This window comes from Equus quagga, chromosome 3 (assembly GCF_021613505.1).
Source record: "Equus quagga isolate Etosha38 chromosome 3, UCLA_HA_Equagga_1.0, whole genome shotgun sequence".
NCBI classification, from domain to species: Eukaryota; Metazoa; Chordata; class Mammalia; order Perissodactyla; family Equidae; genus Equus; species Equus quagga.
This window is the reverse complement of record NC_060269.1, coordinates 152239740-152309766: the sequence shown is the minus strand read 5'-3', so window position 1 is coordinate 152309766 and position 70027 is coordinate 152239740. Positions and strand designations below refer to the sequence as shown.

Sequence of the window (70027 nt, the reverse complement as noted above, 5' to 3'; positions counted from 1 at the left end):
ACAAGTTTTTTATATAAGTAGTCTTTGACCGTGTGCTCTGTATTGTTTGCTCTTTTTTTTTTATGAGGAAGATTAGCCCTGAGCTAACTGCTGCCAATCCTCCTCTTTTTGCTGAGGAAGACTGGCCCTGAGCTAACATCTGTGCCCATCTTCCTCTACTTTATATGTGGGGCGACTACCGCAGCATGGCTTGCCAAGCGGTGCCATGTCTGCACCCGGGATCCGAACCGGCAAAGCCTGGGTTGCTGAAGCGGAACGTGTGCACTTAACCCCTGCACCACAGGGCCGGCCCCTTGCTCTTTTTTCTTACGTTTGTTGGCATTTCTGAGCTTCTTGTAGCTGCTGTTGAGTTGTGTTCTAATGGTTTTCACCATTCTGGTACTGTGATGTAATTCACTTAACCGCTGTATTTTTGGCTAACTGTAGGATCCTTATTAAGGTCGATGTTGAAATTACCCTGCCCCTCTCCTCCCCCTTCTCTGAGGGGAAGCCGTGATCTCCCGCACAAGCTGATTTGAGGTAACAGCCTTTTATTCCCAGTTGATAACGCAAAGCAGCCAGCAGCCGCGTCTGCCTCACAGGCTGCCTTCGCTCTTGCCGGCTTTGAGGGCTGGGCTGTGTTCTCGACCACGTGTCCATTGCGTGCTCTGTCCTCTTATTTATAATCATTACTTAGTCATTGCACTAAATATACATTTAACGCTTGCCACCAGCCCTTACATTCCCATCCCTCTGCTCATTTTAATGGTCTGAAATTCTCTATTTTTTCTTGGAAAGAGGGCCTGGGAACCAGAGTCTCTGGGTTCTGCAGGTCTGTAAAACCTTGTCCACGACCTTTGTGCTTGAAGGTCGGTGGACGGCACACCAAGTGCTTGGATCACAGCGTTCCCTCGAAAGTCTCAACCATGTGACTCGCTGTCTTCGTCGTAAAGCGGGGCTGGAGGAAAGTCCGAGGACACTGCGACTGTTTTCTTCTCAGAAGTGGCTTGCTATTTTTACCTGGATGCCCCGAAGACTTTTCTCTTTCAAGTCCAGCATTTGTAGACAAATTTGTCTCAGTGTTGGTTATTTCAGTTAAACTTTCCGGGAACGTGATATGTCCCTTCAACATAATGTTAAGTCGTTTCTTTTAATTTAAGAAACATTTTCCTGATCTGGTCTCCGTCCTGCTCCTTTGCTCTGGTTTCCCTTCTCGGGGACTCCTGCTTAACGCAGGTTCCGTCTCCTCTGCGCACACTCTACAGCTGCTGTTTTCTCTGAAATCCCTTCCAGCTCTTTCTTCAGAACCTTGGTTTCTAAAATTCTTCCCTTCTGTTTTTTTCAGACAGCATCTGCTGTTTTCATTTGTTCTTGAGTGCCTTCCGGTCTGATCTTCATTCCTAACGCCTCCCGGGTTCTGTGACCCCCGAGTGTTCCTCTTGGATTTGCGTCCATCCTCCATCTCTTCTGCCGTCGTCTCGGTCTCTTTCAGCTGGTCTGGAAATGTTAGGTCTTCATATTTCTGTTTGGTTTAGCTCTCGTTGTATGTAGGGATGTCATTCCACTCTCTCCTCTCCTTTTTGTGATAACTTTGTGTGGAATTTTATTATCCTCTGGAGGCTCATTTTTACATGGGATTAGCAGAGTTGAATTTTTAAGAGGGGGGTGGGTCGAAACAGGTCTTCTGGTTTCGCGACTCTAAAGCACCTTTGTTTGCTGCGTTCGTGAGTTGGTCACAGCATGCCTGGCGCTTTCTGCGGTGCTCTGGCTTTGTCCCCTCTCCCAGTGTCTGGACCTCAGCGGCCGTTCCCAGATGCTCCCACCCACTCCTGGGCACTCGTTGGTGATTTGCTCGTTGTTCCCTCTGCTGCCTCTTGCACAGATGCCGACATAACAAGGATCTTACAGCCAGTCCCCACCCACTCACATACTGGCGTTTCTGGGGTGGCGTCGTGTCGCCCACTGTGTTGTAGATGTTGTCCACCAGTTTTGGTGTTGCTGTCCTAGGTTCATGGAGAATTTCAGGAGATTCTCAAACTATACAACCTTTTTCATGTTTTCAGAATCATTCCTTCAATGTGCTTTTTAATTAAAAAATAAACTAGCATTTGTTGAGCCCCTATTCTGTACAAGGCACTTGGCAGAAATGGCTGCATTTAATCCTCACAACCGCCTTTCACATCTGCTATTATTATTATTACCTCAATGTTTTGAAGAAATTGGGGCTCAGAGAGGTTCAGCAATTTGCCCAAAGTCACACAGGAGGTAAGTGGCAGAGCCCGGACTTGGACACGGGTCTGTGTGGCCAAGTGGGCAAGTTCACCTGCCAGTGAGGAAACAACATGACCCATTAGGGGTATAATTTAGAGAAGAGACACTCAGTCTCCCTGGAGGATTTTGCGAGAATGAAACGAAGTGCGAGCCTGTTTTCCCAACAGCCTCAGACCTCCCAAAGTCACACTACACACCTGGAAGCATTTTACAGCCAAAGTGCGTGGTCTCTCAGAGATCCACAGCCCCCGAGTCTTGCTCTCCTGAGCCCACGGGACCTCACAAGCTGGGTGCTCCGGGCTATGCAATACTATAATTTTATCTTTCATCTATTTTTTCCTGCACTGTCAGGCATCTAGAGAAAATTTTTCTTTAAGCCAAAAAAGAGAAATTTTTACCGTAGTAAGATTTACTGTATCAAGGAAATTGCTTTTCTAACGATTAAGCCGTCCTGCAAATACTGGTGGAGTAGCTGCACAGTGCCGGGCTGCCCGTGGGCGCTGCGTCCACTGTGGTGAGCTTGAGGTGGAGCTTGCTTCCGGGGAGGACAGAGTGTAACCAGCGAGCAGCTCAGATGGAGAAGCTGCTGGGAACGAAGTGAATGAGGGCCCGGGGGTGGGAACAGCGTGGGAAGGTAGGGAGATAGAGGAGGTCCCGACAAGGACTCTGCATGTGGTTGAGAAGTGACTGACGGCTTAGAAAAGAAGGTTCCAGACTGAGGCTACAGGAAGTGCAAGCTCCTGGAAAGTAGGAAGTAGGGACAAATGCTCATGTGGGTGTAATGTCGTGTGCAAAGAGGAGAACGACAGGAGACGCCACCAGAGAGGAGGGGCTGCCTGAGCACTGGACCTTGTGGGCGAGCAGGGCAAGCACTTTGCATCTGGCTCTGGGAAGATGGGAGCCATCGACTGTTCAACATTGGGGATGCAATCTGGCATGTGTTGCAAAGGGATTCCTTGGCCGCTCTGGAGAACAGGCTCTGGGGGAGCAGGAACAGAAGCCAGGAGGTGAGTCGGGAGGCTGCGGCAATAGTCAAGAGTCAGACCCCAGTGTGTAGGGTGAGGGCGGGTGTTCTCCGGAGGATGCCGTTCTGTCCCCCATGGATCCCCACAGCACCTCCATGAGCGTTCAGAGATGGAGATCTAAGGTCTAAGAAGGACACGATTGGACAAGAATGACCAGACCAGAGAGCGGGGACGAGGGGTGGAGGAACCGTGATGCCGTGGTAAGTGCTCAGCGTACTTGGGTGAAATTACTCATGTGTAGGGGAGGTGTAGGGCTTTAGTTCTGGCTCGAACTAATACTAATGCTCACGAGGGACCTTAGAGTTTCCCAGATGCTTCTGATATATGGTCATATTTGGTCTTCTTACGACCCACCAAAGTGAGCAGAGTAGATTCTGTTTACACCCGCTCCACAGATGAGGAAACTGAGGCTCATGAGTCTCTCTTTCTTCAAAACACAGCTGGTGATGGAAACGGGCCTACGGCCTGAGAGAGGACACTGAAATTCAACTTTTAGAAAGGATACAAGTGAGGGGCCCGCCCGGTGGTGCAGCAGTTAAGTTGGCAAGTTCTACTTCGGCGGCCCGGGGTTTGCTGGTTCGGATCCCGGGTGTGGACATGGCACTGCTTGGCAAAAGCCATACTGTGGTAGGCGTCCCACATATAAAGTAGAGGACGATGGGCATGGATGTTAGCTCAGGGCCAGTCTTCCTCAGCAAAAAGAGGAGGTTTGGCAGCAAATGTTAGCTCAGGGCTAACCTTCCTCAAAAAATAAAATAAAATAAATTAAAATTAAAATTAAAAAAGGTACAAGTGAACTAGTGAAACCAATCTACGGCTCTTCAGGAGCCTGTGTGGGTGGAATCAGCCTGGTGTGTGGTAGGTGCCTGGTAATATTTTTGAGGGAAAGAATGATCAGGGGTCAAGAGAATGGATATGTCACATCCTGTGTTCCCCCTTTAGAGATCCGAGCCCTTCCGCCTTGTAGGACATCTATTTACATGCCTGCTGTGTCCACCGTGAGATCCTGAGCTCATTGAAGGCAGGGACAAGTTTAATCCATTTCTTTATTTTCCACACCATGTAACATTGTCTGTGGCAACAGTGAGCGTTGGACAAGTGAAGGTAGCGGTTATAAATGGGAGGTGGAGGCGCCAAGAGGCCTGGAAAGGTCCAAAGGACCGGTTGGGACAGAGATTGGGTCGACCTCCCGGGAGGGGGAGCCGATGGCCCAGGAGCTGCCCCCGCCAGCGGTCAGCACCAGGGACAGCTCCCAGCACCGGCCCTGACTCCTTCCTCCAGCCCCACCTCCTTGCCCGGATGCGGGGCCTGAAGGAGCGGGGGTGGGGCAGGCCCTTCCTGGTTCTCCCTGTGCCATGGTCTACTCAGGGGCCCAGGATGGATCAGACCGTGACACGCCCTTTCTTGGAGGATGTGGATTCAGCTGGCGAGCTCTGACCCCTTGGCTGGTGGGGTCGGGGGAGTGGAATGGGAGGTGGTTGGTGACTCTGAGAAGGGCAGTGCAGGGAGGGGACAGCGAGGGCGTTCCACTCATGAGGTAACAGAAGACGGAACAGCAGGACCAGCCCCAGCCCCAGCAGGGGCCCCTCCACTGCGAGAAGAGCACTGGTCGAGGCGGGAGGCCTGATCTCAACCTGACTTTATGAAAGTTGCTTCTGTCTGTGCAGTCAAAGCTCCAGGGGCACATCTGGGGGGCCAACACCGCCGTGCCCTCTCGAGCTGTGGCACAGCAGACTCACCCTGTCTTCCCCTGACCACCACCTCCAGAGGCAGATGGAGGCCTGAAGCCGGGTGTGGGCCAGGGGCCTTGACCCTCGACTCTGAGATGGTCACCAGGGGAAATAACCCTTCTGTTCTGAGAAGAGAGGAGGGGCTGCAAGTGGCTTGAGTGAGGAGGGGGCTGGCCAGTCTCCACCTCTCGCCAACCCTGAGGCCCCAGGCACAGCGCCTCCTCCTGATCCGGGTTACAAAATGGGCACAATCACACCCCCTTCACCTCATCACCTTGAGGGGACACCAGCCCGTGGGCTCGGTGCTTCACCCGCATGGGGCCACGCCACGGGAGGCGCCTGGTGGAGGGAGCGGTGTCCGCCCTTCTCCCCCCCGACGCTGGCCTGGACCACATCTCAGTGTCGGTGGCGGGCGGATGAGGTGGTGGGTCTGGGTGTGTTCCCTTCATCATCCTCTGACTGTCACACTGCGCGTCCTCTTCCCAGAAAAGCTTCTAAATTTAGGCAAACGTCTTTTCTTTCTGATGGGAAAGGCAGTGCCGGTAACCAGCGCCGCTCAGAGCGGGGCGGAACGGCCAGGTGGGGGCAGAGCCGGCAGGCCTAGCTCCTCTGCTCGCCCTCACGATCAATCGTGACAGGTTGTTCCTGGAACGGTGTTCTGTCAGACAAGGTCGCCGCCGCCCTGTCCTCTGGGGCATCAGCTGCTGCACAGCGGGTGTCTGCCCTCCCCGCCAGGATGTCCCCCAAGGACTTGGTGGGAAGACTTTAGACACGGGATTCAGGGGACCCCTGGTGGCCCGTCTGTCCATCAAGGCATGGACTGGATGAAATCTGAGGTCCTTTCCTGCTCTGGTCCCCAGGATCCCCAGATTCCTACATCCCTGGGGGATCCATCCAGAAACGTGTGGACTTAAAGGGAGCTGTCATTCGGGGTGTGCTGCCTGTGCCTGGTGATTCACGACAAACCCTGAGAATAGATACTGTTATGGCCATTCGGCAGATGGGCCAACTGAGGCCCAGAAAGGTCACTGAAGTGCCTAGGTCACAGGGGACGGGGCAGAGCTGGGGTCAGCCCAGGCCTGCTGTTCCCTGACTCCTCCTGTGCCCTCTTTGTAGTTCTGACAGCTAACAGGCCCTGTGATAGTGTCGGGGATGCAGCAACGAGTCAGGCCGGCCCTCCCTCGAGGGGCTCACGGGACAGACAGACAGACTGAGCCTGATGAATATTAACCAGACCACGTCTCGACAACAACAGAGCTGGGGCAGTGGGGTGAAAAGTCCCCCCAAATCCAGGTGACCTGGACCCTCAGAAGGTGACTGTATTTGGAAACGGGGGTCTTTTGCAGGTTGAATTAAGGTGAAGATCTCAACATGAGGTCATCCTGGATCAGGGTGGGCTCTCGATCTGACGGCAAGTGTCCTTATAGGAAGAGGAAGGCACAGGGGACACAAAGAGGAGGGGAACAGGAGGCCACAGGACAAAGGAGGCAGGGACTGGAGCGATGTGGACACTCTGGGAGCACGTGGGCCCCCAGGAGCTGGAAGAGGCAGGAAGGACCCTCCCCTCTTTGAGAGAGCCCGGCTCTGCCGACACCTTGACCCAGACTTCCGGCCTCCAGAGCTGTGAGAGAGTCACTGTCTGCTGTTTTGAGCCCCAGCTCACGGTCGTTTGTTACAGGGGCTCTGGGAGCCTCAGCCGCCGGGGCAGGAGTGAGCTGTGTCTGCACGTCCCGCTGGGTGAACAAGTCACCGTGCTCCACGAGGGGGACCCCTGGGCCGCCGTCGCTCAGCTGTGAGATGACCGAGGTGGAGGAGGAAGGGAGGCGCGTGCTGCTCTGCATGTCGAGCTCTCAGACCCGAGGAGCGTCAGAATCTCCAGAGAGCTCACGAAGCAGACTGCTGGGCCCCGCCCGGAGTCTCTGACGCAACAGGTCTGGGGGCCCCGAGGGTTTGCCTTCCCAAGAAGCGCCAGGTGATCCTGATGCCACTGCTCTGGGGACCCCACCGATCTGCCCACCCCACGCCCCTTTACCTGGTGGTGCCCCCCACCATCCCCCTGCCACCCAATTCCCCGGAAGCTGGGAGTGCTGCTGCTAATGGCTCCCAGCCCCCCTCTTCTCTGGAGGACTGTCCCAGCCAGCATGAGCCACCCCCCTCTCTCACTGGGCAGCCCACAGCCAATGCCCAGGCCCCTAGCCTCAAGGAGCCAGTGATATGGCGCCATCCTCTACTTTCTCCCAAGGGTGCGCCCTCAATTAGCCAATTGTACAGAATCCCTGTCTCAGGCTCTGCTTCTGGGGGACCCAACCTGGTACAAATCCACTCATCCATTCGCTAACTCATTCATTCATTCAACAAATAGTGAGCAGTGTGGTCACATGCTGCGAAAGGTTCTGGCCATCTGCAGGAAAGGAGACTGAGGAGGCCCCACTCTCAGGGGACCTGCAGATAATCATAGAAACAGAATCACAAAATCCCAGAATGGGAAATCTTAGCTGCCACAGGTGGTCCACCGCTCCTCGGACGTGGCCAGCAGCACATCAGTTCTTGATCTGAAGAACAAGGAGGAAGGAGCCAGGTGACGTGCAGAGGGAAGGGTGACCCAGGAAGAGGGAACAGCACTTGCAAAGGCCAGGAGGCAAGAGCAAGCGTGGTGAGTTGGAGGAATCAAAGACGGCCTGCGTGGCTCGTGGGCAGGGAGCTTGTGCCACGTCTGGACGTGTAGACCCAGGTCCCGCTTGGCCACTGCTCTTTGCCCCCAGAGCCCTGGGCAGACCCCACAGGGTGGGGGCGCAGCTGGTGCTGGGGGGGACATGCCCCGGAAAAGGTAGCATCAACCCCGGGCACTGAACGCAGGTTTATAGAGTGTTTGCTATTATGACCCCACTCGGGGCTCATGCGCAGGCGACGCGGCCAGCCGTGAGCCAAAGGACTTGTTCCTGTCGCACAGCCGTGAGCCTACCAGCCGGTGAGCGAGGACAGATGTGTGACGGTGCCTGGACCTTGGGTTGCCAGGGACCCCTGGGGACGGTCCCCCCAGGTTGCCAGGTCTCCCCCATCACTCAGCAACCGCCCCTCCCCGCCCCTGCCCTCTGGCTCCTGCCCCCCGTGCTCCTCTGCTCCTCTTTGCAGCAGCTGCATCAGGAGAGGCCAGGGTCACTGCCCGCATCTCTCTCTCCTGCCAGCCTGAACCCCCCAGGCAGCCCCACTGCCCACAAGCCACTCCCTACACTGCCCCCCACATGAGGCCCACATGTTGCAGCCCAGTGGCCACCTCTCTGCTCACGTGACGTGGCCTCTCATGGCACTGGCATAGTTGAGCCATCTCTCCTCCAGGAACACTGGCCTTGCATGGTGTTTGGGGCTCTCACCTCCCTCCCACCTCAGCCTCTTCTCCACAACCCGCCAGCGCTGGAGAGCCCAGAGCTCCATCCTCGGTTGTCTTCTCTGGCTGTGAGCATTCCAGGCGGTCTCATGCTTATATAGCCCAAGACCCTCAAGTTCACATCTCCAGCCTGGCCCTGAAATCCAGACCCCCAAGGCCAGCTGCCCACTTGGCCTCTCCATCTGGGCCAACAGACATCGTCAACCTGTGGGTCCAGAACTGAGCTCCTGGCTTCCCCCAGTCCTGTGACACCTGCAGCCTTACAGTTACAGGGGACGTAAATCCCAGAGTCCTCCTCGAGGTCTGTATTGTCCTCTTGTCCCACATCCAAGCTGCCGCTGACTCCTGCTGGCTCAGCCTTCAATACGCACCCAGAATTGGACCACCTCTCGCCTCCTGCTCCCATCCTCCCCGGCTGAGCCGCCATCACTCCAGTCTCCCTACTGGTCTTCCTCTCTACCCGTGCCCCCCGGAGACTGTTCCTGAAACAGCAGCCAGCCTGATCCTGTTACTCACTCCTCTTCTCTGCTGCAAGGTCCTCAGTGACTCCTCCTCTCACTCGGAGCAGAAGCCAAAGTCCTCCCAATGCCTTAAACAATTACTCCCCATCTGTTCCCCGTCACCTCCCAGCCGCTCACTCTGAACCAGCCACTCTGACCTCCTCACTGTTCCTGGAGTAGTTCCTGGCCTACCCCGGGGCCTTTGCACTGTCTGCCCTCTCCCCCAGCTACCTGCATGGCTCCCTCCCTCAGGTGTGTGCTCAAATGTCCCTTCTCGGTGAGGCTGCCCTGGCCGTGGGTTTAAACTCGTACCCCCACCGCCACGCCCCTGAGCTTCATTGCTCTGCTGCAACCTCCTCCCATAACGCTCACAACCTTCTGATATGCTACTGAAGTTGCTCTCCTCGCTGAACTGTAAGCTCGGTTGAAGGCGGGGATTTTTGCCTGCATTGTGTTCACAGGTGCATCCCCAGCAGCTACAAGGCAGTAGATGCCGGGGCTCCAAGGTGGGGAGACGGCGCCGAGGAGGAGCAGCTGGCGACGACGGAGTCTGAGGGCAGCAGCTGAGGGGCGGGTGTGCTCTTCTCACCCCACACGAGCCTCGTCCAGCACTCCACAACCCTGCGCTCCCTGGCTTCAGGGGAGCACACGCCTCTGATGAACAGGGCACGGCTTTCTCCCAGGCCAGTGCTGGAGCTGAGCGTGCATCAGAACGACGGGGCTTGCTCAAGCAGACTGCCAGCCCCACCTCTGTTCCTGACGCCGGAGGGCCGGGTGGGGCTGGGGAACTGGCGTTTCTAACTCCTCCTGGTTGACTCTGTTAAGGTGTCTATACAAGAGCAGGATTTCTAGGCCCTACGGTCAGTGCGTCTTCGACTGTGCTAGAAACAGCTTTACATCAATTTGTGCCCCACCAGTAGGACCAGGAGTCAAATCTCCATATAAGCCTGGATCTGAGTCTAAAAGTCCCGTTTACTTATCTATCGTCTGTCCAGGCACCCGTGTCACACCACCACTGTCACTATGCCTTTTTGACAACCCTTGGTCTGTAGTAAGTGAACTCCTCCCACGCTCATCTTCCTCATAAGTGTCTGGCTAATCAGGGCTTTTTGCTATTCCACTTAAATTTCAGAACTGGCTTGCCAAGCTTTATTAAAAAGAAATCTGTTGGGCATTTGATTAGAATTGTATTGAATCTATAGATGAATTAGGAAATGATTGACCTCTTTATGACATTGAGTCTTCATATCCATAACATAATACAACTCTCCATTAGGTCTCATCCAGTAAACGCTCTATAACTTCCTACCTAATGACCCTGCACATCTTTTCTCAGATGGATTTCTTAACGCTTCACTTTTTGTCACTATGATAAATGATATTTTAATTGCATTTTCTAACTTGTCATATAAACACAGTTGACTTTATAGTCATTCTATCCAGAAACTTTGCTAAATGCTCTTATTAATTCTAACAGATTCTGTGTAGACCATTTTGGGTTTTCTGTGCAGAAAACCACATCACAGGACAATCGTGACAGTTCTGTTTCTTCTCCTGCTATTGTTATGTTGCTTATTTCTTTTTCTTGTTTTATTGTACTGGCTAGTATTGCCAGTTCAAGGTGAATAGAAGTGTGATAAATGACTTTAAATCAGATTTTAAAGGAACTGGGTTTTGTTGTTTCATCATTGAGTGTGATGTTTGCAGAAAGATTTCTTTGTTTTGTCTTTCTTTTTGTTTTGTAGATACTCTTCATCAATTTACAGCAGTTCCATGCTAACCCTATTTGCCAACGCAGTAAGTTTTTATTTTTTTATTTTATTATTATTATTTTGAGGAAGATTAGCCCTGAGCTAACATCTGCTGCCAATCCTCCTCTTTTTGCTGAGGAAGACTGGCCCTGAGCCAACATCTGTGCCCATCTTCCTCTACTTTCTATGTGGGACGCCTACCACAGCATGGCTTGCCAAGCTGTTCCATATCCACACCCGGGATCCGAACCAGCTAACCCCAGGCTGCCAAAGTGGAACGTGTGTACTTAACCACTGTGCCACCGTGCCGGCCCCTAACACAGTAAGTTTTTAAAGAACACAAATGGATTTTAATTGTCAATTTTGTAAAATGTTTTCCATATCTATTAAGATGATCAAATAATTTTTCTCCTTTTATCTGTTAATGTAATAAATGACATTAATAACATTCCTAACGTAACCATATTGCATTCTTGGGATGAACCCCAATTAATCATGTCTTATGACCTTTGATATATTGTAGAATTTGGTTTGCTAGTATTTTTTGTTGGATTTTTACATCTATGTTCACAAGCAAGCTTTCCCTATTTCACCTAATTTTTGTATCAAAAACAAGCTGGAAAAGATGCTCAGCATCATATGTCATTGGGAACTGCAAATCAAGACAACAAGGAGATGCCACTGCACACCTGTTAGAATGGCCAAAATCCAGAACACGGACAACAGCAAATGCTGGCGAGACTGTGGTGCACCAGGAGCTCTCATTCAGTGCTGGCGGGAACGCAAAATGGTGCAGCCATCTGGGAAGACAGTTCGATGGTTTCTTACAAAACTAACCATACTCTCACCATATGATCCAGAAAGCATGCTCCGTGATATTTACCCAAATGAGGTGAAAACATGTCCACACAAAAACGCAGCTACGAATGTTTATAGCAGCCTTATTCATAATTGCCAAAACTTGGAAGCAACTAAGATGTCCTTCAGTAGGTGGATGGATAAATAAACTGTGGTACCTCCAGACAAGGGTCTTCTCCAGTCCTAAAAAGAAACAAGCTATCAAGCCATGAAAAGACACAGAGGAAACTTTAAGTGCATGTTACTAAGTGAAAGAAGCCGATCTGAAAAGGCTGCACACCGTAGGATCCCAACTATACAACATTCTCGAAAAGGCAAAGCAATGGTGACAGTAGAAAGGTCAGTGCTTGCCAGGGGTCGCAGAGGGAGGGGGAGGAAGGAGAGAGGGGTGAACACATGGACACGGAGGACAGCAAGGGCGTTGGAACTGTTGTGTGTGGTCCTGTAATGGTGGACACGTCGGCGTCCATTTGTCAGACGCATAGACTCTACAACACCCAGAGTGAACCGGAATGGAAACTACGGGCTTGGGTGACTGTGGTGTGTCACAGGCGGTTCGTGGATTGTAACAGATGGTAACAAACGTGCCATGTGGCGGGGGATGCTGATAAGGGGGGAGGCTGTGCACGTGCTGAGCGGGGAATGCGTGGGAAATCTCTGCGCCTTCCTCTCCATTTTGCTGTGCCCCGAAAACGGATCTAAAAACAAAGCCCATTTTCTAAAAATGAGCTAGAATATGTTTCCTAGTTTTCTGTTCTCTCAAAGAATTTGTGAACCATTGGGATTCTTTGCTCCTTGAATGTTGGTTGTACTTACCCATAAAACATCTGGGACTTGTGGGGGTTTTTTTCTGGGGCGATTTTTAAACTATTGATTCTGTTTTTTTAATGCCGCTAAGAACATTTGAATCCCCTATTTATTCTTGAGTCAAGTTTGGCGTTTTACATTTTTCTAGAAATCTGGCCAGTTCAACTGCGTTTTAGTTAGTGCTGTGAAGTTGGTCATGATAGTCGTTTGTCATTTATATTCTTATCTTCATGATTTATTCCTGTGGGTTTACTTGGCATTCCTCGTCCTACCTCTCATACCCAAATAATTAATTTTAAACTTCATTCTTTTCTAATAGATTTAAGCTTATGCGTTTTTCTAAATAGTGCTTCAGCTGCTCCCCACAGTTCTGACATGCAGTATTTCTGTTATTCTTTTCTAGCATTCTCTAATTTTCATGACGATATTTTGTTTGACTTAAGAGCCAATTGTTAAGTGCATTTTAAAATTTCCAAGTGTACAGTATTTTATTGATGTTAACGTAATTGCATTGTGGTCAGAGAATGTGGTCTCTTTGATATCTCTTCTTTGAAATTCGTTGAGGCTTGCTTTATTTATGGCCTCGTTTTTAACTTTTTTAGTAGGTATTCCATGGGTCCTTGAAAAGAGTGTGGCTTCTCCAGGTGGGGGATGGAGTTTCCTACATGTGTTTAATATAATCTCTCTATATAATCTGTTTACCAGATTAAGCTTATTAATTCTGTTGTTAAAATACGCTATCCATTATGACCTTTTTTGTCTCCCGTCTCTATCAGTTGCTACAAAATGTGCTCAGAGATCCCTCTGTGATCGGATGTGTCCATTTTTCCTTGCAGTTCTCCTTGTAGTCTGACAAAGTTTGCTTTATAGATTTTGAAATTGGTATTAGGGGTAAACAAATTTAGAATTACAGTCAAACTGACATTTTTATCTAAATTCAGTGCCTCCTTATCTGTAGTAGTGTTTTTACCTTAAATCTATTTAGTTGATGTTATTATAGCTACACCAGCTTTTTGAAGAATAGTTTCCTGGGGACCTTTCTCATTATTTTCCTTTTAGTCCTTCCTTCTCTGTCCTTCTGTTATAAGTGCGTCTTTCGTGAACAGCACACAGATTTTTCTTAATCACGTTTCATCTTTATCTCGCAGTTTGGCGTTTTAACCTTGCCTCGTGGTTGCTGCAGTCTCCTCCTCGCTCTCTCTCCTCTCTCCTCTGGAGCTCCAGGGTCTGCTAGAAGCTCTGTCACTTCTTCCAGTATTTCTTGACTTCTTTTTCGTAGTTTCTATGTCACCATCTCTTTGTGTCACATTCTGGGCGATTCCTCCATGTCCCTATTGCCTTTCACTAATTCTCTCTTCAGCCGCATTGACTCTGCTGGTTAATTGTTTCTCTAATTTCAGTTTTTACATTTTCCATTTCCAGAATTTCATTTTGGTTCTTTCAAATCAGACCGGTCAACATTGATCACTTCTTCTTCTTCTTAGTCAAACTTTCAACACCATCTTTTAATTCTTTATATAAAACGTATTTATTCTTTATCTGATGATTCCACTGTTGCCGTCTTTGTCGATCCAGTTTGGAAGAAATTTTGTGCCTTGTCCTTAGGTATTAGTTTTTCATGGTAATTGCATGCTAATTAATTCACTGTGCGGAAAATTGAGGCCTGGGGTTAAATGTGCCCCCTGGACGGATCTGCTTTTCCCTCTCCTGACACCTGGGGTCACTGGCGTCCTAAGACCACTTTAGGCCTAACTTCCATTTTACTTTTTTTGGTGAGGGGACGCACAGCAGTGTGACTGCAGCCCTCATGGGGTCCCTGCCTCCCTCTGTGAGGCAGCGTCTTTCTCATTGTCCCATTTCAGAACTGCTGGCTTGTGTGGGGATTCCTGTCCCCATCTCTGACCCGGCTTGGGCCCTGGGTTTGTCTCCTGCCCCGCAGTTATGTGGATCCCTTCGAAGCTTGTCTCCAGGATGCCCGAGGTGGGCGGGGGTGCCGGGTGACCCAGCCTTTCCTGCTGGCTCGCTGTCCTGGATTCAGTTTCTCACCATAGCTGTCCATCAAGCGTTTCTCTTTCTTTTCTACCAGCTCAAATATGCATCTTAAAAGTGGAAATCTATAAAATTTGTGTACAATATGTATTTGTTTCATCCAGCATTTTGAGTTGCTCTGAACTGTGCTTTCTCCAGACATGGAGCTACGTTGCCAGAAGGGGGTCCTATAATTTCAAAGAGAGAAACATCTACTTACGCATTGAACGGAAAGCGCCCGTTGAGCACAGACTGTGTACTGGGCACCCTGACTGGTGCTGGGTCTGCCCCGGCGGGCTCCCCGGTCCAGTGAAGGGACAGACGGAGCCGCGACAACTCACAGGGTGGCCCTGTGTCCTGTAGGCTGCAGCTCTCACTCTGATCCGAGGCTGTGGAAGCAGCGGGAGCGAGCCGTGGTCGTGCCCCACTTCGAGAAGACTCTGCAAGTGGGCCACAGCGGAGGCCTTAGCTGGCCGGCGCGGAGAACTGCCGACCTTTGTAACTCCTGATCGAAAGGAGACTCTGGGTCATAACACGAAACCCACTGATGCGTCCTGGAACCCACGTCTAGTGCTTCCAGCCAAGCCTCCCTGTGGGAAAGCGTCGATGTGCCGTGGGAGCCGACGGCAGGAGAGGTGGTGTCGTAGTCCTTGGAAATCTGAGTCGTTTTCAAATGCCCGTCTTACTCTCGCTTGCCCTCCGAGTACTTAAGGTGATTTATGGACCCTCGTTAAGTGCGGCAATAATTGGATGGGCCTGAAGTCATTACCAACAATTAAGAAGCCACCATTGATCCCACTAAACAGCAAGTGGGCAGTTTACGGGCACCGAGATGGGTCCTCGTGGGACTCATCTCCCCCTGTCTCCGGGGACAGTCGGACCTCCCCTGTGGCACCCTGCGCTGGGTCAGCAATGGACTGCGGTGGGTGTGGCCGCGTGCCAGGCAGAACACAGGCTCCAGGGGAGAGGGATACGGGGGCAAACCCAGCAATGACCTTGAGGAAAACTTGGAGCCTCTGTTCCCTTTGCTTCTATACAAAGGTGACTGTCCCCACTTCGCGGGTGGCTGGGACGATCAGAGGAGGCAATGCCTGTGCCTGGAATGTGGCAGTCACTCGATTCACGGGGGCCATTGTTCTATTCAAACAGATGATGGCTGGGGAGGTGGGGTGACGGCACAGTCGCGGTCGTGGTGCTGCAGCCAGACACGGTGTTACGGAGCACCGTGTCTGACTGTTATTAATACGAACACAACCTGTAGCCGGCCCGAGGCAGAAACGAGCCAGAAGAACAAGGGCTCCCCATCCTTGGACAAGACAGCCGGCCAGCAGGCTGCCAGAAGACCGAGCCTGCTGCCTCGGCACTGGCCGCGGGGGCTCAGCTCCAGGCTTAGTTAAACTGGTTTCATCTTCCATAAATCCTCCTAAGCTACTTTAAGGCTCATCAGACCCCTCGATTGCCATTTAAGTGTTTTCTCTGCACTAACTGCTTCTTGTTAAATAGTTTGACATTTATGCGTCTAGACTCTGGCTGTTTGGATATCGATCTGGTCCAGAAGGATAATGGAGGAGAAAGGCCGCCCTCGTTTGCTGTCATTGGCAGCAGCCGTATATCTCTGTGAAGTGGATGAGTTTTTTATTTTTCCATCCTGGAACCCAAGGCGAAACTCAGGCAGGGTTCAGAAGGGGTCACACCCTCCCAAACCTCTTTGGACGAGGGAGATGCTTAGACACAGGGGCTGGGGCTGCATCCCCGAGTGAGGTGTCCTGGCAGTTTTAAGCTTGTTCTTTCTGAAGGTCACAGATGCCAGTCACAGGCGGGATGTGCTGGGCACTTCAACGGGGGCTAAAACCAACTTAGCTTGTTTGCAACCTCCTGGGCTTGCCAGGCCCTTTTATGCCTCTGCACGTTTGTCTAGGCTCTTCCCTCAGACTGGAGCACCCTTCTTTCCTCCAGCTTGTAAACTCCTGCTCATCCCTCAAGACCCCAAGCAGATGCTCCCTTCTCAGCAGGTCTTCCTCAGCTTCCCAGTGATGCATGTGGTGATGTGGAGACATAGACACCCAGGGTCCTCAGAAATGTCTGAGGGGTCAGCCAGACCCTCCTCATCGGCTTGTGGGTAGGAAAGGGCATGTGACCTGCCCGAGGCCACCCAGCAAGTCTGAGGTGCGGCTGGGCCTGAGTGTGGGCTCTCCAGCTCCTGGCCCACGCCCTCTCCCACTGTGTGCTCTGTACAACCTGCCCGCTTACACCAGGCATGGCGCACTATGATCCAGGCTGCTGCACAGACACCACCGGGGAGCTCGCGGCCAGAGAGTGAATCTCCGATCAATACCCAGGAACCACGCGGAGCCACCGGGGGGCGGCCTGGGTGAGTGGCAGCTCCAGGTGGGTGAGGGAGGCCCCCGTGCCTCCACAGGCCGGCCCCTCGGCCCCTCCCTCTTTCTCACCTCTGCTCTCGCCTTGGTGTCCTTTGTCCTCCTCTGTCTCTTCCAAAACATTTTAAAAACCCCAAAAAGCGCAGAAGAAAAATTCCAGCCCTGTTCCCAGCTCCCAGAACCCACAGATGTTCACATTTTATCATTTCTATGTAGATTTATTGAAATAAAGGAAGGAAAAGTCACGGATAAAGTGAAATGTCTCCTGCCCGCACTGCCCGCCAGGCCACACCTGTGCTGAATGTCTCAGGAGAACTTCTACTCTGTTCTTTGTGTGCAGGCATCTGTCATCAGTCTATTGTGTTGCACGGCACGTTTAAAAACGCGTGTTGAAATTTTACTTAGACTGCGCTGTGGTATTTTGTCACATAAATACACCTCCACTCGTCTCTCCTTTCCATGTGATGGACAAATACGCTGTTCCCCATTTTTCGCCAAGATCAGCCAAGCTGCGCCAAACCCCTGCGCGTGCCCCCGGGACGCGTGCCCGTCTCTCGGGTGAGTTCTAGCCGGGGCGCCGGGACGCGGCTCCTTCTCAGGACGCCGGGCGAGGGCAGCTGACGGATGCCTGAGCCTCTGCCTGTCTGTTTACGTGTCTGTTACTGCTCAGGCTCCTTCTTCTCTTTGCGTCTTCCGTCTGCCTTCTGCTGGACCGTCTGCTTTTCCTCGCTGTGTCGGAGCAGCGTCCGCATCCTGGATATTAATCTTCCGTCTGATGGCTCTTCAGTCTGGGCTTGATTTTTATCTTCGTCTTTGCGTCTTTTGTCTTACCGTCAGCTTGAAGTTTGATGTAATCGGATCTGCCACTCCTTCCCTCTCGAGTTCCCCTCTTTGTGTCTCGGCGCAGAGCACGCCTGCCCCGCGGCTCTGAGCTGGCCTCGCGGAGTTTCTTCCCACGGTTCTGTTTCCGTGTCGCGATTTCTGGCCCACCTGGAAGGTTGTGGAAGGCACGGGTCTAATGTGCGCAACTGCATGTTTCTAGGGCAAGTCTTGCCGGATTTAATTTGCTAATTCTTCGGTTAGGTTTCACATGGGCGTGTGTAAGTTTGGCCCGTATTTGTCTGCTCTTGTCCCGACCGTGGGGTCAGACGTCGGGGCCTCGGCCTCACACGAGGCAATGCTTTTCTTCTCTCCTCCCTGAAAGTCTGAACAAGGCCGAGATTTCCCACGACTCGAACATGGGTTAAAACTCGCCTTTGAAACGGCCTGGGGCCCCGCAGTTTCTTCACGGTTGTACGTTTTCCATTTTCCTTGAAATGAAATTTGATAACATATTTTTCTGGGGAAAAAAATCTCTTCCTTCTAATTTTTCAAGTGTATTCGTATAAGGTTGTTCCTTTTACTTCCTTAGACTTTTCTAAGGCTTGGCGCGTCTGGAGTTCCATCCTCCTGCCCGAGTATCCCCTTGTGCCCTTTCTCTCTCTCTCAAGCAGTCTTGGTAAAGATTTGTTTGTTCAATATTCCAAAGAGAAATATATGGGATTTTGTTGCTATTTATACTATCTTTGATTTTCAATTGTTTTATTCTTGCTGTTGAAAGACAAGGCAGTGTAGGGGTCATAACCTGGGCTCCAGACGGAATCCGGCCCTGCCACCTCCAGCTGCGTGACCTCAGGCAAGTCACTCTGCCTCTCTGTGTCTCATCTGGAAACGGAAGATAATAGTACCCACTGCACGGGTTGTGAAAAATACATAAACCAATACGCATAAAGAGTTGTAAGTGCTCCTTTGACATTTAAAAAACAATTTGGCAAGCTAACACAGGAAGAGGATTTCCTTCAACGATATTGAATGTCTACCAAACCTACGCAGACAGCGCGTGTGAAGGTGAAGCATTACAAACAGTCTCTTTGACATCAGGAGCAAGGCAGGTGTCGACCTCGAGCCCACACCGCCAGTGGGCCAGCCAGCGAGGCAAGAAAAGAAATGAAAGACACGACGACCGGGGACAAGAATCCAAGTCGTCATTGTTTTCATTTGACGTGACGGTTCTCTGGAGAAAGCCCAAAATAATCAATAGATAATTACTAGAATTAATAAGAGGTTAACAAGGTTTCTTGTTATCTAGATCAATATATTTTTAAATGCATTACTTTAAGCCAACAAGAAAAAGTAAATCTAATTTTTACAGCAGCAATGGCAAATATGGAACACCTAGGGACAGAAATCCAGGAAAGGATAGGAAAGGTCACCATGAGAGTTATTAGACATTATGGGCAGACATTTGGGGGCACCTAATAAATGGGGGGCTGTACCCAATCGTGGAGATGAAGACCGCCGATAAACGCCCCTCTCGCCGAACAGCAGGAGATGGTAGCCCGGGCCCGTCCGCTGTAAACGGCTGTGATGGGACCTCTGCCCTAACCGCCCCCGCCTCCGGGACCCCTGGCCCACTCTCCTCCCAGAAAACTGCAGGGTAAAGATCCGTGGTGGCCTCGGTGGCTCAGAAAGTCCCTAGCGGTGGCCCCGTGACTCAGGAGCGCGGAGCATCGTCCTCCTGAGGTAGCGAGAGCCTGGCCCGCGGGGCGGAAATGAGCTATTTCTGGCGGTGCCAGGAACAGCAGGGGAGGCCCTGAGGAAGAGATGGCCGCGCCCCACTTACTCTCGGCGACCCTAGGCGGTTCTGAGACTCCCCATGCCTCAGTTTCCTCATCTTGGGCTCCTCCAGCCCAACGCTTCCCACGGCTCCCCCAGCCTGGCAGGCTGCCCCAGGAGACCGAGCCTGGAGGGCGAGTGCAGACTGTCACCCGGCCAGACTCCTCGCTGAGCCCTGCCTGGTTTCTGTGTGTGCACATGGTGTGTGTGTGTGTGCGTGGTGTGTGACCTGTGTGCATGGTACGTGTGTGTGTGTGTGAGTCGTGTGTGGTGTGTGTGAGGCTGCGGATGGACTTGACTCTGGGACGTTCCCACTGTGAAGGCTGGACGGAGACAGAATCGCGTCAGTGGCAGCACAGGCAGAGCTCCACCATCTGTACACATGTGCCCGCACACATGCACACATGCACGCATGCACGCACGCACACGCACCTGGGTGCTCCCTGCTGGAGGAGCAGCTGCCAGGGCAGGTGGTCCCAGGCCCTTTTGGAGGGACCTTGTCATCACGTTAGAATAGCAGCATCCTGGGGACCTCGGGACCCCCCGGACCCCCCTCCCAGACAGAGGGAAGCGGGTTTGGCTCCGCCTCGCACCATCAAGGAGACAGGGAGCCCGGGCCGCATACCAGCCCCCGCCAGGCCGCTCCGCCCGCGGCCCCGCTTCAGCTCCCATCCCCCGCGCCCAGTCAGCCTCCCCAGCCCCCTGCAGAGCACCCGCTGCGTCCCCAGCGATGTGTTCACGCGGCCGACTCCAGTCTGTGCCTACCCTCGGGTCGTCAATCACTCTCCCCAAGTCCCCATAAATCTCCCCTCTGCAGACGCTTGTTACCAAGAGCAGGCCCGCTGGGGGGTCTCCGCTTGGCCGGACACTTTCTTTTCCTCAATCAATCACTTCAGCCAGAGTTTGCTCAGCACCTTACTGAGGAGCAGAGCAGGCCTGTGCCACGGAAGTGAGAGGTCAGAAGAACACCACTTTCTCTGCCTTACTCCTGTGTGTGAACGTGTATGGAGAGGATGCTGCACACTTACAAAACTGGCCACAGCACCCTGAAACATGCTGCCTCTGAGGTACGCACAATGAGGAAATTGCCAGCAGTGCCACGTGGAAAGCCTGGCCAGGGGTGGTGATGTTTGGGTGGGGCTTTGAAGGATGTGTAGGAGTTCATTAGAAGAAGATTATCCCAGGAACAAGACCACAACTAGAAGGACCTGCAACTAGAATATACAACTACGTACTGGGGGGCTTTGGGGAGAAGAAGAAGAGAGTGGAGGGAGGGATGGGGGGACAGAAGAAGAGGGGAGGGTGCCCATGCGGGCAGCCCCTCACTTGAAGGACGTCAGGTCCTCCTGGCTTGGATCACAGCCCTGGGTCCAGCTTCCCTGGGGAACTCAGCCTGGGGAGTTCTGGGCGAGTCCTGAGATGAAGTAGGCCCCTCCTGCATCCCCCTGCCTGGGGACCTGTGTGTGTCTTCTTGTCCAGACCCCAGAAGGAGCAGCAGTGAGGGCACCCTGAAGTGCAGGGTTGGTGTCCTTGCCCTCAAGGGTCACCTGCAGGACACAGGCCCAATGTCACTGCTCCAGACCGGTTCTCTGGGGGCCGCTGCACAGGCTGCTGTGTCCCGGGCTCCTGCTCTCCTGAAGCATCAGGGACAGCTCCTTCCCAGCTGGGGAGGTGGCAGGGGGCGGAAAAGCCATTCCAGATGGCGGAATTTGCCAGTCTCGGGTCTGGGGCAGGTAAGAACTTGGGGGTGGCAGCACTGGGGACTGAGGAGCCCAGAGGTGACGAGAGAGGCTGGATGTCAGGTGGTGGCTGGGTTGGCATGGCCCCCACCTCTGGGCTGCTCAGGACCTGGCGCTCGGACACTCCCGGGCACTGCAGCCTCCTTCTCTCCTCAGGCCGGGAGCTCTCACTTGCAGAAGGCCCCAGGGGTGACTGGAGCATCCTGGGAATCCCACTCCCGTCCCTTTCGGAGGCTGCTTAGGGTCAGGGATTCCGTGCTTGACTTCAGAGGCCACAGACAAACATGACGCCAACGCCCTTTGCCCAGTCACCTTCCAGACACACTGGATTCTCAGCTCCTGCCTCCCAAGGATTCCAGCCTGCACAGGGGGCTCATCCTGCACAGGGGGCTCGTCCTGCACAGGGTGGGTGCTCGTCCTGCACAAGGTAGGGGCTCGTCCTGCACGGGATCTGGTCCCGCATAGGGGGCTTGTCCTGCGCAGTGTTGCGTCAGAGCAACACTGTCCTCTGTTTTCCGCCCCCTGAGGGCTCTGCCCCTGTGACTTGTGTTGCTCACATCAGGGCACTGATAATGAGGCCCATCATCCTGATCACGACAGGAGCAGACATCTGCTGACGCTCACTCTGTGCTGGGCTCTGGCCTGGTGCATACAACCTCATTAACACCCTCGGTGCAGGTAAGGACATGGAAGCACAGAGAGGTCAGCCATTCTCCTAAGGCCACACAGAGCTAGTAAGTGAGACAGCTGAGGAGCCAGCCCCTGGGTTAACAGGCATATAGGGACTTCACCCCAGGAATGGGACAGAGGGCCTTAGTCCTGCCTTAGAGCCACCGTGACCAGGTCCATGGTGAAAATACTACCCAGAGGACACTCCAGGCACTGACCAATCCAGTCAACAGGGAGAAGGAGCCGTTGGAGCTAAGAATCTACGTGTGGGGGTAGACCTCCCCTCCCCTCCAGGACCAGACCCAGGGTCTCTGGATCCCACCCAAAGCCTCTGCCCCTGGCCAACAAGATGGGCGGCCCCCGTGAGACCTGCAGCCAGCTGCGTACCCCTCTCCATCCCACAGGGGCTGGCGTGGAAGCCCCAGCTGGTGGCCGGCACTGTCCACTGTCCTGGCTGTCCCCACCTCGCCCATCCTCCAGCGGCGGCTCAGTGCCTGCTCAGAGGCGAGGACGGAGGAGCCTGGTTGGGGCGGGCTGGGTCAGGAGAAGGCTCTGCTTTCACTGAGGCCAGGACCCGTGTCTTCTGTCATCTCGGTAAGAAAACAGCCTTTTCACATTAACCCTAGAGCCACCTCAGCCCCACGATTCCGCCGGGGCAGAACCTCTGGACCTCGTGGAGGGGTCCCGATGGGGTACACCCAGGGAGGATCTGGCTTCTCTCCCCTGAGACGGACCCTCTCAAGGCCTGCTGCCCACCAGCACGCCCGGGCTCTGTCGACAGAGCACCCAGGGATGGCAGCAGATTCCAGATGCCTCCTGCTGGGACCTGTGCTCTCTGTCCCATCCCACCAGGCTCGGCTGCGTCCTGTCTGCACAGCAGGGAGGACTCCCGGACCACACCGCCTCCCTTGGAGGGTTGTGGAGCTGTGCTGCCTGGGACGGAAACGTAACTGTGTATTTTTTTTTTCCTAAACATCCCCTCATGTCCCCAGTGGAGCTTTGATCAGAGCCCCAGCCTGAGGGGCTGCAGGACGATGCAAGCCCTGAGGTCCTGCTTCTGGCAGTGAGGACACACAACTAGACGGCCACCCCAGTGCCATCCCAGGACACAGCAGCTCCCGGGCTCGGGGCACAGCAGCTCCCGGGCTCAGGACACAGCAGCTCCCGGGCTCGGGGCACAGCAGCTCCCAGGCTCGGGGCACAGCAGCTCCCGGGCTCGGGGCACAGCAGCTCCCGGGCTCAGGGCACAGCAGCTCCCGGGCTCGGGGCACAGCAGCTCCCGGGCTCGGGACACAGCAGCTCCTGGGCTCAGGGCACGGCAGCTCCCGGGCTCGGGGCACAGCAGCTCCCGGGCTCGGGGCACGGCAGCTCCCGGGCTCACAGCTCCAGTCCGGAAGTTTTGGGGCCACTTGTCAAATGACTGTGATATCCGTGGTGAGAGCATTCACACCACGAAAATCTGCAAAGGCTCCGAGGCAGGGCTTGTCTCTCCTCCCTTCTGGAGGGCCCGCTGTTACGGAACTGGCATGCCGGGGCAGACACCGAGGCCAGCCTCGTGACCCTCCGTGGCTGCTCATATTTAGAACGACACTTCTGTATGTCAGCTCTCTCTGACAGGTACGCTCGTCACCCAGCTCCCTTTACAGGAGAGGAAACTGAGGGAAGAGAGGCTAAGTGATAGTGCAGCCGCGGGCGTGGCGGGACCCGGAGCCGAGCCGGGCGGTCCGGCTGGGGGCGCGCTCTCTGCCACAGCCTCCCGTCTCCTCCAGCGCCCTGAGGATGCTTGAGACGGTGACAGTGGCTTCTTGCCCCTCGTCCTGGCCAAGGACTGCCCAAGCTGGGGCTCAGCTAACGTCGCCTGATGTCCAGGGGCCTCCTGTCCCTTTAGAATGAGGACATGGAGGTTCAGGGAGGATGGAAGCAAGAGGAGGGCGGGCTGGGGCCTGATTCCTGGTGCTCTCCGCAAAGACTGGGTCCAGAAGGGGGTTCCAGAGGGCCTGCTCAGGGACCCCGGTCCCTGGCCCTCAGTCAGGCCTACGTCCCTGACCCCAGGACTCCAGTGCCGTGGAGAACACCTTGGGGCCCAGAGCCCAGATCTTGTCTCTTTCCTCGAATGTGGCCTCTGGGAAGAGTGAGCTCATCTCCCTGGCCTCAGTTTCCCCTACCTGTAGGTGGGACTGATATTGCCCGCCTGAAGGTTAAGCAGGTGCCTGGCTCCCGGGAAAGGCCGTCCCGCTGCTGGAGGGGCCGGAACCACCCCCCACCACCCACGGCTCTGGGCAAAGCCATGCTCCGGGGTGTGCAGCCCAGAGAGCCGCGGGGAAGCCCCGGGCCACATCCTCTGCCTAGCAGCGTCCCCTCCGCTGGCCTCCACCCAGACCCACATCCGTCCTGCCGGATGCCCTGGAAGGTCGCAGGCCCCTCCCGCCTCCATCTTCTTAGGGGGCTGGCTTTTATCTGTCTCCGTGCACCAAGCGTTGCCCCTTCAGGTTTTAATCTGCGGGTCAGTGGGCGGAGGTCTCTTCCTATCCCGGCCGCGCTGCTGCGGCCGGGCCGAGGAGCGTTCTGGCTGGGGTCGGCCGCCGGCAGGTGGCTGGGATGTGTGTCACGCGGGAGAGAAGATGGTGTTCAGGGTGGGGAAGCTGTGAGTTGTGATTCCTGCGGGAAATGTCCTCCTCCTGGCCTCGCCTCCCCTCACTCCAGGCCGCCGCCTGCCTCCCGAGACTGACGACACCGGCCAGGTCGCCTCAGGTCTCTGCATGTCCAGGGTGCCGGCTCTGAGCTCTTCACATCGCCTGCTCTCCTCTCTCCACCCCACTGGGCATCATCGGCCAGAGAAGTGAGGGCCTGGGATGGCACAGCAGGAGGCATCAAGCCAGTAGTCAGAGTGCCCTCCAATCCCAGGGCATTCACGCTTCCCCCTGTTGGGAGCAGGGATCTGTCAGGGGTCATTCTCCTGGGGCCTCCCTAGGTAGTGTGCAAAAAGGGGCTCCGTGCTCAAATAAGATGGGGGACCACTGGGTTAGAGTGAACTGGTTTCCTTATCGCGGGACTTCTCAGAGCCTTTAACATGGTGATGGGTACTGGGAATCTCCAAGCTTACTGGACCGATGGGCACTTCGTTCTGTGGGGCACCTCTAAGAGCACACACTTTGGGAATGAAGGGCTAAAGCCAGGCCTGCTGTTGTCTGGAAGATGCTGCCCTTCCCCCTGGCCTGGGCTCCTGAGGACCCAACGGAGGCCAAGGCCGTGAAGGTCACACCTCGGCAGCTTCCCCACAAATGCCCACGCCGACTCTTCCCCGGGAGGGCCAACTGTGCCTTCAAGATCCACTCTGTGCCTCCTTCTCTGGGAAGCCCTCCTTGAACCCCCCCACCCCAACCCAGGCTGGGGACTCATGCCGCCTTTTGTCCAGTGACTGTGTCTTTTATACGGACCTCTATCATGCACCTTTCACCCTGTCCTGCCGGGAGCCTGCCCTGTCCCCCAGCCTTGATGGTCCCTGTGTCTTCAGCCCCCGGCATGGTGCCAGTGAGGGTTTGGCAAGTGAGCGGACGGACAGACTGGCGTCCTGAAAGAGTCAGAAGTCACACACGGAAGATGACCATCACCGGGTGCCCCCGAGGGACCACGGCCAGGCATTCTCCAGCTCCCAGGTTCTTAGGCGACAGGAGGCCTGGGTGTACATTTGTGAAAATACTGGAACGAATTTACGATGTAAAACTCTTCCTGTGTTCTGTCCGTTTCTCTTTTAGATGAGTCCACATTTCGCGAGAAGCGCACAGACTGGGATGGCAACTTCTGTTCTGAGTAAAACCGGCAACACCGGCGACGACTATTATTATGAGCCGCTATTATTTTTCAATCAGCTCTCAGGCTAAGACGGAACGCGGACGAATCTGATTCGTCTATATTTTTACACAAATTTAGAGTTAAGGGGAGAGACCTTGGATTCCAGAGGAGCTGCTGACCGAGCGGGTGGGGGGTCCCACCCCACCACCCGCCGGGCATCCATGGGCTGCCTCGTTCCTCACCGTTCCTGGAGGAGGAGGCAGGACCCCAAGGCTGGGTGGCTTGACCAAGGCCCTCAGCTGTAAACGGCGGTAGACACCCCGGCCCAGCCCTGCCCAGTCCCAGCAGAGGCCTGAGGCTCTGAGCAGATATGGGAAAAGGCTTTCTCAAGGGGGACAGTCGGAAAAAACCCACAGTTGTCACAGACAATCAGCATTCTCCAAAATGCCCTGTGAAGTAGTGAGCCTCCTGTCGCGGGACTGGGGGCTGCCCGTCAGGGATGCTGCCCCTCGGACTCCCCCTGCCCCACCGCGCCACCCCTCCACTGCCAGAGGTCAGCCCTCCCTCGCCCCAGAACGCGGCGGGGCTGGAGCCGATCAGGCGAGGCCGGCGGAGCCGCGGGGTCCTGGGGCCCGGCGAGGGGCTGACGCTGATGTGCTCGGGCAGCCAAGAGCCGTGGCAGACCACTTTCTCGGCCTCTCCAAGTAATGAGGCCCCTCTGACCGCTCTGCTTCCCCCAGCGCAGCCAGGGGGCCGGCCCGCCCGGGAGAGGCCAGTAGCCAGCCCGTGGTCAGCCTGTCTGGCTGCACGTATTTGACCCTGGTCCTCCCTAAACCTTTTCTCACACCTAGAGAGCAGACCTCTGACCCCGGCCTGGAGCATTTGATCAGGACCTCCGGCGTCTGTTTATCTTACGTATTAATTCTGGCATCGTGGGCTTGGCCCCAAGACCACCTGACCCCCAGTTCTGGGGCAACGGCAGCCACCAGTCTTTCTGTCCAAGCTTCTCTGCCGTCACTCATGGGCACGGCCTCGCTGCCCAAACCAGGTGGGCCATAACCAGGGGCACAGTTCCTTCCTTCCTTCCCTCCCTCCTTCCTTCTGTCCTTCCTCACGTATCTGTGGGATGCCCGCTGGGGGCCAGGCTTGTGCTGGGAGCTCAGTTGTCAGAAATTCTGCACGTTGAGGCTGGGGGACAGCAGCCTCCAAAATCTGTGTGCGTTCCTCACACTTATTATTGAGCTAAGCCAGACCAGAGCTGAGGGCTTGAATCCTGGTAGGATCTAAGCCCCATTTTCTGAACTCTGAGAGTCAGACGCAGTCGGATCAGATGGAATGAGAAAGAAGCAGGAGGACAAGCTACACCAAGGACCTCTGCCCCGAGCTCTGCGGGCTGGGGCCCCAGCGGCAGATGGAGCAGATCGCAGGTCACCCGTAGGGTAAGACTGCTGACCTGTACAGGTGGGATTGTCGTTAGGGTTGGAACAGTGTATGTGACATTAACAACGCACAGGTCCCAGAGCCCCTCCCATCCACAGACACGGCTGATGGGCATCCCCGAGGCCCGGCACTTAGCACTTAGCGGGTCCTCGAGAAGCCTTTGCTGGATGTAGTGATTAATCGCTCGCACCCCTTTGCCCGCTCCCCTCAGGCCCCGTGGGAGGAGGCCGTCTTTCCCCTGAAGACCTGGTGTCCTCAGTGCCACGGACGCTGGCACTCAACCAGCTACCCTCTCGCCATCTGGGGTTTGGGGTCCAGACCTGCACTGCCATTGCCCTCACACGTGCGTCCAGGGCTCGGGCTGGCATTTCGTATGTTATCCTCACCTCTGACGCCTCCTTATTTTTCTGTTCATATTTTCCCTTTGACCTCATTCTTTCAGTTATTAATTCCATCCTTCTCTATGATAGCACCTTTATAAGCTATCTCAGACATTTTGGGATATAGGGTAAGATATTTAAAAAACATCCCATGAATAAATTCTCAGTGGGCAACTAGATCTCAATTATAAATGTGTACAAATAAGTGTAACCAAGTGCCCCCGAAATGCAGCCTGTTGCTCTTTCTCAGCTCGAAGGCTTGAGGCAGAACCTGCCCCGTGGTGGGATAACAGTCCTGGGGGTCCAGCACGTTAACAGCTCACAGGAGTCGCCAGGTTTTGGGGACCTACTATGTGCTGCTTGATTGATTGGTTACAATGCCAGTTTGAGGGATGAAGACGCCGAGATTCAGAGAATTCAAGCACCGTGTCCAGGTTACCCCAAAGATGACTGGAGGGGCCAGGATTTGAACTGAAGTCTCCCCACACCTGTACTCTCTCGTGTCGTAGAGCCTCCAAGAAAGGCTGACACTGGGGTGAGGGGTGAGTCCCATTGTCCGCTTGGCAGCCACCCTCCCACCCAGCTCCGACTTCACCCGTGGGACAACTGAGCCAGCACAAGGGAAGCCACTGGCTCTACATCCGGCAGGGTGTCTGCTGAGGGGTCCCCCGACTCAGAAGCAAGCTGACATTTTCCACATTCACTCTTAGATGACTCAGTCAATCATTTTTCTGATTTGAACCAGAATAAATATTTAGAAAACTTGAAAAATCCTGGAAGTAGAGACAAACGAAGTGAAGTTCACCCATGGGACCACCGTCCAGAGACGGGCGCCAGGCCGCGTGGGCGTGCCTCTGCCCAGCATCCGTGTGTGCTTTACCTCCTGCTCATTCACGCTCTGTCCCCACACAGAACCGACAGAAAGGCGTTCCCGGTGCGCCACGCGGCCTCACCCGCATGCTGTCTCGCGGCGGCGGCCCACGGCGTCACAGAGGCTGCGTCTGCTGGCGGAAGGGGCCCGCAGCCAGGCTGGCACAGAGGCGAGGTCAGTGCGACCCGAGGAGACCCCAGCTCAGACCTTGCACTGCAGCTCAATGTCGCTGTCGTCCTCTCTGCTAGACACTGAGTTCAGGGGTTTTCTAAAATCATTTTTTACTGCTAACAATGCCTGGCCCTCCCCTATCAGAGCAGCCACCGCACTGCCTTTGACGCCTCCGTCCGTCCGTGTCTGTTTCTCAGGGGGCACAGCCTGGGGAGGCCAGCGTTTGCGTCTTCCTGTCTCTGCGCTTCCCCAGGTCCTCGTGGGTAGATGCCCTGGAATACTTGCTCTGGAGGCCCGTGGACGCCCAGCTCTGGGAGCCTCTGGGCAGCGCTGGGTGCCCCCAAAGGGCTAACCTGGGCCCATTCCCGCCACCTCCAGCTGTGCCAGGACCAGCCCCTCCTTGAACCCAGCGAACCCCGTCCTCTAACGAGACGGCCGCCCCCCAGTGACAGCCCAGGTCCACGTACAAATCAATTTGTCTCCACTGAGGGGAGAGAATCGCAAAGCAAACAAATTAGGCACGGCGCCCTGCACGCGGGGCATGCGGGGCACGCGGGCCGCAGCTCAGCACGTCGCATGGGATTTGTCCTCCTCCACTTGTTGCACAGAATGCCTGGCCCCGGGGGGCAGGAACGTGATGCCCTTCAGCTCCTGAGGAGTGACTCCCAAATCTACTTCCTCCGGCCGCCCACGTCCGCAGAAAGTGCCCGAGGACCTGCTGCTCCCTGGCAGGGCCCACACGCGGCTCCTGTGGCCACTGTACAGATGGTCGCAAACTGAAGGTCCTTTCTCAGATTGGGAGTCTGAAACCCCAGCGTCGGCAGGCCCCGCGCCCTCTGTCGGCTCCAGGGAGAAACCCCCCCAGGCTTCCTCCACCTCTGGTGGTGGTGAGCGATCCCTGGCTTCCTTGGCTTGTGGTTGCGTCGCTCCGCTGGCTCTCTGCCTCTCTCGCGACATGGCCTCCTCCCTGCGTGTGCCTGTGTCCTCTCTTCTTCTTACAAACACCCCAGTCCCTGGATCAGGGCCCACCCTACCCCAGCATGACCTCCTCTTAACGTGACTACATCTGCAAAGACCCAATTCCAAACAAGGTCACACTTGTGGGTCCATGGGAGTAGGACGTCAACATAGCTTTTTAGGGGCACAATTCAACCCACAGCAGGTCCAACCGTTGTCATCAGCCCCATGGACCCCCCTTTGTGGAGGCTCAGAGAGCACCAGGCAGGCCGAGGACTCCCAGGCCCTTTCTCCTCTGGGTCCCTCAGGAGGGAGGTATGCAGATTTCATCTCCTGCAGACGAGGGGACACGTCAGGGTCGTGCAGCCAGGCCGGACTCAGGATTCACAGCAAGACCTTCGCCTCCAACTTAGTGCCCTCAGCCATTGCCGCGTGCCAGACGCTCCCAATCGGTCCCCACCGCCACTTGCTGCAGAGAAGGCCATGAGCCCACAGTACACAGTCGGGAGCCCGCCACGTGGGCCTGCCTGCCGTGTGAGTTGACCCCCATAAGCTGCATTGAGCACAGTGCCCAAGTGGCCAACACGGGCCATGTGGCTGCAGCTCAGGCCTCAATCTCCTCTCCTATGACACGAGGGACAGGAAGGACCAGGCTCCCCGAGGCCTCCTGCCATCTCCACCTGGGAGCCTCCCCTCCTGGCACCAGGAGGGAGCTCGACTCTGCCTCCCTCCAGAATCGGGATATCCGAAGGCGAGGCATTGGGGGATGAGTTGCTGCACCGAGGCGGCTGTGCCCCCAGTCCTTGCAGAAAGAACGCACTCCCCACGCCCGCACGAGCAGAGGCAGCCTGCCCTGCAGCCGTCTTCTCCTCCGCTGGTGAAGGTAGCAGGGGATTGTCCGAGCTTTACCCCACTTAGTCCCGAAACAGCCATGAGGACGTATTACCAGCATCCCATTTTCCGGAAGAGTAAACGGAGGTGGAGAGTGTAAGCAACTTGCCCCAGGGCGCTCGGCTGGGAGGCAATGGAGCTGGATTCGGGCCCAGGCATCTGAGTCGAACTGGGACCCCTCAGACACGAGGTCCAGCGCCCTCTTCCTCCGGTCACTGAATTCCCATCAATGGGAACCCGGGAGCCCTGCTGGCCACTCCGCTCTGACGCCACCCAGTAGCTTCCAGCTCTTTCACTGGGAGCCCCTGCACTGGGCAACCCCTAGCGAAGCCTCTTCTTGGAGTCAAGGAGGGCTGATGGGGAGGGTCGGCTCATCCTTGCGAAGTCCCACACGGAATAAGGGAGAAAGCACGTCTGCTCCCGTTCCGCACTGGGGTTGGTTCCTCACCCTAGTCCCCAGGAGAACAAGGAGGAAAACCCAGGTGACACCCAGGGACAGAGCAGAAGTGGGAGGCGTCAGTTAGGGGCCCATTGCGGGTCTTCCGCTGGGGCTGCCGCACAGAGAAAATGCCCCGCGGGGGCAGTTAGATGTTGTCCTGGGTTGAATTGTGTCCCCCCAAACATGTTGCAGTCATAAGCCCCGAACCCGTGAATGTGACCTTATCTGGAGGTAGGATTGCTGCAGCTAGAAAGTCAAGATGGGTCATCCCGGAGCAGAGTGGGCCTGGAACCCAATATGACTCGCACCCTTCCAGGAAGAGAGACATCGAGACAGACAGACACAGAGACAGAGAAGGCCACCAGGAGCCACGAGGAGCTGGAAGAGGCAGGAAGGACCCTGCCACAGAGCCTTTGAAGAGAGCCCAGCCCCACCTGCACCCCATTCAGACTGCTGGCCTCCGGAGCCCTGAGACAGTAAATCTCTGTTGTTTCAGCCCCCGTGTGGGGCTTTGTCACGGCAGACACGGGACACTGACACAGCTGGTGACTTGGGAGGTCCCTTTGGAATTCCATGATAGTTAAGTTTCCATTGTTCACTAACCCAAATTTCGCGATTCTGACATTGCCAGAGTCAAGCCAGGCTGAAGTCTCGCCCGTGCTTCCCCCACCTCCTCTTCCACCCTATTCCCAGCCCTGTAGGGAGCCTCTGGGACCCCGGACTCCACAGAGGCCTCCAGGCTGAGGGAAGAGGATTGAACAGAGGGAGGGCTCTGGAGGGATGTCCAATAAACCAGGGGGGCCGCCGTGCTCCCCTCATGAGCTTGTCTTGGGTCATGTGGCAGCCAGTGAGGCTGAGGCCAGTGGTCGGATCACGAGTGGAGGTGGGGTCTGCTCCCGCTTTCCTGAGGTCTATCCTCGATCAGGCTGGGATTTCCCACAGCTGGCATCGTGGGTCCTCCATGGCCGTCGATGATTTGAGGGTGGGCCCCTGCAAACACCTGTAAAAGGCCCTCCCAGCTGCCTGGACCTTACGGGGCAATTCAATGCAGGAAACCGCAGCACGGATGACCATCCACGTGGCCCACCCGTGCAAGACTCCTCCCCTTGGTGCATCTCCCTGTGTGGCGAGGGATTCCAGGGAAGGCCAAGGGTGTGGGGTCTCCCGTGGCCCCTGGCCCAGGACCCCGCAGGGCAGGGCCTCCTCGGCCTCCAGATGCCCCTCACCATCCACCCTCTACTGAGTAAGGAATCCGGCGGGATCCGCGCATTCTATTGTCTGTAACCAGGAGCTCATGGTCCCTCCCCTTCCTCTTTATAGGGCTTTGGTGAGTGACTTTGGAAATGGGCTTTGAAAGAGGACGTGAGGTGCTGGTACTACTGCCCAGAAAGGGCTGTGAACTCACCTTCCTGGGGAATTCCCCGGCACAGGGGGACTGGCTCGTGGAGGGGACCCGTGCTCCTCGAGTCCCACACGCTCTGAAAACAATGTCTGCTCTTTGCTGTGCAGTCTCCACCCAGAGTCAGAAATCCCGCTAAGCCAAGGGCTCCTCTTGTGTTTGCTGCTTCTCATGACTAGTCGGGGTAAGTACTCGAGAGCTGATTCAATAGTTCAAAAAATATTTACTGGACCTACAGAGGCCCTGCCATTGGTGCAGAGGCTGTGATGATGGTGCAGAAGCGGTCTTTCCTTGGGAAGCTGGGAGTGTGTGAACACACACGCTGTGTGCTCTTTCCCTCCTTATCCCCAAAAGAATTTAGGATTTAGGACAGCTCCTGGTCCAGTGGGTCACAGACCGGGCAACCAAGCCTGCATCACCGTGAGGTCAGCCCAGGAACAGGTAACCCCCCACCCCCCTCAGGGGGGCCCGGGATGCTGTTGGTCCTCCGGCAGAGAAGGGAGGATGAAGATGCCTTCCCGGCTGGCAGGGACCTCCACGTGGCCGTTGTAGCCCTGGACATGATTCTCTCCAGGGAAAGAGGAGAGAAGCAGGCTGGGCCCCAGCACATAGGAGGCGACAATAGGGAGAAGAAGCCATGGGGACTGAGAAGAAGCAGCGAGGTTGTTGGGACAACGATGACCCAGAGCCCACGGGGAGACCAGTTCAAGGGGAGAGTGTCAGCAGTGTCGACAGCAGAGGGGGTGGGATGGGCGGACCCCTTTCTCCCGGGCTGGCAGTAACAGGACTTGGTCTGCTTGGTGAGAAGCTACAGCACAGGCGATGGCAGGGGGCGAGGGGACGAGTGGCCCTGAGTGGCCCTACGCCTTCTTGCTGAGTCGGTCAAGAACGAGAGACCTGACGGCTCTTTGCTTGGTGGCCAACACAGGGTCATGTTTGCAGCAAGAAGCCTCGAGGGTTGAGGGACGCCCACCCCAGGACACAGAGCAGTAGGTTCCCAGCGTGGCGCTCCTGGGCAGCCATGCAAACCCGCTCTGGGAGTCCTGTCAGCCTCCCAGTCACCTGAGGACTCGGGGCTGAGCATGGACGCAGCGTTATAATAAGGCGAGACCCCAGCTGCCGACGAAGGGGAAGAGAGATAGGCGTGAGGCGGTCTCTTTCCACTGAAGCCGTCACCTCCTGGCCCTCGACTGTGACGGCAACAGAGAGGAGGCAGTGACAAGAACGGGCATGCCCCCCCCACAAATTCCTTGAGAAGTGGACACACACTTCCTCCTCCTCTTCTCTTCCCTCCTGTTCTTTGTTTGTTTTGTTTAAAGATTCACGCTCAGCTCACGTCTGTTGCTAATCTTCCTCTTTTGTTTTTTTCCTGCCCAAAGCCCGGGTACATGGTTGTATGTCCAGTTGTAGGTTACTCTACGTGAGCTGCTGCCACAGCATGGCAACTGACAGGCGGGGGGTGTGGTTCCCCCAGCGCCAAACTTTAACCACGAGGCCATCAGGGCTGGCTCCTCTCTCCTGTTATTTAAAGAGGTGTCAGCCCCATTCCACGGCCTCAGTGGGGAAGGGAAAATTCTTTCTGACTAGGGCGCTGCTGAAGGCTTCGTGGAGGAGTCAGAATCTGCACAGGGTCCTGAAGGACAGGTCAGCCTTTGCAAGGACCCCCTATTTCTGTTAAAAATTCTGCAGGGGTCCTGCCCTGGTAGCAAACGTGGCCGCCCTCAGACACCTCCTGAGCTCCTGGCACCTGCGGCGCACCATCCTTCTTTCTCCCAGAATCCTCCCCCAGGAAACAAGAGGTCATGGCCGGCAGCAGCCATGGCGCCTGAGGTCCAACCTCCCAGGGCCGAGCCTCGTGCCCACGGTTCTGCTCACGACAAGCCCACCACGTGGCCCAGCGGACGACGGTCTTCAGTCACCTGCTCTGCTGTTTGGAGAGCGGCAGCGGCCGGGCTGGGGCTGATCCCGGTGCACACGGGGGGCCGTTGCGCTCCTGGCTCTGCCGGGGTCATGGGGACGCCGCTGCCATCTTGCACACATCAGCGTTTTGTGTCAGCAGAGAGAGAGACACAGACGGGCTGAAACAGACTCTGATTCTGTTTATTGAATTGAGCGATATTGGATTTATGGAACTCAACTTTCTGATGACAAAAATTTATCTATGTGGCCAAATAAAGATGAACGAAGCTCGGAGCCAACTCCAGAGGCAATTTCAGCCACTCACCCACCTCCCAGCTCCTTATCGCGCCCTGGGATGGTGTCATCCGTAGGGCTGGGATACAAAGTGCCCTTTTGGATTTTTCTTAAGTTAACATTAGAAAATTGTATATAAATTTAATCTCAGCTAAAAGGTAAAGAGAGTCCACAGCCAAAGGGCGAGGCCACCATCACACGGCAATTGCCATGCTTTCTGAGCAATCACACACAGACTAAAAGGGGAAAATACGGTTCTCTGGACTAATCAATTACATTTGAGTAATTGATCATATATTATTATTGATGAAAGCCCATAATATGTGAGTTAGAGGGAGTAGGTTCTCTAAAGATTAGATTTGTATACGAAAATGGAAGAAAAAAATGACTCTCATAAAATCATTTGACGGAGGTTTATGGTTTAATGCACAGGAGGACATGCAGACTGGTCCCAAATTGCTCTCTCCTCGCCGTGTGGACTGTACCCCCGGAGGAGGGGAAGTGGACATTTAGCAGAGAGGGGAGTTGCAAGTCCACGGGAGCTGCCTGGGATGGGGGAGGAGGTGTCATGGGCAGAGAGAGGATTCGGCCCCTGCAGCCTCAGAGGGCAACATCGGTGGAAAAGAAATGGGTCCTGGTGAAGGAAGCGCTTTCTCACAATGAGAACCATCGAGACAGCGATGGCTTCCTTGTAAGGGTGTGATCTTCCCACCCGTGAAGGCATGTAAGCAAAGACTGTAAGACCAGCTATCAAAGATGCTGGAGAGGAGAGCCCAGTCGGGCAGGAGTGTCTCTAGAAGACCCTCGAGCTCGTTTCTGATCAAGAGCCCAGGAGTCTAGAGAATGCCACAAACCAGGGCTGTGGGTGGGCTGGAAGGGACCACGAATGGGGGAGCACCCAGGCCTGGGTGAGGCCCCTCCCCTCACAGCCCCCAGTCGTTGGTCTTGTTCAGTTCCCTGTCCATTTCCGGGTGACTTCCCCTCTACTCACTCTCCCACCGCCCCTCACTCTCACCAAACGGCTTCTTCTGCTTCCCAGGCTCCGGGCCACGTCCCCCAGCTCCAACAGGGGCCATGAGCCCCCACCCCCTGCTCCTACATCTTGGCTCTTTCCCCTCCCAGCTCATCCCAGGCCCCTGTGCAGCAACCAACAAGCAGGCGACTCAGGGGCTCCGGGTCTGGAACCTGTCACATCTCCAACTCCCAGAAAATGAGAACCTTCGGTTGACCCCGCTCCATGCTCCAGTGAGAGCCGGGAAAGTGTGGCCAGCACCCCAGGGCACCATCAGCCCTGCCACACCCCACGCATGTCCTTGAGGAGTCTGCGTGACTTCCACCCTACCCAAAGCAGAGGCCTGCTTCTGGCTTTCATCTTATTGCTTATTCTTTCACCATTCGTTCATTCATTCATTCATTGTTCAGTGAGCATCAGCGATTCGCCAGCCTCTCCGCCAGGCCCTGTGCAGTCTCTCTGTCCTTATTGTCCCGTCAGTAACTACTGTCACCTGGATGTCACTGACTGTCCCTCACTTCTTCATCTCTGGGTCCTCCTTCCCATGAGCATTCTCTCTGCCTTCTTTTTTTTAATTGAGATAAAGTTCACTATTTTAACCATTTTAAGGTATACAATTCATTGGGTTTTAGTATATTCACAGTTGTACAACCGTGGCCACTATCTAATTCCAGAGCATTTTCATCACCCCAAAAGAAACCCCATACCCAGTGGTCACTCCCCATGCCCGCCTCCCTCCGGCCCCTGGAAACCATGTGCCCATCTGTTCTATGATCTGCTCAAGTTATCTACTTCCTCTTGGGTTAATTTTTGTGATTTATATTTTTATATACTTTATATACTTAATTATATTTTTCCAGGAAGCCGTCTCTTTCTCTAGGTCTTCAATTTTATTGCCATAAAGTTATATTAAATTTTCTTTAAGAAATATTTTGAAATCTCTTCCAATTTTGTGGTTGTGTCTCTTCTCTCCTTTTCAGTCGTGTCTCTTTCACTCTCCTCATTTCTTCTTCAGGTTTATGAGCAATTTCTCTGTGGTGCTGGTTTTTTTAAAGAACCAACTCCGGGGCTTATTAATGCTTCTACTGTTTTGGTGTTTTGCTTTCTATTGTCTTTTTTCTCTATCATTTTCTTCTTATTTTCTTCAAGTACTTTCTTAAGGTGATAAGTTAATTCTTTTATTTCAGTCCTTCCTCTTCAGTGATGAATGTGCCTAAGGCTCTAAATTTGGGGTCTCAGCCTTCGTGTGTCCCACAAGGGAGCTTTCAACTGCTCTCAGATCCGTCTCTAATTTCAGGCCCCATTTCCTTTTTACTCCAAGGATGTAGTACAGAGTCTAACTGTCTGCCAAAATCCATTCTCCTCTTTTTCTATGGTAACAGAGCCCTCAGTTTTTATTGGGCGCCTTCCCACCCAGGATAAAAACTACAGCTCCCAGCATTCCTCGAGCTGGGCATGACCACGTGACTGAGTTCTGACCAATGGGATGTGAGCAGAGTGATGGGGGCCACATGGGGGACCACATGGATGAGGACACCCAAGGATCAGGCAGCAGCAAGACTGTGGAGCCTGGGGTCTCGTGGGGCTTCCTGCTGCCTGGCCACAACCCAGACCTGCTTTTACATTAAAAATAAGCTTCCATCGTGTTAACCCACTCTGCTGTTGGTTCTCTGCCATAAGCCTCTTCTCTAACACAAAGCATAATTTGAGAGTGCGTCTTACCTTCCAAGTGGTGAAGGGAGGTGTCAAAATTTTATTTATTGTTTCTAATTTTTCTAGAATATGGCTGGAGAAAATGACCTTTTAAATTTTCTTTGTGACTGAGCACGTCATCACTTTTTATGCCCACTGCGTCTCTATTTGAAGCATGAATGTCTTGTATCTGTTAAATGGAGTTTGCCGGTTGGGTGACTTCATTTCTCTGAAACCCGATTTAACTGTTTTTCATCGACTAGGTTGGTTTGATTCTGAAAATGACACAGGGCAGCTCCTACTGGAATTCTGCTTTTACTATGTTCTCCTTGTGTTTTCAGACAGCTTGGCTTTATATAGTTAGCTACAGCTAGCTGCTAGTCCGTGACATGGATTTACTGTTTTATCTTACTCATAAATTGTTCGTTTAATTCTTCCAAATGTCCTTCTGTCCCACCGAATGGTTCTGATCTTCGTTCCGCCTTCTCTACTAAACTGAAGGCTCTGCCTTCCTTGGTCTGGTTTCTCAGCATCTCTTCAACCCCCTTCACTCTCCAGCATTGTTTATCACTCGCCTTGAAGCATGCTTCCTCAGAACGCATGCTGCCTTTTATTTTTTATCAAACTGAGGGTCTCTGTCGCTTTAACAGAGGGTTCAGCCCACGCACATTTTTGCTGGTCTGCATTTCGGCCGTCGTGTGCTGTGATGCTCATCATTTTTCCTCACCTGCTGCTGGCTCAGGTGCTGTCCACTGCACCCTTTCTCCTCGTCAGCTTCCGAGTGACCCCAGCTCTCTCCTTCCACCAGGGGCAGTCTCCCTTTTTCTGCCTCCAGATCAAATTCCTGGCTCTGTATTATAAGCAGAACTGACACACCCGCCCCTGGGGACCCCCAGTGCCGCCCACTCCCTTGGCGCCCCGTCCTCCCAGGACCCACTGGAGGAGAGCTTAACCAGCCCCGCAGCCAGCGACTCCCCAGCCAGCCCTGGGGATGCCGTCCGAGTCCCCGGCCTCTCACTGAAACCCCGCCGTCCCCATCACTCCAACGTTTCTTTCCAGTCTCACAGTGAGCATGGCAGGCGGAACCCGCTGTCAGCCTCCTCTGTGGGCGGCTCTGTCCTAAGTCCGGGGTTGTTTGCTCAGATGAGCTGCTGGATGACGTACTCCCTGGATCCTAGAAAATCTGGAAATCTCCTTCTTTCTCTGTGACCCACGAATTCTATGTGAGGATTCAGTAGAGAGTGGTGAGGACCACAGACCCATCCTGGAGCCTGACTCCAAGGTTCCAACTCTGGCTGTGTGACCATGATGAGTTACTTAACCCCTCTGTGCCTATAAGATGGGGATAATTCTAATACCTCTCTCATCAATGAGAGGTAACAGATTAAATGCGCTCACACGTGTAAGGTACTTAGAGCAGCTCCTGGACAGGGAAACGCTCCATGGGTGCCAGCTGTTGTCGGGATCATTTATTATTATTGTTCATCAGAGTGTGGGATGTGCAGGGCAGTGCCCTTTCCTGTGAGTACTTCATAGACACCGGTCCATCACCTTCCAGCTCTCAGAGGAACAGAGGGAAAGTCCGGTGTCGATCGAGGCTTTGTCCCATAGAAGTTGGGGGTTTTCCTGTATGGAAGCTGTAAGAGTCTTGCCTTTCCCTTTGAGCTCAGCCTGTTATCAGACTGGGCCTGGCTGTGAACCTTCCTATGCCAGTCCGTCTGCAACCTCATGGCCCTTTCAATCTGCAGGCTTGTAATATCCTTCGCTCAAAAACTTTTTTCTATTATTTTTTCCCCTAATATTTGCCTATGGGCTGCAGGATCTGCCCTCGAAATCTCTGTTCCCTTGTGATTTCCTCTCAGCTGTATTTTCACTCTGCATTGCAAGTCATTCCTCCACCGGGTCTTGCCCGACACTGATTCAGAACCCAAGGACACCAGTCTCTCCTGTTACTCAGCTAATAGATGGGCTTTGGTTTACGAATCATGGATTTTATCTCCAGAAATATTTCGTGCTTCCTTGAGTCTATGCACGTGCACTTCCATCGCTGTGTTTCCTCGGTGGCCGGTCCCCAGGAGGCCCATGTCCTCCCTCCTGCCACTCGCTCTCCCGGCTGCAGGGCCCACAGGCCGTGGCTGTCCTTCCTCACTGCCCAGGGCAGCTTGGGGCCCTCGGCTGCTGGGACGAGGGAAGGTAATAACTTGACCTTATATCCTTAATGGGTTGTATCCCAGGACAAGAGGAATTGCAAAATAAGAAAGAAAGGAGAAATCTTGAACCGTTTTCAGTCATGGCACTGTGGGTGGCGCCGCTGTGTCGTTCCGATGTGTGTGTCCTATACATGGAACATCTGTATTGTTCTACAGGCGTGTGTGTCAGGGGTAAAGCAAACGAACAATTACGAGAAACGCTGATTCCATCATCCCCATCATTGCTGAAAACTGGGGTCTGCAGAGCAGGAAAGGGGGCCAGTCTGACCTGGACCTGGAGCCGTCAGTATGAGTCACCTCTGCTTCCCCCTTAAAGGAAACCCATTTCCCGTTCTGTCCACAGGCAGGGACGAGGGGGACCGAGGAGCCCGGCACACAGGTTGTGTTTTCCAAACGCTGTTTCCTACAATAGAAACCATGAGACTCAAGGAAATGAAACGGAGCGAGAGGACCCTGGATCATGGCAGCCGTCAGACGGCAAGGGCGTTGCCGAGGACTGCCAGGTTCTGCTAAAAGGACGTGGGAGCCCCCACAGGGTCTCTGCTAGCCAGAACGGGACAGTGTGAGCCCCATGAGGGGCCGGTGTGGGGAGGACGCCCATCCTGTGCCCACTCCATTCCCCAGCTCTGCTGCGGCCCGCTCCCTGAAGCCCCGCCACACCTCTCTGGCTGTCAGTCTCCTCCTCGTGGTTCCCACACCCCAGGGCCCAGCCCTCAGCTCCCGGCGTGAACCAGGCGCCCAGCTGAGCTGGCTCTGCCTGTCACATGTCTCCCGATGGCTCTTCTCCTCCAGACAGCTGTGAGCCGCGGGAGCAGGGAGACGCACGGGAGCAGCGAGCCTCACCCTAGCGTCCTGCATGAGGGACTGAGCGGCCACCAGCACGCTCTGAGGTCCTGGGCAAGTCGCACAAACTCTCTGGGCTGCACCCACATTTGTAAAGCAGGACTAGGGGTCCCTGCTCCACTGGCCTCTCTGGGGTCACAGAAGACCCCTGCAAAGTGCCTGGTACACAGTGGGGCCAAATAAATGCTGACCTTTGGAACCACTGGACACATGGGTGAATGTCGGGTAGAAGGGCTCTGAAAGCTGTAAGACGGTGGGTAAATCCAGATGGTTACTGGACGCACATGTGCCTCGCTCTGCAAACTGTGAAATTCTGTATGGAGGCAAGGTTGTCTGACTCGAGGATGCCCAGGCCCTCTCCTGTCCCCTCCCCCCAAAAACATGACTGCCCAGTGCCTGGAGCATGCCTGCTCCTCTCGGCTCTGACCGTGAGCCCTGAGGCCTCCTGAGATGGCGCAGGCTGGCAGGAAGCAACAGAACAGTGCGAGTGATGATGCTGGCGGGGGTCAGGCTGTGCACAACCATTTCCATTTCTGCAGGGGGTAAACCTTGCCCAGGCCTGGGACACTGAAGGCAGGGGCCCTAAAGGCACAGCTGGGGCTGAGCCAGGAGCCCAATGTGTCACAGACGATCCTTCTGCTACGGGCTGAACGTCGAAGCCTAAGGCTCAGAAACTGTGAGTGTGATTGTGTTTGGAGGAAGAGTATTTACAGAGGCGACCAAATTAAAATGAGGTCACTAGGACGAGCCCCAATCCAGTATGATGGAGTCCTTGCAGGAAGAGGAGATGGGACACAGATACGCACAGAGGGAGGATGACATGAAGAGACGCCAGGAGAAGACGGCCGTCGACAGCCCAGCAGAGAGGCCTGGCGCAGACCCTCCCTCACAGCCCAGGAGGAACCCACCCTGCTGTCAGCTGATCGCGGGCTCCAGCCGCCAGGACAGCGAGACCATGAATGGCCGTGGTTTGAGGCCCAGCCCGCGGCCCCAGCGCCCTCTTGGCCAGGATTCTTTGATGGGCTATAGAACGCCCTGCTGACAGATCCCAGGACCGTCAGACCCATCTGATCATGAGAGGTGGCCCAGGAAGGGCTTGTGTGGGGAGTTTGGGGCCTTGGGAGCCCCTGGACCTGAGTTGGTGGCATCCTAAGGATGAGGAAGGGGACCCTTCCTCCCACAGTCAGGGCCCCGCAGAAGCCGGGATCCTCGAAGTGTGACCTTGGGTGACACCATGGGGCTTGAGGTTCCTGCCAGCTCTCCTGCCCCTGAGGCCTTGAGCCTGAGGGGTCACCTGCTGCCCACACCCCACTCCTCCCAGCCAGGGCCCCTGACCTTTCTCCTTCGCATCCCAGCTCCACAGACTCCAGAAACACCCTCTTCAGCCACAGACCCAGAGTCTCAGCTTCTGCACGGCCCTGTGCCACCCTCTCTGTGTGTGACCTGGGGCATGCCACGTACCCTGTGGAGCCTCGGTTTCCCCATCTGTAAAGTAGAGGGTCCCTCCCTCTTGTTCTAAGGTCTCACAGTCCAGGAAAGGATCACGCACAGGCAGGTGAAATGGCAGCCCTGTGATGGGCTGCCTGTGGGACAGCAGGAGCACTGGTCCCCAGGGAGGTCGAGGTTCACAAGGCCAGGGCGGCCCTCACTCAGCCGGGGTCCACTTCTTCCCCGGGCAGGTGCCTCCCACACAAAGCCTCCCAGCACAGCCGAGACGAATAAAAACACTTTAATCAAACGGAAACGGCTTTGCGGCATGTCTGTGGAAGCCGAGATCAAGAGCTAGGAGCCCTGGCTGAGCGGGGCTGGGCCTCTGCACGCGGGCGGGTGCGGGCAGGAGCGCCTAGTATTTGAGCAGCCAGCGTGGCTTGTGCTGGCTCAGCGACGTGAAGTAGGACCACCACCACGGCTTGCTCCCGCCGGCTGTGGGCTGTCTCCGGGCCCCAAGGGGCTCCTGGCCGGGATCCTCAGGCTCCCTGTGTGGGCCGGCACCTCCCGCTGGGCCTCGGAGCCCGGGGCTGCTTCTCCGGGGCCCGAGAAGGGATGTCTTGGGTCCGGTCCCCAAAGGCTGGAGGATGAAGTCCACGCGGCCGGCCTTCTTCAACCGGGCGGGAATGGTGACTTTCTTGATGACCTTGGAGTAGCCGGGGGCTTGAGCAATGACGATGTGGGACCCTGGGGGCAGCAGTCTCCAGTAGTCGCCATCTGGGGCTGTGGACAAATAGAATAAAAATGATTCTCAGACCCGGGCTCAGACTCAGCCTTGAGACGATGGGTAACGGTGTCAGAGCGGGTGCCAGCTTGGAGGGCAGACGGACCACAAATTTCCACTTGCCTCTGCACTGGCCTGTGACATCCTTCCCACCTCCTCCCCCCATCAAACTCCTCTTCATCCCTGAAAGCCCTGCCGAGGCCCCATCTCCTCTCTGAAGCCTTCACAGACCATCCCCTCCCCACACCCAGCCCACAGTTAGCAACCCCTCCCTCCTCCGGACCACGTCTCCACCGGGTAACTCAGGTCACAACATGCCATAGTTTTCTATTTGGCCTGAGGGCACCCAGAGCCCACACAGGGCTGGACACACCAGCCTATCGGTGGGATAGAAACTCTGGGAAACGAACAAACAGGCTTGTGACTGGAGGTGGCTCCATCCCACCATCCTACAGAAGGTGGGGCTTCCTGGACAGTTACTTCTTAAGGGGCACAGAATATGCGTCGACTGTCTCGGGCCCCAGGACCTGACCTTGCTCTGCCCTGTGCCCGAAGCTGCAGGAGCCACGGCCTAAGGCAGATGGACGTCGACCCCAGGTCCCTCTCCCCCATCGACCAGGCGGCCGAGGACCCACGGAGCCACCTCTCAGAGCGCGGGGCGCGCCGTGAGCTCTCGCAGGAGCCCGCCACCGCGACGCAGGCCCAGGATGGCGCTCACCTGTGGTGATGTCGTGGCGGATGCCCTTGACTACGATGCGGGCATTTTTGATCGGCTTGCCAAATTTGTCCATCACCACACCCTTGATGCCCCGGTGCACCTGAAGAGACCAAGGATGAGGGCGCGGACATGGGGCGTGCTCTCCAGAGAGTGGGATGGCCGCCCCCGCCAGTCCCGCCCATCTCCACTGGGAGCCCGGGGGCTCTGGGACACCGCCCTGCTGAGCCCAGCTCTGCACCATGCCTTGATGTCTCAGGTAAGTCACTCCCCTCTCTGGGCCTCGGTTTCCTCATCTGTGAAATGAGGGTGACCGGCCAGGCCACCTCTGGGGTCCCTCTGGCCATCAACCTCCCCTGGGTCTGTGACTGACCCACAGCCCTGCTCGAGGGTCTGGCTGACGACGTCTCCTAGGCTGTGAGTGCTGAGCCCGGAAACCCTTTACGCTTACCTCCCAGCACGCCGAGCCCCCTCCCTCCATGACCGTAGCCCATGCCAGACGGGCTCTCCCTGAGCCAAGGTCCCGAGGGCAGCGTGGGGCACCAGGAGGACATAGCCTCGAGCGTTTGGTCCCTGGTGCCAGTCCCGGGCAGGCCACCAACCTGCTCTCTGACCTGGGCCAGCTACCTGCACCTCAGCACTGTCACGCCGTCAGGAAGCCAGGGCAGAGGGCCTGCCGTGGGCGTCGCTGAAGGGTAAAAACTGACACACGCAAGGCGCAGTGACAGGTTCGGGGGAGGACTGGCCCCAGCACCCCACGGACAGGTGCTGAGCCCAGCCCGGCTTCCGAGCAGGCACCCCGAAGTCCCAGCGCTCAGACTCGGCAACTGCACTTCCTGCAAGGAAAGCAGCTCCTGGAGCTGCCTGGTCCTGCTCTCGCTTCTCCTAAAACGATTGACAGCCAACAAGCCAGAGCACCCTGCTCTGTCCCGATCCACAGGTACCATCAAACAAGGCCGGGATGACTGGGTGGGAGGGGAAACAGGTCAGTGAGGTTGTTCCCTGCCCGAGGCTGCCCCCCACAGCTCCAGTGCCGCCCCAGGCCTCTGAGCCTCCGTCCTGCCCCTTCCTGTGCTCAGAACACCTAGCCAGCTCTCTCACCTGGCCAATGCCTCTCCCCCTTCCAGACACAGCTCACACTCCTCTTCCTCCAGGAAGCCCTCTTTGATGACCGGCCACATCAGGGGCCTCCCCTAGGGTCCCACAGTCCTGACCTCACTGTGATGTCCCCCCAACTTGATAGCAGAGGCCAGACACATAGTAGGGCTTCATTTAGTGTCAGCTGGCACCAGCTAGACCTTGTTCTGCCCTCGCTCTGGGGCTGAGGAGTCGTCTTCATGCAGAACCAGGGACGTGGAGCTTTCCCGCATCCCCTCCCCTCCCGACCGGGGAGATGCAGACACCCACCCAAGGCCTGGTCAGGATCGCTGTGGAAAGGCCTCAATGGGTCACGACAGACCCGATCCTTATCAGAAGGCTGGGCTCGGCTTTCCGGGGGGTCGTCCTCGGGGGCCGGCCATGCGCGGCCGCGTGCTGCCCGGCCTTCCGCAGTACCACACTCGCTATTAAATCTTTCCATCCCGAGACTTCACATGCAATATCCACGGAGCGATCCCAGCTCCACTTACGGCTCCTTAAAACTCATTTTCACCAGACAGCCGTAAAACGAAATGAGCAGGAGGCCTGGCCGGGAGCCATTAGTGGAGGATGGCCCGCCCGTGCGCCGAGAGGTCACCAGCCCGGCCGTAAACAAGAAAGTCGCACAAGGCTCACGAGGCTGGCTACGATCCTGTTGCTGCTGCAGCGGCGGGGCCAGGAGGCTCCACTTGGCTCTTGCCAGGAGGAAGCTTCCCGATCTTTCTAGAAAGGAGGGGGCTCACGGACAGAACTGAGGTCTAGGGGCAGCCAGACCTGATTTCGAGCTCTGAGCAGTCGCTGGGTGACACTGGACAGGCCCTGTCATGCTCTGACCTCTGCCTCCTCCTCTGGCTGACTCATGGCCACCGAGAGCCGAGAATGGGAACCTGCGGAGGGCCCAAGCGACCCCAGACCAGCGCTTTCCTCCCCAGCACCCAGGGCCTCCAGGGCAGCCTGTCTACCACCCACGACTGGTGTCAGGATTCGATGCCATGTGCAGGGGTACCAGCTGTAAAGTGCTGTGCACTTACAACCCCCTCGCTGTCTCCTTTGGAGGATCCTGTTTCTCTCTTAGGGCCTGCTTTTCCCCGGGATGTTGAGCCAATGGTCAATTTGAGCAATTCTTGAAAACGCTCAGAAATAAACAGCACAGGCTTATCTAAAACCACTGCTTCGTTTCGACTCTGTGCTCCTTTCACGCGTGGCACCTCACTCAGAGCCCCACGGCATCCCTCGGCGGTGAGCCACGCTGAGGAGCCCGCGTGCGGGGCGGGGCTGGGAGAGGCGGCGGGACTTGGGCGTGGGCCACTAGGCCCCCAGGACACGCGGCTCTCTGGGTCCAGTGAGGGGTTACTTTAGACACATTCTCCACGCCTGTACTCACCACCCACCACCTGTTTCTGGATGACCCCAGCCCCATAATGGCAGGTCCCCCCAGCCTGGGCCCTTCCTCCAAGTCTGGGGGCACACATGCCCAAGGCCCTGCCTGGAGCACACGGACACCTGCTGCCCAGAGCCGTCACCTCCGGGCCTTGCTCCTGCCCAGTGCCACCCCATTCCCATGGCGACGGTCCTCACTTCAGCCACGAGGACCCTCACATGCCACCCCTTCTGCCTGAGCTCTCCCTGTCCCATCACCTGATTCCTCCTACTCCTTCAAGACACAGCCCAGGTGCTGCCTCCTCCAGGAAGCCCCTGAGGCTTGGTCAGGTGCCTCCCAGGCTGCCCTGGTTCCTGCATCCCTTGGCTCAGTTGTGCCCCTTTAGGCCACGAGACCCTTGCTATACTGGGCATGCTCACATATGCCCCCTGCTGTCCACAGCACCCCCAGGGCCGGCCCGTGGGAGGAGAGGTGGCCAGTGAGTCTTCAAATGGATGGGTAACTAACGACAAGTGAAGTGTAACGGCATGGATGCGTGGGCGCTGAGCCCACTACACAGTGTGCTGGACCAGGAGGTTAAGGGGGCTCCTCGGGGACCTGACTCTGTCCTCCAACCGCCAGGCCCCAGCTGGGCCCGAGCGAGGCCGCCCGGAGCTCACCATCTCCACGAAGTTGAGGAGAGGCTCCTTGTTGTGCTGCCAGATGGTGTAGAGGGCCTCCTCGGGTGGGAACTTCACGCAGCCCAGCTCCACCGTGATCTCAAAGCAGTTGCTGTGCAGGTAGTTGAAGTCCGACATGCCTGAAGCACAGGGCCAGAGTCCACACCAGCCCCTCCGCGGCCGGGCGGCCGGGCAGCGGGGAGGCAGGGCTGGCACTGTCCCTACTCCACAGACGAGCAGACTGAGGCCCGGGCAGGGCAGGGGCCGAGCTGCACTCTCAACCCCGGCGGCTCCCCAAGCCCGAGGGCTCACCCACCCACCCACACGGCCCCTCGGTGGGCGAGGAAGGAGCGGATTTCCAGTCAAGGAGCCAGCAGCACGCGGCAGCCACATGTGCCCCAGGCGTCCGAGCTGCTGGCCCTCCCTGGCCTGGATCCCCAGGGCCAATACTGTGCATTTACTGGGACAGTACCGACAACAGCCTAAGGAGGAAGGTCCTGTGACCTCCATCTCCAGGGAGAACACAGCCTCCAAGGCTGGACGAGCGGCCGATTAGCGGCCAAGAGAGGCTTGGCAGCAAGCTGGGCTGACCGCTGCCCCCTCTTCTGCCCTCTGTCCTCTGCCCCATCTGTTTTTGGAGTTTCTTGTCCAGCAGAAGCCACAACCATCCTCCAGGGCAGGGCTCAGGCACTGAGGGGACAGCCCTGTGTTGGGAATTGCTGGGGCGCCTGCCCTTCGGAAGTCAGGGCCTCCTCCAGGCCGTGGCACCCACTGCCCAGCAGCCAGTTACTGACTCAACATCCACAGTCCCCAGGGCAGCCACATTCCCCTCCCATCTGGCCCTTCTGGCCCTGACCACTGGCCTCATGCTTTCCTGGGTCCGTGTCCCTGTGGGAGGGGAACCCAGCTGGCGCCTGGCTGCCGGCCTCTCCCAGGCTGAGCCCCAGCCTGAGGATCCTTTGCAGACCCTCATAACAGGGTCGTAACAGGGAGTGGAAGCCATCCCCCCTTGGGAGCCAGGGAACCCACGTGCCTGGGTTCTGGGAGGCAGAAGCTGCCGTGATCCCTGGAAAGGACCACGTGCGGTCGTGGGCAGCACCGAAAGTGCCGGGCAGGGGCGAGGACTGGCCTCAGAACCGAAGGGGCCGCCCTCTCTGCCCATGCAGGAGCGGGGGCGGACAGGCTTGCAGTGCGAGCCCAGCCCTGCCATCCCCAGTGTGGACCTCAGCAGGCCCGTCTCTCGTCTGAGCCCAACCGCCTCGTCTGCCAAAGGACGCAAATAACAAGTGTGCTGGTGTGGACGGGGGCAGGCAGAGCGTAGACGAGTGCAGGCCCAGCCCAGTGGGCACCCCTCATGCACAGGGTGCCATGTGCACCTGTGCTGCTCTGTGCGGCATCTGCACCTAACGCAGCTTTAGCCAACAAAATGCAGGACATGCAGTTAAGACGAATGTAGAGGAACAACAAATGGAGTTTCAGTATAAGTATATCCCATGCAACATCTGGGACATACTTATCCAGCACTAAGGAACTCTTCATTACATCCCTGATAGTCAAAACTCAACTGGGGGTCCTGTACTCCATCCGGCAACCCTACTTAACCCCCAAATGGCCAAAAAGAATTGGTCACAGGTGGAATTATGAGATGCAGGCGTTCATTAAATAAGTCACAGAAATGGCAAGGTCTCCCAGGACAGTCACACACTGAGCTTCATCATGACAGCAACTAGGACTAAAGCCAGCCCACGCCCGAATTTCCCGTCCCCCGAGCAGAAGGATCCCCACCACTGGGGGAGGGGGGACGTGATGTGTCTCTGCTACTCTCCCACAGTCCAGAATCCAGTTGCCAGAAAAAGCTGCTGGAGGAGGCGCCAAGCCCGGCTCCCCCCCCAGCACCCCGCCCATCTTCCCTCCCACCCCCAGCCTGCCCAGGGCCGCACCTCCCGTGAAGCTGTACCAGTCGGCCCCGTTGATGATGCTGCCCCTCTTCAGGAAGTTGCCCCCACACCTGTTCTCCGACCTGTCCATCATCATCGGGTGCACGTCAGCGTAGGCTCTGGCCAGCAACTTGAACATCTGTGGAGGAGACGGAGAGAGGTTTCCCAGAAGCAAGACCAGAAGGCAGGGCCCTCAGAGCTGGGGCGATGGGTGAGAAGAGGCATCCTGTCGGAGGGGCCTGCAGCACGGGTAGGAGAGCGGAATCGTGTCCACACAGAGGGCAGAGCATGTGCAAAGGCCCCGAGGTGGGGCAGCCAGAGCTCAGGGCACCCGTCATGGGCACATGGGTGCACCGTGGAACCCCTGCACACCCGGCTGGGGAGTGTGGGCTTTCTCTCAAGGAGGCTGCGCACTGCAGTGATGTTGGCAGGGCGCATGGAAGGTGGCTTTGCAATTTAAAAGCACTTCCTGCCACTGTGCAGACAACAGGCCTCGGGGAGAGGCGGGAGGCTGGGGTGGGCCTTGTGGTCGCTGACTTCATCTCCCCAGCAGGTCTCCCGTATGATCATCGTCACTCTGTTTTCCCCAGGGACAACCAGCACCTGCGGGAGCCCTCCTGCCTGCTGCCATAGCCACTGGGTGCGGCTGCCATTGTGGTTGGCAGAGGGACATGGGACACAGTGCACGGGGCTCCTGGGGTGGTGTAGCCCCCCTGCCCCACTGGTCTCCCCTAGCCTGGGGCTCCCCCCATCTCACACCCCGCCCCACCCCGGGCCCACAGATCTCCTCTCAGGCAGGTCCCAGGCCTCTGTGTGTGCCAGAGCCGGACATGGGGTCTGACCCAGTCAGCATGGAGGCTCCCAAGCGGGCCTCAGGTGGAGGAGAGGCCCCCGGCCCTGGGAGAAGTCTGTCCCAGGGTGAGGACCCCTCTGTAAGAAAGGGGGAGAGTGGGCAGGCAGGGTGAGTAATGGGGAGCTGCCCCAGGCCAGAGCGAGTGTCTCTCCTGGCAGGAGTCACGGTGACTCAAAGCCCAGGACCCAGGGTTTGGAGAAGGGTGAGTCCAATTTCTCAGGGGGAAGGCTGTGCAGCTTCAATTTGGTCCCATAGACATAAATGAACCACCCAAATTACAACCCCATGCGTGTCCATCAGTCACCAGGTCAGCAGGTGAGGGACTGCCATCCTGCCAGCGGCCCCTGCCACCCGGGGGCCGTGGTGAGCATCAACCATCTTCAGCCAGGAGTCCAGGGGCCAAAGAAAGGGGCCCTTGTGCCTGCAGATGCTGACGGGGTTGTTTCTAGAACTCAGCCCACCCGGGTTCCCACCACCCTGGCCCTTCACCACCCGTCTGCAGAGCGGGACCTGGGCTGGGGGAGAGGTTGGACCAGACTCTCTCCCAGTCTGCTCCCCTCCCATGCCCCCTGCCTGTCTCTCTCCTTCTGCCCTAGGGCCTCCCTCCTGTCACCAATCAGTCAGTCCCTCTGCTGACTGCCCACCCACGGGAGAGCAAAGAAAGTCACCATCAGTCCCAAAACCCAGGTAGCCCGAGCCGCAGGTCCAGCTGGGATCAGCCCTGACCCGGGGGGTGGGCACAGGACAAGGACGTCAGGAGGAGCTCCGGCCCAGAGGCCAGGCGAAGGTGGGCGAGAGAAAGACAGAGACAACAATAAACGAAACAAGGTGGGGTGTAGCGGGCTGCCAGGAGGAGCAGACGTGGACTGGCACGGGCCCCAGAACACAGGCCAGAGCCCACGGAGGAGGAGCAGCCCACCCAGCTCCTGCTGCCTGTGACCCTGGATGAACCCAGCCGGTTCCCACCGGGGGTGTGGGCCGGGCCACAGAGGGTGGTGGGCAAGACGAGCCTGAGCTGAGCTCGGGAGCAGGATCTGGCAGGAGGTGCAAGTATCGGGGGACAGCCGGGGTGAGGCCAGCGGCCCTGGCCTTGAGGGTCTTGAACGCTTCCCTGAGGGGCTGGCCCTCATCCACAGGGCACCATGGAAGTTTGGGGGTGACGTGGGACACCCTGACCAGCCCCTCCTCACGCTCCGCTGCCCCTTAGTGCCTCTCCTGGGACCCTGGTTTCCGCAGAGACCACCACTGGCTACAGGCCCGAAGGATTATCGACCAATGATTGATGGCTGGTGGGGAAGACTCTCATTTTTCTGACTCTGGTGGGACTCGTTGAGGTGAACTTCCCCCCTGGGGACATCTTCACGAATCGGCCTCTGAGATTCAGAGATGCTAAGCCTGGCGCCCACCTTGACCAGTTGTTGGCCCTGCATTCTGAACAGCACAGGGAACCAGTGCCAAGCTCATGGCAGAGACCACTCAGCCACCTTTGGGGGGCACTTGCTGAGCTCTGAGCACAGAACCTGGCATTCTTGCAGGCTCTAGGCATGCGCTGGTTGCAGGAGTCAATGAATGAGTGAATGGGTGAGTGAGTGAGTTAGTGAATGAATGAGTGAGGGAATGAATGAGTGAGGGAATGAATGAATGGTTGAATGAGTGAGTGAGTGAATGAATGAGTGAGTGGCTGAGTGCAGGAACAAAGGCCCAGTGGAGCCGGTGCTGCCCCCAGCTCCTGAGGAGGCCCTGCTGAGCGGGTTTCCTGCTCTGCTGGGCTCCCGCTGCCCACCCAGGCCCTTCCGGGGTCTGTGGGAAATCATCGCAATCTTTAGGCTCTGCTGCGGCAGCCGCCACTGTGGGGAAGCCCTCCTTACATCCTGGGCCAGGCTACGGGTTCACCCTTACACACGCATGCACATACACACATGCACACAACATGCCCACACATACACATGTGCACACACACACCCTGTGCGCCCCCGGCCTCCTGGGCAGCCCTCCACCCTGGCCCTGGCCGTGCCTCTTGTCCTTGCCCACTTCTGGCTCTGTCTCCCGCCCTAGACTAGGACCCTCAGTGCAGGGCCCAGTCCTGCTCCCTCCGGTGGCCCTGGGACCGGCCACACAAAGGGAGGGGGCCAGGTGAGGCCGAGCTGACCTCTGAGTGGCCGGGGAGGAGAACAAGCCGTGTGTGAGCTGGGCTCTGGGCACTCAACCGTCAGGACTAGCCCTTCCCTCCCCGCCCTGCCCCTGAATACCAGGTGGAGAGTTCGAGCAGGTGGCAGAAGGCAGGCCTGGCTCTCCGCCCTGGGTCTGGTCCTCCAGGAGGCCTGCTGAGTGACCACGCGGAGAGCTCAGACCTTTCCAAGGCCCCTAGGCCGGTCAAGGCAAGAGCTTCTAGCTCTGTCGTCCCAGGAGGGGACGGGGCTGGCCTGGACGGGGATGGTCACCAGGGGCAGTTTCTGGCAGTTAAGCTGCAGGGCTCTTGGCCCATCAGAGGTCACCCCCTCCCTCGCCTCAGGTTTTCATCCATAAAATGGGAAGGGGTAAATCCACACCTGTCCCAGAAGATCAGCCTGCATGAGGGCCAGTACAGGCTCGGGAAGCGGCGCAGTCAGGGCTGGGGGCTGGGGGCAGCAAGTCGGCTTAAGAGAAGAGTGGGGTTGGAGACGGTCTGCCTCCATCACACGTCTCATGCCCTGCTGCTGTGCCCAGTGAGGGAAACTGAGGCCCAGAGAGGGGAAGGGCCTCCTCAGGGCCCAAGCGAACTCCAGGGCCAGAATCCCTACTCCAGTCCCACTGCAGCCTGGCTCCCTCCCTCAGAGCCCACCCTGAAACCCGCCAGGCCCCCAGGAAGGAGGGAGGCAGAGAGAGCAGGGGGGTGTCATGCACGCTGCAGCACTGCCCTCTGCCGGCATCGCCAGAAACCTGCCCTCCTTTGGACAGAAAACACCAGGGCGACCCGCCAGATAGGGCCACAGTCACAGCCCAGGAGCTCCGACACTGATGGAAGAGGGGGCAGGGCCGCTTCCAGCCAGCCAGAAGGCTTCCCGGAGGAGGGGGTTTGGAGCTGGGCCTGCAAGGCTTCCAACGGCTCAGCAACTCTGGACGTCACTGAGCTCAGAACAGGAGCGACACCGGGCCAGCCCCAAGGGCGCCACCCACACAGCCTCCTCCCTGCATCCATGGGACACCCTCCCCGCCACCGCGCCCCCTCGCACCTTCTCATCGGGCGTGGGAGAAAACATCTTCTCCTCCTGGGGGTGTTTGGAGAAGTCGAAGGGGTAGGACACCACCAGGTCGCCCCCGTGGAGGCTGGCTGAGAGCACAAAGGGCGTGGTCCGCATCCACTTCATTATCGCCTTCGTCTCAGGGGCCACCTGCCCGGAACACAGGACAGAGGAGGCCATTCGCAGGACCGGCCACGCCCACAGGCTTCCACAGCCTTCTCCAGGCCCTCCACGCCCACCCCCCCAGGGCCCTGGCCCAGCACTGGCCCGGCCCTCAGGATTCCACTCAGGCTCCACCAGTCTCTTGCACATGCCAGTCCTCCTGCCTGGAACTTCCTTTCCTGCCTCATGGGGACATCACCCCCTCCAGGCAGCCTTCCTGGGCAGCTGTCACTGAGCAACTGCCAGGCTTTGGGGGCTTCTGTGTTCCCTGAATCCCAACAACCCAGTGAGGAGCTATCCCCACCTTACAGGCAGGAAACTGAGGCTCAGAGCGCCAAGCCTGTTAGCCACCAGGCTTTCCCGCCCTGGGGGGGGCCACACCTGAGGGTCCCAGAATAACCAGAGACCCCTCAGATGCACAACCGTGGGAGGAGCCAGGCCTCCATGGGGTGGGCACGGACAGCAGCAGCTCCTACCTTACCCCACCAGTAGTGCTGTGGGATGGCTATGTGGTCGCTGCGCGCATTGCGGGACGAGGCCAGGCGGTAGTACTCGGACGTCAGGTCGGGGAAATTGCGGTTCAGGTCCAGGTTCTGTGCGTTCTGCCTCCCACTCGTCCACCCGTTGTAGCCGGCACCCTGAAAACACAGGCCAGCCCCGGTCAGCACACCCCACCCCAATCCTCCTGGAGGGGGGCTGCCGGGCCGGGCTGACTATCAGGGGCTGGAGGCCAAGCTCTTGCTGACTTTACTGACGACCTGGGGCACCCTGGAAAAGTTGCCCTTGATGGCCTCTCCCATCTCTCTGGCCCCTCCCACCTGGACTCTCTGATGAACCTCCAACCTCAGGGCCTCACACCGGCTGTTCCCCCTGCCTGAGGACCCCCAACAGTCATGCACTGCTCACATCCACCTCCCGCAGAGCTCCCCGAGCTCTGGCTGGCACATAGGCACACTCTCTTTTCTCCCTCTCTCATCACCTTCCTCTATAGGGTGCGACGCCTTCTCAACACACCTTAGAATTATCGACATCAGCCCCCACCCCCAAGGAGGACCTCGCCGACGCTGATGCCTGCTGAATCCTCGTCACCCAAGCGCTGGGCCCACGCAGACCCACAGTTACTGCTAGTGAATGAACGTGAACGGATGGGTGGGGCAGCGGCCATGGGGGCCAGCGGGGCCCTCACCTCGGCGGCGGCCACCTCGTAGCCGTCGGGGTTCATGGAGGGCAGCAGGTGGAGGCGGGTGGTGTTGAGCAGGCGCTGGATGCGGGGGTTGCCCAGCAGGTACTCGGAGCACAGGTACTGGGCCAGGTAGATGAGCATCTCCCGTCCTGCCACCTCATTGCCGTGGATGTTGCCAATGAGCTTCACCTCGGGCTCCACTGGGGGAGACACAGTGACCTGGGAGGTTGTCTCACAGCCCCCAGGTCCCCAGAGCCTTGAGGGTCCCCAAGGCGAGAGCAGCTGGAGGTTCTGGGACTTTATTCAGCCTTGTTTGGGCCCAAGTATCTCTGTGGCTAAGGAGGCGTCATTGAGGTCATCACTTGGTTGAGCTCATTTCTTACATTTACCCATAATCATTAGCAGACTGAATCAAGGATATTCATTAACAACATGTGGTATCGTCGGTCTGTGTGAATTTCATTGATAGCCACTCTTCACGTTTGTATAATAAGTTAAGTCGTACACCGGTCCTTAGATAGGAAGGCAGCTGGCCCTTGAATGAATGAATGAAAAGATGGATGGAAGGAAGGGAGGACTGATGACAGATGAAAGGATGGATGGCTGGATGAGTGGATGATGAATATTTTGATGAGTGGATGGGTAGATGGATGGGTATGTGGGTGGGTGGGTGGATGGATGGATGAATGGGTGGATGGATGGGTGGGTGGATGGACGGATGGATGGATGGATGGGTGGATGGGTGGATGGATGGATTGTGGGAAGAGGAGTGGATCAGGAGCCTGGCCGCTTTACTAGCTCTGTGACTTTGGGCAAGTCATCTCTCCTCTCTGAGCCTCACATTGCTCATCTGGAAAACGGTGTCTCCCTCCCTGGCTGTGCATGGTCCAAGGACTTGCAGCTGTGGGAGTGAATGCTCATGTCCCTCCCACATTCCGAGGGTGTAAATGACCCAGTGCTTTCCACAATGGTCACCTCCCTTGTCTCTCTGCACAGGTGACACCCCTCACCCACAGATTGCAAAGCTGCAGACCAATGCGAAACCGAGAGAGCCCGTGCCTTCAACCCAGAGAATGCCACAAGCTGGAGGGGTGGAAGGCAGAGCGGGCCTTAGAGGCTGGGGGGTGCTGGATGACCTCTGACCCTTGACAAGAGATGGGGCTTTGAGCTCATGATGTCCACGGTGCCCAAACCCAAGGCGAAAACTGAGCTGAGTGTGGCCAGCCCAGCAAAGGTGCCGGAGCCACTTAAACAGGACGAGGTATATTTTTCGGTAATTTATAAGGACCGAGAGTCCAATGGGGACCGCTTCTAGACTGATCCCCTCTGACTCACATGGTCATAGAGACAGAGGAGCTGAGAAGGACCAGGACCCTCACTCATCGACTCCCCAGCAGAGGCCAGCACGGGGTCCCTGCACCCAGACGCTCTCAGCACCCTGGAGGGGGTTCATGGTCACATTCACCTCACCACACAGGAGACAGGCTGCCAGCCAGGGGTCTGAGTCTTTGCTAGAACATCCCGGATTCTCGGGCCAGACCCTGAGCCCCGGCCGCAGGGCCCACTGCCTTCCCCTCGGCTGCCCCTGAAATTCAGTTTCGCCATAACCTTTTCAGCCCCGGGCTCCCGGCCCAAGCGGCCCCCTCGCAGTTACAGTGGCCAGTGAACTCTGACTGCACAGAAGTCTGACTCCCCACCCTGGGCAAGGACACAGCTCTGGAGGGCTGATAACCTCCCGCATTTCCCACGCAGCTCTCATCTCAAAACAGGGCCACCGAGCCTGATTCGAGTTGAAAGGGACATGGGTTTTTTACATGGAAAAGGTGCTTGAGTCACATGATTCTGCGACACTGTGTTCACTGTGCAGCTTAAAGCGGGAACGTGAAGCGGCCGGGCCGCGAGCACGTACCTGCCGGGGGGCCAGGGGGCCAGGGCTGGGTTGCAGAAACAACAAAAGGCACAGAGCACAGTTACATCTTGCTACAGATGCATGAGGACCGATGTGCCCGCAGCCGGAGCAGACCCTCCTCGCGTCCCCTGACTCACTCTGCAGGCCACATCCCCGGGCTGGGCCCCGCCCTCCCGCCTCCCTTAGACCCCCAGGGACATCACTGTTACAGTGGTTCCACACGCCCTGTGGGGTGTGGCCATGCACCCCACCGCATCAAGCAGAGCCCTGCCCCGCTGCCGCCTGCACCCCATCCCTGAAACACTGCGGGCTCTGATGAAGATCCTGCACCCCAGCCTGTGCACCCCAAGGCCAAGCAGAAACCCCCAGCCCTCTCACTGGGCGCCCGACAGCGACAGGGGCTTACTCAGCTCGTGCTGGCCAGGGCGGCCCGAGAACTCGATGACCAGCAGCTCCTTGCCTTCGAAGCTGCGCCCGATGCTGTAGGTTTTGGCTATGTGGGCGCAGCGGGCAGCCGTGCGCCTCAGCACACGCACCATCTGGGCGTAGGAGTGGTGGCTGAAGCGGATGAAGGTGGGCGGCAGCCCCGAGGGGGGCACCTCCTCGGCATCCAGGCCTCCTGGGGGCAGAATGGGGCAGGGGGCCTGGTCAGTGTTCCACCTGCAGCTGCCCACCCACCGCTGGTGGTTCCGTGTGCCCCCGCCTGGCCCGCTACACCGGCCTGGGACCCTGAGCATTCCCACTGCCCTCACATCTACACCCCCCACTGCACCGCAGCAACTTGGGGGTCGGGACCTGCACGTCCCCCTCAGATGGCTCCCGGCCAATCTGTGTTTATGTGTTTAATTAAAAAGCCCTTTATAACACTAAACATCGACAGCTGATGCTAGCGCCCAACAGATGTGCATGCAACATAGCGCCTAACGTTACTATGAGTAAAAGTAACGCACAGTTACTTCGGAAACTTTATAAAATACAGAACAGTAGACCGCGAAGGAGATGTACCTACAGAATCCTCAACCCACGGAACAGCCCTGCGCGGCCCTTTATTCGGCATCATCACGGAAACAGCTGCCTCGCCTCTCAGTCAGGCGACAGCTCTGAAAGGCTCCTTACAGTCTACCACCCAGCTCGATGACTGCAAATGTTTGCTGTTATTACAACACAGCAGCGAGCCTGCCTGGGGGGGTGGGGGGTGGGGAGGAGGGAGGGGGAGGAGAGGGAGAGAAAGGCAGAGGGAGGAGGATGACGAAGGAGAAGGGGAGGGGGGGAGGGGGGGCAGGGAGTGGGGTGCGGGAAGCTTTTCCCTATACTTTTAAAAGTTTCCTTAGGAGAACTTGATGGGCTTCCAGGTCCCGGGAACGGCCATTTTTCAGGCAATCTGCAGGCCAGCGGGCTGTCCCATCCCTTTCAGTGGGGCACGAGCCCGAGGATGGCCCTGGTCACTCCGGGCCCAGCTCCCCCCACCGCCCCCCCACCACCAGGGCCTCTGCGCTGAGCCATGCAGGCCCCCGCAGGCTGGCAACAGTGAATGCTTTCCCCTAAGGGCCTCACTGGCCCTGTGGTTTTGTTTCTGCTCACGATGGTTTTTGAGGGGGAAGAAAGCAGATGGAAGTGGCAATTTGGTGCCGGAGTTGCCCAAAATAATCTCTCCTAAACCGACTGACGGGCTTTCCCAGGGCAGGCGGGCTGGGCCCAGAGAGGTCTGGCTCCCTTCCTCTGCTCATCTGTCTGCCCTCACCCGGCACCCTGGGTGCCCCCGCTCTGGGCCCCCGCACACACAGACAGCTCCTGCCTGCCTGCAAAGTGCTGCCCCGGCCCCGCGCATCCGCACAGGAGCCCGCGGGGCAGATGGAATTCCCCAGCCCCGATTCTGCTCAGGATTCGCCCTGAGCCTGGCACACAGCTAGCAAGAGGCAGAGCTGGAACCCAGGGCTCGCTGAGGCCAGCCCAGATGCGCCTGTGTCCTCCCCTGCCATCCTCGGTGGCCCAGCACAGAGCCATGGATGCAGCAGGCGCTCAAGAGCTGTTTGGTGAATGGACAGAGCCATCCATCCATCAGAGCTTGGCCAGCTCACACCAGCTCTGCCCTGCAGGAGCTGGCACAGACGCCCTGCTGCCATTTGCCTCCCCGGCCTCCGCTGGGCCATCTACAAAATGGGGTAATAACGGGTGTTCAGGGTCGCTGTGGGGCTTCAGTGAGATGGCACACGTGTGGCACCTGGCCCCAGATCACGTGACCCTCACCATCCCCTTCATGACGAGAGGATGTGGGGAGCTGGAAGTGGATGTTCTGCACTGTCCCGGCCCCAGACAGGGGCCACATGCGGCTGTTTACACTTAAGCTTAAATTCATTAAAGTCGAATAAAGTCAACTTGGGCCCTCAGTTGCACTAGCCACATTCCTAGACCTCAGTGGCCATGGGGGACTAGTGGCCACAGTCTGGGACAGCACAGAGCAGAGAGCTCTCTTCGCTGGGCTGCCACGGATGATGCTAGGGCCCTGGAGGGTTGGCGCTCACAAGGGCCTTTTCTTTTCTCTGGAAGGCCCAGCCTGGGGTGCACCAGGGCCTCGGGGGCAGAAAGCCAGGGAGAGGCAGGGGGTCCAGCCCCACGCAGGGCTTTCGCCACCCCTCCCCGCAGCACGGCAGCCAAGGGCCTCCAGAACCGCCTTGCACATCTCCACGTGAGTGGCTCACAGCCAGCAGGGCTGTGTCCCGCCCCCCCCCCCACCCCCGGCTGGTCCACATGAGAAACCACAGCACGTCTCTCTGCAGCCCCTCCCACTGCCCCCTGAGCCCGTGGGGCCTGAGGACCCCACTCTGAGGGGTCTGGTAGGCCTCTGCTGGGCGGCCTAATGGGGGACATGCCGTCCTCAGAGCAGATCGGGGCACAGCCAGTGCACCGCAGTTCTCTGGAGGGGACCAGCCGTGCTCTTACGGCTGTGCATCCCCAGCTGGGCACCTGCACTAGAGGCCTCCTGCATTCGGCTGAGGCCCCATCCCACTCTGACTCGGCTGTCCTGTTAGACCCCCGGGACCCCAGAGCCCCCTACCTCGCAGCGCCTCCAGGGGGTCGTAGCAGCCGTCCTCCTCGGACGTGAAGTAGTGGCCACAGTCGAGGAAGTAGGGCCAGGCCATGTCAATGGCGTCGAAGGCAGGCAGGCAGGCCTCCCGCAGCGCCTCACACACGCGCCGGCACGGCCTGTGCACCCGGCCGCCCTCGCAGCGCGGCGCCAGCACGGCGCAGCCCAGCAGCCGCAGGTCGGGGTTGCACTGGCCCTCGAGCAGGTGGTGCAGCACGCTCAGCAGGATGTACTCGGAGCTGGACTCCACCGCCTCCCGGGACCGGTGCTCCAGCAGCGTGGGGAAGGCTGTCCGGTTGTAGGCGGCGTCACTGCAGGTCCTGAGCTGCAGGTCCACGCACGTGGCTGGGGGCAGGCAGGGGTCACCAGGTCACTCCCCGCCACGATGGCCCATGTGGTTATCGTCAGACACTTCCTAAGGGCCTGCTCCGCCCAAGCAGACCCACCCAGGACCAGGGCCCAGAGGGGTGGGGCACCCACAGCCTGGCAGGGAGAGGACCCGCACAAGGGCTGCTTGGAGGAAACCAGGGCCTGTGGGAGGACCAGAGAAGGCTCCGAGTTCTGCCTGGGCTCAGCTGCTCACTAGTGAGTGAGCCGGGGCTGGCCGTTCTGGGCCTCAGCTTCCATATCTGCAAAATGGGCACAGGAGAGCCAGGCTTGCCGAGGGCTTACCACATTAGGGTGCACGGAAGAGGCCAGCGGAGGCTGGGTTTGGCAGAAGCAGGTGTGAACCCTCCCAAAGACACAGCCCCAAGAAAACAGGTCCCAAATATAGACCCAGCTGGGAGGCCGCGTGTCTCTGGGAAAGCGGCTGATTCCCATTTGGTTAACCTGAGCTCAGGGCCTCGAGAAGGCCAGGCGAAGACAGCTGCGGCTTGGCCAGGCAGGCCTCGGTTCTGCACCTCGCAAGATGTTTTAAGTACAGAGAGAGGGAGGCAGGGTCTTCGCTGTCACTGGGTGTTTTTACACATGATCATTATTGCTATCTTTCCAGCCCAGGAGCAGACATCCTGCCCGGTGTGGCTGGGCTCCCATGGTCCCATCCCCTGAGGCCCTCGTCTGCCACGTGGCCGGCCCTCCAGACCCTGCTGCTGTAGAGCTGTGTGCCTGCAGCCGCTGCCCGCGCACTCCCATCCCCGTCCCCTCTGTCCTCAGCTGGACCTTGCACAGGCAGCCTCTCACGGCACGAGTCACGAGATTCTGCTGCTTCTCCACGTGAAAGTTTAGAAAAGACAGGGTTCCTTCTGCTCAGCATTTCTCCACTCAAAGATTTTATATGTCACTGACTTTTGTACTCGGAAAATATTTTCCTGCTTAAAAAAAAAATCTAGTCCCTACCCTTAGAATATACCAGATGCCCACATCTGGCAGGAGAGACTTGAAGAAGTGTCTGCTTCTGAGCCTTTAGATACAGCAGACCCACAAAATCTTCAAAACCATCCTGTGAAACCCATGTTCCCCTCCTTGTTGATGAAGGACGACATCAGGGCCCAGAGAGGGAGGGGGCTCGCCCAGCCCACTCAGCAGGTGCCGCAGGGCGCTGAGAGCCAGGGACGGCACGGGATAGAGAGCGAGCGCACACTCCAGGGTCAGACTGCAGCCCGTCTGGAGCGCACCTCATGGGGCAGCGAGGGGAGGAATGGAAGGAACGTCTCCGTGGGAGCCCGGGGGCAGGGCCAGGGCTGGGAGCCCTTGCTGCACAGAGGGAAGGGCCTGGCTTTTCCGTTTTGTCTAACCTCTAGCTGTTTAAGAAGGGGTTTGCATTTGGTTGATGGGCCATGTTATCGATCCCACTTCGGAACCAGGCATTCAGCTCTCTAAAATGCTTCGATAGCACGGAGGGTCTGCATCACTCCCACAAAACAGAAGCGCGGGAGGTCCACGCACGTACCGCTGTCTGCAGCTGAGGGCCTGTGGCATCCGCCTGGGAAGAGAGAGGACAGTGCTGTTAGACGCAGACCCCTGCCGTCAGTCATCCTCTAAACTGTGTTCCACAGGTGCTGCTCTTTCCAACAGCAGCCCATCACTTACTGAGCGCTCGCGGGCACCCCGCCCCGGGCCTGCCCACCACAAGCTCTGTCTCATTTGGTCCTCCCAGCAACCCGCTGACGGCCATGTGACTGTCCTCCTCATCTCACGCGGGGGGAGGCCGGGGCTCAGGGAGGTCACAGGACCTGCCTAGGGAAAGGCAGCCAGAGAGTGGGTGGGTTCCACGGAATCTATCGGGTCCCAAAGGCTGGGACCGCCCCCCAGTGTGCTGGCAAACCTGCTGGCCAGGATGAAACGCCCTGCTCTGGAGAGCTGGCCGATGGCCGTGGTGTAAACACTTCCACCGTGGCCACTTTCAAGCTTCCAGCAGTTGAGCAACTAGTGCTCACAAAGTTCCTGAATATTTGACAAGCAGCCCTCGGAGCGTGTGCCAGGGGCTCTGCCCCACCACGGACTCTGAGCCCACGTTATTCCGAGTGCCCCCAGAGTCAGGCAGGCATGGTCCCCTGCCCTCCAGAACACTCTGCAGGCTGGTGCCCCGTTCCCTGAGTTGGGGACCCTCTTCCTGGAGAAGGGGACCAACCCACAAAACTCTCCATGCGAGTGTGGGTTTCCAGGGCCCTCCTCGAGGCCCAGGCACGTGGGCCCACAGTGCAACCCCTGGGAAAGCCAGTAAGGCACCCTCAAGCAATGCCACCCGTCCAGTCCCCACCAGAAGGAGGTCCGTGTGCTCTGTGAGCGCCAAGGGGAAGGAGTGGGTCTGAGAGATGGGAATCGGCGGCTCATTTAGAGCTCAGCTGGCCCTGCAGGAGTCCCAGGAGGGGAGGACAGGCTGGGTAGCAGGAACAGTGGGAAAGAAGAAAAGGGAGAGACGGGGAGGGCCCAGGAGGAAGGTTAGGACCCGAAGGAAGAGGTCAGAGTTCTATTCGGTAACCTCATCCGGAACCCAGGCCTGAGCCACGAGTCTGGGAGGATAGGAGCCATGCATGGGGATTCACCAGAAGACGTGGGGCCGCAAAAGCTTCCTGAGCACATGGCAGCCCCCAGGGGAAGAGACGCAGGAGGGGGCTCTGGTCCTGATGGGCTGGCCAGGCGGCTCCTCCCTCAGGAACCTCCAGACAGGGCAGCCGCAGGCCCTGGCGCCTGTGTGCCAGCTCCCACAGCTCTCGTGAGACAGAGACGTTCACAGCACCCTCTCCCCAGCGGATGCTCGAGCGACAACATGTTTCCACCCTCACGATGGGTGACAAAAGGAGACCCACAGAAACGCCTGGATGATGCGCAACTGGGTGTGTGCACACAGCCTGGGGAAGACGCCGGCTGCCCCCGGATCGCTCTCCCTCCTCGTCCAAACAGCATGGTAAGAGAACACTGTGTTCCCACGGGGACAGCAAGGGGCAGGCACGATGCCCAGGGCCGGAGCTAGACAGCCCTTGGTCCAGCCCGGCCCGTCACAGCAGAGAGCCCTGGAGTCGCTCTTTTCTGCCTCTGTTTCCCCATTCTACACGGGTTCGTTATAGTCACTCGGTGGGAAGGATGTGAAGGTTCTACGAGACAACCCACTTTTCCGTGACCAGCACAGGACCCTGCTCAGGCAGATGTCCCGCGAATAACAAGGTGTGTCCTACGGTCACTGTTTTATGACTCCCCGGAGACAACAAGCCCAGGATTCCAGGCATCCTAACCGGCTGGCACCCCTTGGGCAAAGCAACAAGTGGGAGAATCATTTCCCTAAAGTGTCTGTGTACGGGACAGCCGGCCCTGACACCACAGAGAGGGTGGCAGCGGGCCCGGCCCCGTGCCCTCTGATGCCCCACAGTGTGCGTGGAGACAGGCACAGGCTGGCAGTGAGCGAGCTCGAGGACAGCCAGCGGCCGCCCAAGCAGCATGTGCCACTGCCCCCTTCAGCAGGCGGGCGGGGGGCCTTCTGAGCACTTGACCCCACACCGTCGACGACTCCCAAGCCTTTATAGTCAGAAGTGCTCCCTGTCTTGTGTCCACCGCCCTCCGGGGAATGAGAGAGGAAAAAAGGAAAGAACGAGAACTGGCCTGGGACTCTGCTTGGAACACCGTGCTGTCATCTGCTTTGTGTCGTTAAAGACAACTGGCTAATGTCAAAGAGAACAGAGAAGAGGCTCAAATCCAAGCAGAGCCCGTGTGAGCATCCGTGTCCAACGGTCACCGTGTGGCGCTGGCTCACACTCGGAGCTCACACTCAGCCGACTCGCGATCACAGTCCTGTGAGCTTGGACCGAGGCAGACGCCGACAAAGACAGCCAGCTCAGGAGCCCGAGGCCTCATCAGGTGGACGGTGTCACCTAATGCGCCCGGCTCCCCTCTGTGTGCATGCACCACCCCCGCACCATGCTCTCAGCGTGCGCCTGCTGTGTGCACTGAGCTGAGTGGGGATTCTGAGGACTCGTCCAGACTCTCAGCAGAGAGGCAGTGAGCAGAGCTCCCCCTGACCCTGGAGTGAGAAACCAGGAGCAAGGCAGGTATCCCGCATCCACGCCCCCAAAGCCATCAGATGCCACACGAGTGCCTGGGTTTATGGGTTTGTGTGGATTTGACAAGCGGATGCCCCCTGGTCTCACGTGGCTTCGCCTCCTCATTTACGGATGAGAAGACTATTCTGCTCACTGTTGGTGGAGGAGCCGGCGAGGTACGAGGAGCAGCGGCTGGCCCAGCAAGGACTCAGCAAACAGGGGCTCCGGGTCGCACAGGGAGAAGGAGGGACGGCCACTGTGACCCCACCCCAGACCCCCATGCACCGTATGGTGGACCAGGGTGCGGCAACTGCTGACTGGGCCCCAACTGCTGCCAGAGTGGTCACCAGGAGCAAAACAGAGAGACAGGTGGACCCGCTTCCTGGGGCTCCATCACAAAGTGCCACCTCTCGGCACAACAGACACTGACTCTCCCACAGTTCTGAGGCTGGAAGACGGAAGTCAAGGTGCCAGTATCCGGGGAGGATCCCTCCTGCCTCTCCCAGCTTCCGGGCTCCCAGCAATCCTCGGCTGGGGCCACGTCACCCACTTTCTGCCTCTGTCACATCCTTCTGGTGTGTCTGTGTCCAAATTTCCGTCTTCTTCTAAGGACACCAGTCCCTGGATGCAGGGCCCACCCCGAGCCAGTACGACCTCATCTTAATCTCACTTTGTCTACAGAGGTCTTGTTTCCCAATCAAGTCACCGTCAGGGGCCAGGGGCTGGGACTTCAACACATCCTCTGGGGGACACAATTTAACCCATAACAACAGGCAAGTCCCAGAGTGTGTCTTCAGGGAGCTCAGGGGCCGGAGTGGGGGTAAGTCAAGAGAGGAAGCGGCTATTCCAGCCACACCAGCCAGTGTGGCAGCCACCTGCCACGTGTGGCTACTGAAAGGCAGCGAGTCCAAACTGACAAAGGCTGTAGGTGTGAAAGACTCAGCAAATTTCTGATGGAACTAAAAAAAGAATGTAAAATAGTTCATTCATAATTTTTAGGTTGATGACAAATACTAAAACAATAATTTGGAGATATTGAGTTAAATAAAATGTCTTATTAAAGTTAATCCCACCTGTTTCTTCTTACCTCCTTAGCATGGCTACTAGGAAATGTAAAATGGTCTGTGCGGCCGGCATCTCTGTCGGCCAGCGCTGGTCCCAGGCTGCTCTTTAGCGGGCCACTTGAGACCATTACACCTCTTGACCACGAGGTGTCAGCACATCTTCGACTGAGGGACGGAGACTGGCCTGTGGCTGGCGTCTTAAAGACCAGGATCTGTTGTTGCTCCTGGCCAGGGTCTCCTCTAATAGATGAGAAGCCTGATTGAGGCCAGAGAGGTCAGGCCGTCTGTTCAAGGTCACCCAGCAGAGTAGAGGACTCAGGATTTGAACCCAGACCCACCCGGCCCCTAGGAACGTGAAAGTCACGTGAGACCCCGGGTTCCCTATGAAGACCTGGAGTCCTCCGCCAGACAAGGGACAAGGCAGAGGGGACACAAGGGTCCGGCCTTGCTCTGAGTCTCTGGGACATGTAAGTTGGGGACATGGATATAGTCATTGGCTATAGCAGCCTGGACTCAAACTACCGGGCCTCGCCGACGCCAGTCTGTGGTCTGGAAAGGCACTCAGCTTCCACGGACCACACATGTGAGGAGGGAAGACGGGCCTGGAGGAAGGATTTACACTAGAAACAGTCACTGATGCCACACACAGAGACCCACCCTGCCCATCCCTCCAGGTGAGGAAGGCAGGGCGGCCCGCTTGCCCGAGTCCAGAGGAGGGGGCCGTGTCCTTGACAAGCCGCTGATCCCAGACGTTTCCCGGGGTCTCACCAAAGAAGATCCATCCATGACACTGTGCAAGTGCCACCTGCATCCTGCCTGCGCACCCACACACACGTGCACGCACACACACGAGTACACACGCGCACACACGCCCTGCCCGCCTGGGCCTTTCTGCAGAAAGGGGGAGTAGAGTGGGAGGGAGGGCCAGAGTGGGACAGAAAATCCAGGCTGAGAGAAGAAAAGGGGAAGACCAACGTGGGCACAGCTGAGAGGGGCATTTTGCTCCTGGCACATCCACTTGGTCAACGCCAGCAAGTTCTCAGGTGTCCACCAACCCTGGCACTGGAGAGATTCTGAATCTGGCACGCCCAGACCCCTGTGCCCAAGGGGACCCCCGCCCTCCAGGGGCACAGCTGTCTGCTTCTGCTGAGGACCCTGGGGACAATCTACTGGACGCACCACCTTTAAACAGGAAGGGAAACTGAGGCCCACTCCAGGACAGGAGGTGTGACCAGGACCGGAGCCCAGGACTCCAGGATCCTGGCCTTCTGACACCCTGACACCCCATACTTAAGTGAGATCACACAGGCAGGTGCACGCCCCCCAAGGTCCCTGGGTCCCCCTCACCCAGCCCCACCCCAGAGCCCTCCAGGAGCACCCACTCCCTACCCCAGGGCACCACTTCCTCTCCCAGGGGATGCACCCCCTCCCAGGCCCTCTGCGCCCACTTCCGGAGACATTGTCGTCCACACCACAGACCCAGTTGGGAGGGAGGGGTCAAGAGTGTGGCAGCCCAGAGACTACCCCCTGCCTGGAAGGACCGGGGACCTTGGACTGCCTGTCACCCTACAAAGTCCTGGCACCTGCTCCCTCCGATCCCACCTGCAGGGTGTCCCCACTAGGAAGGTGCCCCCGCCCACTGTGCCCTGACCCGAGAAGGACCCCTGGGCTTGACACAGTGTCCCTGCACTGCCCCCACGCTGACCAAGCGCTGCGCCCTGGGGTCCCAGCCTCCATGCGCTCAGAGAGCCCAGTGCCCCATCCTTGGCAGACCACGAGGTCCAAGGTCACAGGGCGCCCACTTGGGACCGTTCTCTCGGAGCCGTGGGTCACGCAGGGGAAAGTTCCCCGGTTCCCTCCCGGGCGCCGCGGTCCCCCCCAGGACGGGGGTCGGGCCTTACCGGCGGCGTCCCAGGCGGACTCGCACCCGGGCCGGGCGGCGGCGGCGGCCAGGACGGCGAGGAGCAGCAGCGGCGGCGGGGGCGGCATGGTGGGCGGCCGGCGCGGCGGGCGGGCGGGCGCAGTGATGTGGCACTCAGGCCGGGGCGCAGCCGCTCGGCGCCCGCCCCCCGCGAGCGCGGAGTCGGGTTACAGCGCAGCCCAGAAACTGCGCGGGGATGCGGGCGGGCGGGCCAGATCAGCGCGCAGCCCGCTTCCGCCGGCCCAGTGCCCCGCCCCAGGGCGCGCCCCCCTCCGTGCTCAGTTTCTCCACTCCCACTTGAGCCGACTGGAGAGGTGACCGCCAGATCGCCTGCTGATCCTGCCTAAAACTCCTGATTCCCGCACAGGGCTGGGCCGAGGAGGGGTCCCGGCTCCTGCGCTGACCCCGGCTGGCTGTGAGCCAGTCAAGTAATCCTGCTCTGGACCTCGGTCCCACGAGGGGAGTGAGGGAGCATCCCCACCTCCCTGCTCTGTCCCGGGATGTGGACGCACCAGAAGGCTCTGTGGGGAAGTCTCGGCCAGGGCAGGAGGCTCCTCCTGGCCTTGGGCAACTCCCGCCCTGAGCGGGGTCTCCATCTGCTCCCTGGAGAAGCCCCTGCCTGGTTTGCTCCCAGCAGGGCCCAGCAAGGAGCCTGGCACCAAGGGTCGTCAGTGAAATGTGGCAGGCCATTAAATAGACAGTATGTGGTCCAGGTGGTGACACAAAAGGTCACTGGGAGGGTCTCTCTTCCGTTTCCCCCTCCCCCACAGATGAGAGGGCAAAGGCAATGTGGAGGGATCCAGGAGAGCAGGGTGAAGACACCCCCACCTCCCCGGTAACCTGTCTGCACCTGGGGAGTGGGAGGGCCCCTTGCCCCTCGCCTCCCCTCCCCCAAGCCCGTGCCTGCATCACCTGGAGCCATTCGGGCAGGAGGCCCAAGGGACCTGGAAAGAAGGAGGCCCAGGATCCTCGGCCTCAAGGTGAGGGAAAGGTGGACCCCGGAGCGCTCAGCTCACTGTCTGCCCAGAGCCCCTCTCCTCCAAGGGTCAGGACAGCTTTGGGGGTCAGCCAATGCCACTGAAGCCCCCCTCCCTGGAGCTGGACAGGCACTGACTCTGCCATCCAGATGTGCACACATCTGCCTGACGGCCACTCCTCACAGCCGCCAGCTGCGGTCCAGCCAGTGCGTACATTGCTGTGCTGCTGCCCTGAGCCGGGGGGCAGCGCCAGCCGGACACCAGAGTCCACAGCCCAGCAGTGTCTCCTGGGCCGGGTCCCTCCCCTGCAGGCCGTTGGCCCATCTGTAGGAGCCTTGTGCCTTCCTGGGCTTCTTTGACCAGCTGTCCTGGGTGGCAGAGAGCCAGATGCCACTCAGCCCTAAGACTCTGGACAAGCTGCTTAACCCAGAGGCTGGAGTGACAGTGACAGTACCTACGGCTACGGCGGCGGCGTATCGGAGGGGAATGGCTTCCATCCACCCCCGGCTCCGAGAAGGAGCCGCTTACCCCGCCTCATCGGCTTCAGCGCCCATTTAAGCACCTCCGGAGTCCAGGGCGTCTGATGCTCCACGCTGCCCTCTGTCCACCTGGGCTGCAGCCTCGGCCTTCCAGAAGCCCCTGGGCCTGCTCCAGCCAGTGTCCTGGAGAACTTGCCTCTGACTTCCCCTCTGCAGTTTCCAGCCCATGCTGCAGGGGGTGAGTGTAGACCCCACAGTCCCCGAGTGCGGGCTGGTGGCACACCTTCTCAGAAGTTCATTTCTTCGTCCCAGGTGAGTCTCCTCATTGTCCCCTCCTGTGGCAGGTTGAGTCCTCACGGCCCCTGAGCCTGCAGCCCTTAGGTGTCCAGCTTTACACAGGCATCTCCTGTTACAGCTCTCTTTTCGGGTTTGTTTTTCTTTCTTGAGTGGTACGTAAAACGATGATACAGCTTTAAAACAGTGGCATTTTAGATTTGATGAAAAAGGGTCAGTGTAACTAATTCTAAAAATACACGCACCCCCATGTTCATTGCAGCATTATTCACAATAGCCAAGACTTGGACACAACCTAAGTGTCCGTGGATGGATGAATGGATAGAGATGTGGTATATATACCCAATGGAATACTACTCAGCCATAAAAAAGGATGAAATCTTGCCATTTACGATAACATGGGTGGAACTTGAGGACATTATGCTAATGAAATAAGTCAGATGGAGAAAGCCAAATACTGTCTGATTTCACTCATATGTGGAAGATAAACAAACAAACACATAGATATGGAGAACAGAGTGGAAGGGGTGGGGAGGTGAAGGGTAAAGGGCACGTGTGTATGGTGATGGACGGTAATTAGACTATTGGGGTGAACACGATATAGTCTACTCAGAAGCTGAAATTGAATGATGTACACCTGAAATTTATATAATGTTATAAATCAGTGTTTCCTCAATTGAAAAAAATTTTTTAAAAAGGTCAATGTTAGCTTCTGTTATTTTTAAAGACCCAGTGAGAAGAATTTGGTAATCTCTCTGGGATCAACTTGTTTCCTCCCCAGTCAAGTTGGAAAGAACAGCCTCTCACCCATGGCTCTTTAACCAGGAGAACCCGACCCACCAAGCAGTTCGTCAGGACAGGTCGCGGGTAGGGTTAGCCTTCCTAAGCGCCGAGGTGTGCAGGTCCCCCATCCCCCAAATCCTGGCCCCAAGCAGCCAGCCCACTGCATAATGGGCCAAGGCAGGCTGGGCAGCACTCGGCCAGGTGAGCCAGCAGATGCACCTGGATCCTGAAGCTGCAAGAACCTGGATGCCCCGCGCCAGGTGCACAAGCCTAGGGTGGCTGCTTACAGAACAAGCTGGCAGTCATGGGGAGAGCACAGACTCTGCCATACCATCCTGGCCACGTCACCAGTCAGTGGACCCTCAGCCAGGGACCAACCTCAGCGAGGGGCTCGAGATGGTGGGCTGGGGGTGGCACAGCAGCCAGGACCCCAGAGGTGGCTGGGAGTCCAGTCCCCAGCAGGGAGCTGACTCCCTGTACACCCCTCCTTCGGTGCCTGGCTGAAGCATCAAACCTTCTGGGAGCTCCTCACGTCCCCCACTCTGTCGGGAGTCCCCTCTCCACGCTTCCTCTAGAACAGCACTCAACTCACTGAGCTCACCGTGTTTCCTTCGCCCAGGAGGGCTCTCCAACCACAGGTTCCGTGCCGCCTGCCGGGCACTGGAGAGACGTTCTCACCACACGCAGCCCTTGCCTGGAGCTGCCAACAAGAAGCCAGCAGCCACCTGCTGTGCAGCAGGGAGTGCTTCCTGCCCCGTGGGGTCTCCCGGCCCCCTGAGAGTCAGGTGGGCGTTAAGGACCATCCCCAGAAGAGCTTGCACTGTGCCAGGTGCCACCGGCTCATGCACCGGGACAACATGCGGTTTGCAGGAGCACTGAGGCCCCTCCTCCCCCCGCACACGCGGTACAGGGTCTACTCAGGGTCATCTGGGAAGCCCGACAGGGGATCCGCTTTCCTGGGAATCAAGCCGTTGGCTTCAGGCTGATGCAAAGGCCACATTTTTTCCCTTTTGCAGAGAAATGAGAGACGCTTTGACTAAAATGTTTATTTGTTCACAAACTTCTTGGGACGTGACACCATTTTGCAATGTGTTTAAGTGCACATGACAAGCATCCTTCAAATTAAAAAACGACCACAAGCCCAAGGCAAAAAACAGCACAGTGAGTCAGCTGCATCAGCTGATGGAGAGAATGTTCTAGAAGGCCCAGCATAGATGCCACTAATGGCACTCCCCTGGGAAGTGCCTATGCCTGAGAGGTCTTCTAGAAAATTCTGTGGGGGCTTCGGGGAAGGCAAAATAAGAGAGGAACTGTCACGACCTCTAATGAATGTTGCCTCTTTCCAGCCATGACGTTTTCCGGAGGACAGGGTACACATATTTCCTCGAATGGATTTAAGGCTGTAAGAGCGGCTTTTCCTGTGGCGAGGCTGTGGTAACACGAGGGCCAGCCCAGCTGGCTGGCACACTTCCACCATCCAGGAGAGGTTCCCAGGCTGAAGGAGAGTGCTGCCCG

At 57.3% G+C, this 70027-nt stretch overlaps 1 protein-coding gene across 1 annotated transcript; it reads right to left on the bottom strand.

Moving 5' to 3' along the window:
* Window positions 1-41786: 41786 nt before the first annotated feature.
* CPZ (carboxypeptidase Z) lies at window positions 41787-66126 on the bottom strand. Its single transcript, XM_046656649.1, has 11 exons — window positions 65960-66126; window positions 60411-60443; window positions 58490-58864; window positions 55841-56053; window positions 53529-53725; window positions 52819-52980; window positions 52172-52330; window positions 48110-48245; window positions 46170-46309; window positions 42996-43095; window positions 41787-42276 (listed from the first exon to the last, which is right to left on the bottom strand). The coding sequence occupies exons 1-11, from the start codon at window positions 66045-66047 to the stop codon at window positions 41909-41911; spliced, it is 1971 nt and encodes a 656-aa protein (XP_046512605.1). The 5' UTR covers window positions 66048-66126; the 3' UTR covers window positions 41787-41908.
* Window positions 66127-70027: the final 3901 nt, after the last annotated feature.

Bases quoted from the DNA above. Each gene is read 5' to 3' on its own strand.
- CPZ (XM_046656649.1), bottom strand. From the start codon at position 66,047: ATGCCGCCCCCGCCGCCGCTGCTGCTCCTCGCCGTCCTGGCCGCCGCC. The intron at 56,054-58,489 runs GTAGGGGGCTCT...TTCTGCCCCCAG, and splicing joins CCCCCTGGAGGCGCTGCGAG to GAGGCCTGGATGCCGAGGAG. The intron at 52,981-53,528 runs GTGAGGGCCCCG...CTGTGTTTTCAG, and splicing joins ACGAGGTGGCCGCCGCCGAG to GGTGCCGGCTACAACGGGTG.